The sequence below is a fragment of the Camellia sinensis genome, chromosome 11 (assembly GCF_055761805.1).
Source record: "Camellia sinensis isolate YWXY chromosome 11, ASM5576180v1, whole genome shotgun sequence".
In the NCBI taxonomy this organism is placed as follows: domain Eukaryota; kingdom Viridiplantae; phylum Streptophyta; class Magnoliopsida; order Ericales; family Theaceae; genus Camellia; species Camellia sinensis.
In genome coordinates, this window is record NC_138971.1 from 8,069,479 (window position 1) to 8,141,567 (window position 72,089).

Genomic DNA, 72,089 nt, shown 5'->3' on the forward strand with positions numbered 1-72,089 from the left:
TGGGAAGAAGTTTAATATGAGTTACTGTCTCATATAAGTTGTTTGGCCAGGTTCTGAGCCATGGTTATAAATTGAGAATTGAAAAGTGTAGGAGAGGGTTCAAGAAAGGAGTTGGAAAATTCGAAGATCTTCAAAGATCCTTGAAGAACAACTTCGAATTCTCTAGAATACGATGAGAGGCTTAGATTCTTCAATAATCTCAACTTAGGAACACAACAACAAAGGAGATGATGGAGATAAGAGATTGGGTGAAGAAGAAGGCAAAATGGCTAGAGAATAGAATAATGGCAAGGCTCTCCCATTGATCTCCCACTTTCACTTTCAAGGTTGATAATGGAGAAGGGAAATTAGTTCTTTCCCAAAAGTTAAAAATCTCCAAAATCCATCCCTTGTAAAGCTATGGGTGGGTGCTATTTATAGGCACCTCATGATGTAGGATGGAGCCCATGTGCAAGGCACATGGGGGATATTCTCTCTAACCATCTTGTCCGAGGAGGTGACCTCTCCGAGGAGGTGACTTCTCCGAGGATGAGAAAACCCCGAAGAGGAGATCAATCCCTCGGCGAACCCTTCTTCTTAGCCACACCTAACCAATGATCCCCAATCATCCCAAAGGGTCAGGGGTAGTCCCAGAGGACGTCCTGCCGCAAAATATTGCCGAGTCTCATGGACCCCCCGGGGTCGTGCCACCTCGACCCGGGTATAGGCTAGTTTAATCGAAGAGTGAATTTATCTCCACTCACCGTCCTCGGGATCGGGTCCTTTGTTCGAACTCCATTACGCCCATGGTTCTGGTGCGTAGATCTCGGAAAGCTCCGAGCCCGCAAGTGTTCTGGGACTCATTAACGGAGCGACTTCTAGATTGCGTCTGAATCCGTTCGAAGCCAAGTACTTCGGATCTCTAGATTCGTGGATCCGAATCCTTTCGAGTCCGAGTGCCTCGGATCTCTAGGCTTGCTTAATACCCTTTCGAGTCCGGGCCCGAGTAAGTCTCTAGGTTCGTGGATCCGAACCCTTTCGAGGCTTAGAGCCATTCAGCCCGTTTGACGGCGATAAATCCAAGCCCACCAATCTTGGACTTGCGATAAATTCGGGCCCACTAATCTTGGGCTATTGGGCCTAAATAATTTAGTGGGCTTAAATTAGATCCTCTTACAAAAAGAATTGGAAAATGGATTGTAACATGGACTTGTATGTCATGAAACCGTAAAGTATGATAAGGGAAAGTATCAGTGTTGGCCATCTATTAACTGCTAATCTTTTAGTCATTGTTCATATTTGGTTTAGTGTATTTCTACTGGGCTGTGGCTCACCCTATATGGGAATATCATTTTCAGGTACAGGTAGTATGCCACCTCCAAGGACATAGCTTGGGAGGCTAGAGGCGGACAGACTTTTGTTGTCTTATTTCCTTTTGATGTATTACATGTAAATCCAAGCCAAGGGCTTAATGTGTAATTGAGTTAGTACACTTTTTTTTTTTGTAACCAAGTGTTAACTTAGAAAGCTGTAAGCCCGTAGGGCATTTGCTTTTGTTGTTAACATGTAATACTTTTGTAAAGAAATACTCTGATGAATTGAAGAATGTGGATCTTATATATGTAAATACATGTTTATATTGATGGGTTTAATGTTATTATTTTGAGGGCGTTACATTATGAATGTTGGGGAATTATTTACAATGGTCCAAAAATTCTTACCAAAATCATAGATGGCCTTAAGGTACCAAAACTTGAAGATGAGTGGAATGAATCAAATACTAGAATGGCCCAAATTAATGTCAGAGCCACAAACATGTTGTATTGCACCATAGATGCCAATGAATTCAATAGAATTTCCACATGTAAAACCGCAAAAGAAATTTGGGGTAAGCTTATAGTGACTTATGAGGGAACCAAATAAGTGAAAGAATCTAGAGCCAGTTTACTAGTCCATAATTATGAACTCTTTAAAAATGAAGCTTGATGAAACTATTCCTCAAATGGTTATTCGTTTTACTGATATTATTAATGGCTTAACTTCTCCTGGAAAAATATATACTAATCCTAAAATTGTAAGAAAAGTGCTTAGGTGCCAAAAAGGTGGGAGACAAAAGTCATTGCCATTACCGAAGCCAAGGATTTATCAAAACTAAGTCTAGATAAGTTAATAGGATCTCTCTTAACTCATGAGCTCATAATTCAAGAAGGAAAAGAAGAGGAGGACAACAACAAGAAGAAAGGAATAGTCTTCAAATCCACCTCGAAACATCAAGAGGATGAGGAAGATGATTCGGATGATGATGAGGAAATGGCATTAATCACTAGGAAGTTCAAAAGGTTTGTGAAAAAAAAAACAAGGTGTGTGAAAAATTTTCAGAAAAGATTTCAACAATAGGGATTTTCAAAGGGGAGAAAATCATAAAAAATCTGAAGTTACCTGTTATGAATGCAACAAACCTAGACACTACAAATCAGAATGTCTGAAACGTAATAAACAATTCAAGAAAAACAAGAAGAAAGCTATGATTGCAGCATAGGGAGAAGATAGCGACGAAAGCGACTTAGAAACCGAAGTTTGCAAAAATGAGGTTGCTAACCTATGCTTAATGGAACTTGGAAACGAAGATGAGGTAAATGATGAATCTTTTACGTTTGATGAATTACAATATGCTTTTGATGAGTTACATGCTGAATTTATGAAACTTAGTTTGAAAAGTAACTGTCAAAAGAAAGTGATATCAAGTTTATTAAAATAAAATAAATCCTACTTTAGAAAATGAAGTCATGAAAATAAAAAAAGAAAATGAGATTTTAACTTGAAAAGAGTTTTCAATTTCTGGGAAAAAATTAGTTGTATTACAAGAAGAAAATGAGTCTTTAAAAAAGGAGTAAATTGTTTTGAAAGAAAATATTGAAGACTTGAAAAATACTCTTTCAAAATTCACTCAAGGTAGAGAAACTTTAGATAAAATTCTTAAAAATCAAAATCGTACTTTTGATAGAGTCGGAATTGGGTATAAACCTTTTTCAAAAGTAAAAACTATGAAAAATGGTTTTGTGCATGCATCTTCTAGTCACTCTCATCTCACATGTCATTTTTGTGGTACAAAATGTCATATCTCACCTTCATGTCCGGTTAAAAGAAATCATTTGCTAAAATAAAAAGATATGGGTCCCTAAAGACATTCCAAGAGTGTCAAATTCTAACTTTTATAGACCTAAGAAAATATGGGTACCAATAGAAAGATCAAATTTTTGTAAGTATGTTTCAAGACAAAATCCAATAACGATAGATGGTATCTCAACAGTGCATGTTCGAGGTACATGACTGGAAATAAAATTATGTTTGCCACACTCCAACTAAAGGATGACAGATATGTGACTTTCGGTGACAATAACAAGGGTAAAATCATTGGTGTAGGAAGTATTGGTAAAAATTCTTCTCCTATTATTGAAAACGTTTTACTTGTTGAAAGTTTAAAGCATAACTTGCTTAGCATTAGTCAATTATGTGATAAAAGGTATAGAGTTATTTTTTAGGAAACTTAATGCATTATTGAAAACACCCTAGAAAACAAAACTTTATTTGTAGGTTATAGATATGAGAATGTATATGTGTTTGATTTGCATAATTTGTCTTCTCATTTTAATATTAAATGTTTATCTGCTATAAATGATAATGGTTTGCTTTGGCATAGAAGATTAAGACATGCTCATTTTGATTTAATTTTTAAACTTTCAAAAAATAAGTTAGTCATTGGTTTACCAAAAATAGTTTGTGAAAAAGACAAACTTTGTGATGCATGTCAATTTGGAAAACAAACTAGAATTTCTTTTAAATCCAAAAATATCATTTTAACTACTAAACTGCTTCAACTCTTGCATATTGATTTATTCGGACCAGCTAGAACATTAAGTTTAGGAGAAAAATCGTATGATCTTGTTTGTGTTGATGATTATACTAGATATACATGGATATTATTTGTAGCACACAAAAAATGAAACTTTTTATAATTTCTCAAGACATTGTAAAAGAATTCAAAATGAAAAAAATCTTAATATTTATAGTATTAGAAGTGATCATGGTAGAAAATTTGAAAATGATAATTTTATTATGTTTTGTGATGAGTTTGGAATTGATCATAATTTTTCTGTCCCTAGAACTCCTTAACAAAATGGTGTAGTTGAAAGAAAAAATAGAACTCTTGAAGAAATGACTTTTACTATGCTTTGTGAAAATAATTTGCCTAAATATTTTTGGGCGGAAGCCGTTAACACTGTATGCTATGTTGTAAACCGAGCTATGATTAGACTTATTCTTAAGAAAACCCCCTATGAAAGTTGGTAAGGTAGAAAACTTAATATTAGTCACTTGCGTGCATTTGGCTGTAAATGCTTTGTATTGAATAACAATAAAGATAACTTAAGAAAATTTGATGCTAAATCGGGTGAAGTTATATTTCTTAGTTATTCAATTTCCAATAAAGCTTATAGAGTATTCAATAAAAAAACTCTACTTGTTGAAGAATCTGTGCATGTTGTTTTTGATGAATCTAACAATATTATTTCCAAGAATCTTGTAAGTAATGATATTGTAGAAAATTAACCAAGCATAGAGAGCATTTACATAAAAGAAAATGAAAAAAAATCTATTACGCGAACATGAAGAAGAAATGACAATAGAGAAACTTCAAGAAATATATGTTCTTCTAGAAAACGAGTCAAATCTACCAAAAGAATGGAAGTATGCTCATGGCCACCCCAAAGACCTCATCATAGGTGATGCGGCGGAAGGTATAAAAACTCGTTCCTCGATTAAAAATGTTTGTGGTAACTTAGCGTTTGTTTCACAAATTGAACCAAAATCGTTTTTAGAAGCTGAATATGATGAAAACTAGATTTTAGTAATGCAAGAAGAATTAAATCAATTTGAAAGGAATGAAGTTTAGTTTTTAACTCTTCGACCTAAGGATGATCCCGTTATTGGTACAAAATGGGTTTTTCGAAATAAAATGGATGAATCCGGAGTTGTTACTATAAATAAAGCTAGATTCGTAGCTCAAGGTTATAATCAAGATGAGGGCATTGCTTTTGATAAAACTTTTGCACCAGTTGCTAGACTTGAAATTATTAGAATGTTACTTGTTTTTGCATGTTTTAAAGATTTTAAATTATATCAAATGGATGTTAAAAGTGCTTTTTTAAATGGGTACATTTTAGAGGAAGTTTATGTTAAATAACCTCCCGGTTTTGAAAATCATAAATACTCGGATCATGCTTTCAAACTTTCAAAAGTCTTATACGGCTTAAAACAAGCTCCTAGAGCTTCGTATGAAAGATTGAGTAATTTTCTACTTGACAAAGGTTTTTCTAGAGGAAAAATTGATACAACATCTTTTTATAAAAATAAAAAACGAAGATATGCTAATTGTTCAATTATTGCCTGCCCCCAGTTAGGCAAGGAGTGCAAAAATTTTGTTGGTCAAACTTGTCAACCTTCTTTAGCCTAGATACTCATCTTGGCCAAAGAGTGTAAAAAATTTTATTGGTCAAACCTACCAACCTTCTTTAGCCTAGATACTCATCTCGGCTAAATAGTGCAAAAATAAACTTTGTTGTTCAAACCTACCAACCTTCTTTAGCCTAGATACTCATCTCGGCTAAAGAATGTAAAAAAATTTGTTGGTCAAACCTGCCAATCTTCTTTAGCCTAGAATACTCATCTCGGCTAAAGAGTGCAAAAATGTGTTGGTCAAACCTACCAATCTTCATTGCCTCTTAGTTAGGCAAAGATTACAAAAATTTTGTTGGTTAAATTTGCCAACTTTCTTGAGCCTAGATACTCATCTTGGCTAAAGAGTGCAAAAATTTTGTTGGTCAAACCTGCCAACCTTCTTTAGCCTAGATACTCATTTCGGCTAAAGAGTGCAAAAATGTGTTGGTCAAACCTACCAACCTTCATTGCCCCCTAGTTGGGCAAACAATGCAAAAATAAATTTTGTTGGTCAAACCTGCCAACCTTCTTTAGCCTAGATACTTATCTCAGCTACAGAATACAAAAATGTGTTGGTCACACCTGCCAACCTTCATTGCCCCCCACTTAGGCAAATAGTGCAAAAATTTGTTGGTCAAACCTACCAACCTTCTTTAGCCTAGATACTCATCTCGGCTAAAGAGTGCAAAAATGCGTTGGTCAAACCTACCAACCTTCATTGCCCCCTAGTTAGGCAAAGAGTGCAAAAATTTTGTTGGTCAAACCTACCAACATTCTTTAGCCCAGATGCTCATCTTGGCCAAAGAGTGCAAAAAAATTTGTTGGTCAAACCTGCCAACCTTCTTTAGCCTAGATACTCATCTCGGCTAAAGAGTGCAAAAATGCGTTGGTCAAACCTGCCAACCTTCATTGTCCCCTAGTTAGGTAAGGAGTGCAAAAATTTTGTTGGTCAAACATACCAACCTTCTTTAGCCCAGATACTCATCTCGACCAAAGAGTGCAAAAATTTTGTTGGTCAAACCTGCCACCTTTCTTTAGCCTAGATACTCATCTCGACTAAAGAGTGCAAAAATAAATTTTGTTGATCAAACTTGCCAACTTTCTTTAACCTAGATACTCATCTCGGCTGAAGAGTGCAAAAATGTGTTGGTCAGACCTGCCAACCTTCATTGCCCCTAGTTGGACAAATGTTTGTTTAGAAAGAGTTGGTCAAATCTGCTAACCCTCTTTGTCCCCTGTTGGGCAAAGATTTGTTAGAAAGAGTTGGTCAAATCTGCCAACCCACTTTGCCTCCAGTTGGGCAAAGATTTTTTCTCGGTCGGTCCTTCTTGTCGACAGTGTTAACTTTCGCCGAAGGCTTTTTGTCCGGCATCGCTATTATGCCGAACTCTGCCTTGGCGTGTGCTCCATCTTCCTCTACTCGGATGTGTTGGTGCATTCTCTCCATAAGGGCTTCCATAGTAAGGAGGCGGCGTCATTGTCATTGAATCTTTTAACTTATGACCCACTAGCAGGCCTTGCTTATACTATGCAATAGCTAGGTTAGTAGGACTGTCGTCTATCTGGTTGAAGGTCTCCCAATACCTCGACTGGCGTCTTGGTGTTCATCTTAAACCTGGTGATAAACGTCTCTACAAGTTGTGCCCATGAAGTGATGCTACCTTCTGGCAACTTTTCAAACCAAGTTAAGCCCAGGTCGCCCAAGCTTGACGGAAACAAGATGCACATTAGAGCTTCGTTTCGCCGATGTATGGCCATAACTTAGCGAAAGTGGCTCAAGTGCATGTTAGGGTTTGACTTCCCCTCATAGGTTATGAACTTAGGCTGGTTGAAGCCCAAAGGTAATGGCGCATTCTCTATCGTTGGAACGAACGACGAGCTTTGTAATTTTGCTAGCGCTTTGTCTGCTGGTTCGTAAGCAAGGTACGACATAGGCATTCCAACCTTAACAATTCTATGTGTCCACGAAGCCAGCCGATGTAGAGCAGAGACCTTTTGGGGGTCGCATGCCTGGGCTTCTTCTACCGACCTAGGCAACGCGGTGTGCTGAGAAATGGTTTGATGTGTATGGGAGGGTCGATAATTGCTTCCCTTCGTGTAAGACCTTTCAGTCCTCGTTCTCTCAGACTTGGAGTAACGAGTCCTGGAGGTTCTTGATTGTGTGTCGCCTATTTTGAGCCTGCTACTTTCAGATTGCGATGGTATGACTTGCCTATCGAGATCTCCTGAGTGGCGAGAACGCGTTCTGCCTTCACGGATCTCTTCACATGACACCCATTTGCCTTTCATTTGGCGCTTTATGATCTCCATGTCAGCCGCCATTCTCTTTATCAACTCGTCTTGCTCCTTCACACTATCCTTCAGAACTTGAGAATCCATCCTCTGTCTCTATCCATCTAGGCTTTGAAAGCAACAAGGACTTAAGCCCCATTTTTCTCTCACCCCTCTCCGTGGGTTCCGTCACTGGGGATCCAATTCTGCTAGGGGTTGGACAAAAGGCAAATCCTCGCGCCTTCTGTTCCCCTCTGGAGTTTGTCCATCAATAGTAGAATGAGGCAAGTCTTCATTGTGTGCCATTGAACTTAGTTGAAGTAAAACTCAATCAAAAGGTTTGCTCTGTGATACTTTCCACCGACGGCACCAATTGTACGAGCACGGAATAATTTTCTTGTATAATCCTGTTGATCAAGTTTGCACTCCTCCAAACGTCGTTGCTTTACTACCTGAAAACTCAAACGTGAGCTTGGCGGCGGGTGTGTGCCGGTAACCTCTCTAATGCCTAAGTTAGCAAAATAGACAATAGACACAAAAGCTATGTGTATTTGAGAGTAAGAATTGCAATACTTGTCCATAGGTTCTGTCATAAGCTATTATAGATTCCACGTGGCATAGTCCTAGCAGAACTCTAACTCTCATTAGCAGAGACCTCCCAAGAGTCTCATACCTAAGGATAATGCTTATCCTTAGAACACCCTCCTCACTACAAGCCAAGTGAGATGGCACAAGTCTTTGCTTGGCTTTCTGTCGTCCAACCAGACTACCTCTGTTCTGTCTGCCAACGGCTTAGTTGTGCAACGTGTAGCACCGTGAAAGCTAACATTGCATAGCTCTCCTCCTAGCTCGGCACTTCTCCTAGCTCGACTCTCCTCTTTATTTGACTACCTTGCTTGGTAGCTCGGCCATAGCATTGACCACTACTAGGAAGTAGCCAGGTCCTGTAGCTAAGTCCCGTGGCTAGGTCCCATAGCTAGGCCTCGTAGCTAGGTCTTATAGCTCGGTCCCGTAGCTGAGTCTCGTAGCTAAGTCCTGTAGCTAGGTCCCGTAACTAGGTCTCATAGCTAAATCCCATAGCTAGGTCCCATAGCTAGGCTTCGTAACTGGGCCTCGTAGCTCGGCCTTGTAGCTAGGCCAAAAAATATGGGCATTTACTAGTTCGGTCAAATATCTTTGACCGCCACTTCGACCTAGCTCGACCCAATTTGACTACACAAATTACCCTCTCAATTCTTAACTAAAGTGAGACATATAATAACTTTTATTCAAATGACTTAGTTGTTCTTACTATGGAAAGATGATACTATACATTCATGATTAATTAGGAAGTTCAATCCTAACTTAAATTTTTTAGTATTTATTAATTTTGGTTGAATTAGGGCTACTCAATTGTTGAGATTTTCTGTTCAAAAAAATTTGTTGAGATTTTTAAACAATTCAATTGAAGCATGCAAAAGTTTGATTGTTTGGATCTTGTGGGTAGGATTTTGTATTGGATGACAACATGTATAGCAGCATTGGTGCTTTCAAGGGCACCTAGTGCCCAAAGCCAAAAATGCAAGAAACTAACAAGAATTATGTTCTCTCTCTCTCTCTTGAATAAGACTTGGTAATAAATTTAGGATAAATTATATAGACCATTCTTGAGATTTAAAAAATATATAATAAATTTTATAAGTTTGACATAATTTTACTAAACTCTTTTTTAATAAGCTTAAAATGATTAGAATTAGTGCAAGCAATGTATAAAATAAAAATAAACAAGAGTTAAATATGCATTTCAGTGTAAAAGAGATAATCACATCATTTTTTCCCAATCATTCAACTAACAGATTACTTACAACAATGGGATAAATATCAGGTGAATTAAAATTTTAAGAGAGTTTAATGTAAATACGTTGAACGTGTAAGACTCAATATATATATTTTTTTCCAAACTTTAAAATCTTATTCAATTTTTTGAATGTTTCCAAATAGGAGTGACCTCAATCTCCAACCTAGAAAGGTTAACTTTCTTCTCTATCTCCCTCTATGTTATTGCTATGGTATATTATGGTGAAAAGCTAATCAGGATGTTATGGTGAAACCCTATATGAATTTGGATGTTTATGAATGCCACGGCTGCACTAGATTAACTCAATTTGAGAAATTCAATTATTTCCTCTTGTATTTATTATGCTTTGTGCTATGTAGTGAATTGAATTATATGAAATTAATATTCCTAACACTGTCGAAATTGACTTAGTGAAATCCTATTGATTGCAGTTTTCTCCAAACCTCTGGGAAAAGCATGTAAAAGGAAGGTAGAGACATTAGATCTAATCTACAAATATCATGAAACTTGCATCATACTCGACATTCAATTATTTAAGAAAACCTAACAATACATTACCACAAGCATACAAAAAGTACAAACCCAACAATCACAAAACAACAAAATACAAGTGATCATTTGTTCGTCTACATGCCATACATAACTTTTCTCACTCCAAATTTGTAATAGACAAATACAATCCACATGACACCAAAGCATACAAAAATTAAATTAATTAGAAAATGTGCGAGTACATAGTTTAAACGACAAAACTAACATGAATAAGCCTCAAAACATGTATAACAAGGATTCTCTGATTTTTGCTACAAATACTACAGCAGCTTTAGTGGGGCATTTAAGGTAGTTGGAGATTGGTTGCCAGGCTAAGCATGGGAGCTTCTCTGTTTCATACTCAAACACTTATACTGACACGGTCACATATGACTTGCGAAAGACGTGAATTTTATGAGCGTTCAGGTTTGAGACACCTCATGCTCTTGTGTAGAGAGAGAGAGAGAGAGAGAGAGAGAGAGAAGCATTTCAAGCAATAGGAATTTTGGGTTCGCCTAAATTCACAAAGGCCTGTGCGCGAGCCATGCGTCCCATTGCCGCATTCCAAGACACAAGGTGGTTCATGAAGACATTAACGTACCTACCTTTGTCGTTCTGTTTGAAAAAAGTTTAAAGATATCATATCAGAGAAGATATCATGGGAGAAGGAAAAAGTGGCGGGACGAGTAACATACCTTATAATCCAAATAATAAGCATGCTGCAAAATGGCATAAGAGGCTTCATCAGCAACATATATTTTACATAGACATCACTGAGAGAGAGAGAGAGAGATAGAGAGAGCATGAACTTACTTCCCACATATCCAAACTGATAACGGGCTGCAAAAGATTTGATAAATGCAATTGTCAAGATACACAATAGATTATTAATGCAAAATATTACAATAAATAAATAAATAAAGCAGAGCAAATCAATGTAGCTGTATTGAAAATGGCTTACAATGTCATCCCACACAAGAGGGCTGACGGCATTTGATGTTCTAACTACTTCAAGTCGTTTCTCACTTCTCTTCACTAAAAATGGAAACAATGAAATACACTTTCGTCATCAAAGGGGAAACATAGGTAATAAATTAGCCAAATTGTAATCTCACAATTGATTTTGATACCCAGAAAGATAAATTTCTCTTAGTTTTATGACATAAGCTCATTCAATAATCAAAAGCACTGCCTAATATCGAAACTACCAGGAAGAAAAGTTGCTTGAGACAGGACTTACATACAAGCCAAACCCAGCCAGAGCCAAATAATGTGAGGGCTGCTTCTATGAACTTCTCTTTGAAGTTATTAAAAGAACCAAAATCCTTTTCAATCTGCTGAAGAAGACCCATTATGGGCATGTTACCACCTCCTGGTTGCATCGATTCCCAAAAGAAGTCATGATTCCAAACCTGGAAAAGCAAGTGAATGAGTTCAATTGACTAGCATGTTGTCAATTAGGTGCAGACTATCAAGAAACCTTCCATGGATTTCTATACCCACTAAAAGAAAGAAAGCAGAATCTAATTGTTCTTATGATTTATCGAGATATAATATACTTCGAAAAAGAAGATGAAGAAACTACCTCATATTTACTTTTCTTGAAAAGACAAGCTACAAAACACCATCTCATACTCATGTTGTATCTACCATCAAGTTTGTGGCTTTGAAAGTTGAAACCACATCATATTTAATTGGACAAGACAGAAAAATCTACGAACTAGCAATGCACACTGCAACCTAAAATAAGCAATCCGATTACTAGATGCAAGATAACAAATGGGAATGATTTGTTTTTAAAATTTGATCCTAGAAGTCATTCTTCTGCAATACGCATGTAGATGCAAATCTATTTCTCTCTACAGATCAATCTCTAATTCCACTACCCTACTGCAACTTGATTAGGCATGAAGACTACCATTTACCCTAGATATTGAAATAAGCAACATTTTCATATTTTGAAGCAACAGTTAGACATGCAAGCAAGTACTGTTTCAGTTAACTCATTGATGTGCAATGAAACGCCCAAAATAGTAACAGCAAGTCAAAGCAAATGATGAGAGATAACTTGATCAAGATTTTAGATAACTGATATAGACGGACCTGGGCAGCATTATTAAATTCTGGTAATGGATTCCCATTGTTATATGTCACTTTGACAAGTTCATCCATGGTGTGGCCATACAGTATGTCATTCTTTTCAAGTTGTTTGTTCAGACCTTCCACGTAAAGACGATGATGCTCTCCCCAGTGCATCTCAAGTGTCCTTTGGCTCATATATGGTTCTAGTGCATCCTGCAAATACAAAATCAAAAACTGGTGAGCCAAACATTAAAGCAATTGTCGAATCATGGAGAAGCTCCTTTTGATTAAAACAGAAGGTAGAGTTGACGTGCTGAATTCAAAACCATATAAGAGCTACAGGAAGGTGACCAACGTGGAACTTGGCACCCCAAATGACTGGATTATTAGGTTTGTTATTAAAATTATCCCACTTACCCCTTTATCCATTCTTCAAGCCAATTTAGATTTAAAAGAGCAGCAAAAGAAGAAGGAGAAAATTGCCAACCAAAAAAAAGGAGGAGAAATGGAAGGGAAAAGATATGAATTTTATTTATCTTATTGCATCAATTATTAAAATAGCATCTCTATGAGATCAAGACAGCTTGAGTTTCATTAGAATTCATGGGCAACAGCAAGGGTCGTTGTACTTTTCAACCCTTAACAGATCTCTTTTTTGTTTTCCTGTACTATTTTTTTATTTTCTATTTTCCATCATCTAGAAATAAAGTAATGCTACAAAATATAAGGCCACAATAGGACACTAGATTCAAGATCATCTGCCTAGGCGAAATATGACAGAAGATTTCCTAGGTCAAACACTTAGTGTAGTGTCTGAACCTAGTTTCACCAAATTTACAGAAATAGTGCCTCATGAAACATGACTTATCCTGTTTTGTATATAAGGTGGATGAGCAGATTTCACAAATGGCATTGGGGAACATAAATGCAGTAGCATTCCCATTACAAATAAGCTACAAAGTAAAATTATATATATATAGAAAGGCTTGACGAAAATTTAATACTAATATTAAAGGAATTTTTAAGATAAAATATTGAGTTTTAAGATTTCTTTCGATTTTGATCAGGCCATGGCTAACAACCCTCTGCAGAAAAAAAAAAATCAGAAATAGAAAAAGTTCTTCACAAGTTCCTGTTTTGACAAAATAAATATTGATGTACTTTGTTGCAGTAGATACGAGTTTCTCTCTCTCTCTCTCTCTCTGATGTGTGTTGCAGTAAACATTAAAGTTGTGTTTGGATCAAAGATTTGAAAAGTCAAAAGTGAATGAAATACAAGCTAAATTTTGTTCCCTTTTGCCTTCTCCTCTTGTCCTTTCCATTTCCAAATGCCCCTCAAATCCTTGATCCAAACACACCCTAACGCTATGTTTGGTTCATGAATTTGGAGAGGAATTTGGAAGGAAAAGAGAAAAGATAGGTGAAATGTCAATGAAATACAGTTACCTTTCTCTTTTCTTTTCCAAATCTCTCCTCATGAACCAAACAAAACCTAAGTGTAGACACTGACGGACATGAAAATTCACTTACAAGTTTATAAGGTGGTTTTTGCAGGCCATGGTAGGCAAGAACTTTTGGTGTCTTTTGGGCCCCATGCTGCTCTCTCTTTTGCCGCTGACTCTGTAGTGAAAGATAATTGTTAGACATGGTTGGATGACAAATCCGATATCCTAACATAAAATTTATGAAGAACAGATATGTTGCACGTTGGTGACAATGACTCCTCCCAAGATTGATGGAATAAAGAGTGACCACACCATAAATTGGTGTGACTCACTTCACTGAATCTTCTCTCACTTGCAGTGTTATACACCTTCCCGCAAGAATATTGAACTATCCGTTAGTTGGTTAATAATTTGAATTCAAACCTTAACAGACACAACTCTGTGAAACATGGCAACTATTATTAGATTATACCTATTGCCAAGAGTCTCCTATTGATATATAAATAGTGACAACAGGTTGTGAATAAGATATAGAAAAGAACTACAAAGTTAATTATTTTTCTATCTTTCGGATATTCAACATTCTTGCGTGATAAACACCCTCACGGGTATTCCGATCGATTGCCATTGATAGACCATCTTTCAGTGGTATCAGAGCATAGTTATCCACTATCGCAAATGTCGAATTTTAGTCTGGAAGAAAGACAAGTTTCCGAAATCGTTTTGCCAAAAATTCAGAAATTAATTGATCAACAATCTTCGGCATTGGTGAATTCTGTTGTTTATATAATTATCACCAACGTGTCGTATTCCTAGAATACTATCCGAAGAAAATAACTGTTGGTGGCGCTGTTGTTCCGAACCTTGCCGAAAGTGAAGTCGAATTGCACCGTTGGAAGAAATTTTACAAAATATTTTTCGGTTCCAATTGGGTCTCCAAATTTGCTTCTTCTTGTTCTTCACAGAATTTTGATCACAACGGTGTAATTCGTTGTGAAAAACGGAAAAAATTTGATCCACAAAATTCAACTTACAGTGTTTGGACTCCTACCCCCACCGGAGAAGACTATCTACAGTGTCCAGAAAAAGAAGAAGAAGACTCTGTTTTGCAATTTAATAGGGTTGGGCTGAATTCAAAAATTAAAAGAAAAGGCCCAAAAATTAGGACCACAACAAGGAAATCAATTCCTTTGGGACTGAAAATTAAAAAGAATTTTGTTCAGCCCATTTACTCAGGCGCAGCCCACAGCCAAGCGGGGCCCAATCCAGAGACACAGCCAGCACAGCACACGGACCAGCCCAGTGTGCCAACCCAGCCAGCCCAGCGAGCCAACCCGCGTGCCAACCCGCGTGCCAGCCTAGGTTTGCGCCCAGATCCGCGTGTCAACCCAGCGACCAGCGCCCCGCGCCCGGACCCGCGTCTGTCTGCCTCGCCTGACCCGCTCGTTGACCAGCGGTTCACGCCGGTTCGGTCTCAGCCGGTCCAAACCAGTCCAGCACAGTACCCGGACCGGCAGCAACCTGGTCCACTTGGTTTTTGGACTCGTTCTCGCTCATTTCAAGGCCGTTTTCAGTCATTCAAAAGCCAAAATTTTCAAAATTCTTCTAAGAATTTTTCCGTGGATCGTTGTACTAAATTTTCTGAAAACAAAATTCAAGGAGGAGGCTATCTAAGGGTGTTACCAAGGAAAACATCCAAAGGAACATTGTTTAAAAGGCACCATTGTGTTCCTTGGGCTCGTAATTATTATTACAATACTTATAAGCAAAGTATTGTGTTTACTAGGCCTTTGGGTTTTCATCATTCTTCTTACCCAAGGCATCAATATCGTTCTATTCCTTCACATCATTTTCATCACAGAAGTTGATTCAACAACTACAAGGCTTTTCCTTATTGCTGTTGTTTTTTAATTTTGCTTATTTTTATTTTTAGTTTAGTATTGTATTATTCACATTTGAATTTTCATATTCACATTTGAATTTTCATAGTATCACATTTTATTTTTAATATGGCTATTAAAAATACAATGGATTCTTTGAGAATCGAGATGCTAAATGGAAATAATTTCCGAGCATGGAAACGTCACATATCTTATCTTCTTACACATGAGAAAACATTGCATACTTTATCCACTTCTAAACCAGATGATGATTCAAATTGGTTCCAAAATAAATGGATAGAAGATGATGCAATGGCAAAGGCAACTATGTTACATAATATGAAAGATAACATAATTCCGCTCTTTGAAGAACATGAAACTGCAAGACAACTAATGGAAGCACTAGAAAGTAAGTATGGAGTCCGATCAGATACTCAAATTCAATTGCTCTTGGACAAATATAATAATACTCATATGAGTGATAATGATAGTGTTGGTGATCATGTTAATCAAATGGAATTAATTGCTAAAGAATTATCCAATGCTGATCACTCCTTGTTGGACAAGATGCAAGTAACTACTAACTTAATAGTCTTCCATTATCTTGGGATCATGTTATTACATCTTTAACTCATAGCGGACGAGAGATTTCAATGGTCACATTGCCTGTACTCTTAGTTTTGGAAGAAGAACGAATGAAGTACAGGCGTAAAGAAGGATTGTCTTCTAACTTGTTGATGGCACAATCTTCACCACAACCACAGAATAATACCCACACTCCCTTCAACAAAAAAAAAAAACGACTTTTTTCAAGAAAAAATGGAAGAAAGGATTTCAGAAAGGATGGAAGAAACCACAAGAATGGCAAAAACAACAACATCACAAGCATCAAATTGGCCTATGTTACAAGTGCGGTCAAAAAGGGCATATCAAAGCCAATTGTCCTCAGAAGAATCAGCCAAAGGTGAATAACCCTGTTGCCATGACAGTTTCTGAAGCAATGGTACTTGAACCTTCATCAAATTCATGGTGTATTGATTCTGCTGCAACCAGGCATATTGTGCAAAATAAAGACATGTTCGTAGAATTTACTGAAAAGAAGGTTGGTGAACACAGAATCTACATGGGCAACAACTCTTATAGTGATGTTTTGGGTATCGGCAATTGCCAATTCTCTATTAATGGGACTTCTATTGTGCTTCATGATGTGCTTTATGTATCTAACATTCGCCGAAATTTAATTTCAGTTCCGGTGTTAACTCAAAAAGGTTTTGAGGTTACTTTTAGGTTTCACATAGTATTGATTAAGAAAGGGAGTGTATTAGTGAAAGGTGTAAGAGTGAATGACATGTACTCTCTTCCTATTGATAATAAAGTATGTATTTCTGATTATTTACATGTTTCTACTAGTAATAGTTCTTATTTATGGCATTTAAGGTTAGGTCACATTAATAAAAATAAAATGTCTCGAATGTTTAAAAGTGGCTTATTGCCTAAAGTATGTTCTGATGATTTTGATATATGTGAACCATGTATCAAGGGTAAAATGACTAGCAAGCCATTTATTAAACATTGGAAATCATCAGAATTACTTGAAATAATTCATTTAGACATTTGTGAGCCTTTAAGAACTAAAACTCATCGAGGAATGGAATACTTTATTACTTTCACTGATGATTATTCAAGATATGGACATATCTACCTTCTTAAATACAAATCAGAAGCAATTGAAAAGTTTAAGGACTATAAATTAGAGGTCAAAAAACAACTTGGTCGATCCATTAAACACTTGAATAATGATCGAGGTGGCGAATATGAAGCCATGGATTCTTTCTGCAAGGAGCATGGCATCAAACATTTGTTTACAATGCCATATACACCACAACAAAATGGGGTTGCAGAAAGACAAAATCGTACTCTCATGGAAATGACAAGGTCTATGATGGCTCATGCTGATCTTCCTATTCATTTTTGGGGGGAAGCCTTGTCCACTGCTGCGTACATCTTAAATAGAGTCGAAACAAAGGCTAAACCTCTAACTCCTTATGAATGCTGGCATGGAACTCAACCTAATGTTCACAATCTCAAAGTTTGGGGATGTAAGACACATGTCCTTATTCCCAAACCTTTAAGGGATAAATTGGGAAGCAAAACTTGGGAATGCAAGTTTATTGGTTATGTCGAAATGGGAGTGGTTATCGTTTTTATCATCCCGAACGTGGATTAATAGAAAGTAGAGATCCTATTTTTCTTGAATCCACTGCTCTTGTTACTCCTATTGAACAAATTAAATTGCTCTCTGAAGCATCTCAGGATTCTTCTCTTCCTTTTTGTCACACAGCCCACCTGTTCTTCTCGAACCATCTACTAGTGGGAGCAAACGCCACTTACATGACGTTGTTTTACCTGTTTCGAATTCTGAGATAAGTGGGAGTAAGAGAGCAAGACGTCCATCTACGGTTTTGAAAGATCATTATGTTTTTCAAGTTGAAGAACTTAATAACTTAGTAGATGATCCTACTAGTTATAATGAAGCAATGAGTAGCAGTGATGCTACACAATAGCTTGAGGCAATGAATGAAGAACTTGACTCGATCAAGAAAAATGATGTTTGGGAATTAATCGATCTTCCGAATGGAAGAAAAGCCATTGGTTGCAAATGGGTTCTTAGAAAAAAATTCAAAGTAGATGGAAGTTTGGAGAAATACAAGGCCAGGTTAGTAGCCAAGGGATTCACTCAACAACCTGGAATAGACTTCGTAGATACGTATTCTCCTGTTGCAAAATTTGCTTCTATAAGGATTCTAATGGCGGTAGTAGCCAGGATGGATTTGGAATTGCATCAATTAGATGTTAAAACTGCTTTTCTCAATGGAGAATTAAAAGAAGAAATTTATATGATGCAACCTGATGGTTTCCATAACAAAGGCAACGAGGATAAAGTCTACAAGTTGAAGAAATCTCTACATGGACTTAAACAATCTTCAAGACAATGGTACTTGAAATTCCACCAAGCCATTTTAGAAATGGGCTATGTTGTAAGTCCATTAGATCACTGTGTTTATATCTGGAAAGATGTTGTCAAGTTAGCAATATTGTCATTATACGTGGATGACATATTGTTAGCAGGAAACTGTCCAGATATAATTATAAAAACCAAAATTTTCTTAACATCTAGATTTGAAATGAAAGACATGGGTCTTGCAACCTATGTTCTAGGAATTAGAATTTCAAGAGATAGAAATTCAAAATTATTATATCTAGATCAAGAGAAATATCTAGACAAAGTGCTCAAAAGATTTAAAATGGATAACTGTAATTCTTTAAGTACGCATGTTTGCAAGGGACAAAGTCTTAGTAAAAGTATGAGTCCTCAAACTAAGTCTGACATTGAGAAAATGAGAAATGTTCCGTATGCTCAAGCAGTAGGCAGCCTAATGTATGCCATGACAAGCACTAGACCTGACATCTGTCATGCAGTCGGATTGGTAAGTCGGTTTCAATCTAATCCAGGTAAGGAACATTGGCAAGCAGTCAAAAGAATATTCAGGTATTTAAAAGGCACTAAAAACTTTAAGTTATGTTTTGGTTTGTGTGATCTAGACATAAAAGGATACACTGACGCGGATTTTGCAGGAGATGTAGATGATAGAAAATCTACTAGTGGTCATGTGTTCTTGTTTGGTGGAACAACAGTTTCTTGGTTAAGTAAGAAATAGAGTAGTGTTGCAAAATAAACTATGGAAGCTGAATACATAGCTTGCAGCACAGCCGTTAGTAATGCGGTCTAGATAAAACGATTTGTTGACAGTTTACAATTAGGTATACTTGTCAGACCGGTCAGTATATTTTGTGACAATCAGTCTGCCATCTCATTAATAAAAAGTGGAGCAAATAGCTCTAAGGGAAAACATATTGATGATAGTTACCACTATATTCAGGACATAGTGGAGAGAGGTGAAATAAAAGTCAACTATATACCCTCAGAAGAGATGGTGGCTGACCCTATGACGAAAGGGTTGTCTCTGGAAAAATTCAAAGAACATATAGCTAATATGGGATTGAAAAATACCTAGTTAGGTGGTTTAGCTACTTATATAAGAGCATAGTCGGATGACTCTGGGGACGCCTAGATAACTGGTGTTTTTGCGACTCTATCTTGCATGGAAACATGTGTTTGGTCAGGTAACAAGATAGAGGAACTGGCAAGGTACGGATATCATAAGTTAGCATGAGATGTAAAGTCCACAATATGCAACATGCTAACTAGATGATATTGTCTGCTTGATCAACAAAAAGTCATTGATAAGGTGTGTTAAGGAAAACCTTCAGGAATGGGTCTTAAAGGAAGTACTTAACAATAATTTCAGTGCAGGTCGACACATGAAAAATGTGTACGACTGAAGTCATCAATGGTGATTGCGTATGGACTATGAACTCATTACTGAAAATTGATGCCGTTCACTTGTTATATAGTGAATTGAAGTCATCTGGAATGTGTTATCAGTGGGAGAACACATTCGTACGGGTGCGGTCAGATTGGTGACAAAAACGTGCGCACGTATGGCAAAGTCACAATCAGACGTCGATCTATGAGGTAATTTCATAGATGAAAGTTGGCATGAGGCAAAATTTTGGTACCAAGGTTAAAAATGCTCAACTCAGGTTTATCGTCTTATTATGGTGTGTTCAAGTGGGAGATGATGGAATAAAGAGTGACCACACCATAAATTGGTGTGACTCACTTCACTGAATCTTCTCTCTCTTGCAGTGTTATAAACCTTCCCGCAAGAATATTGAACTATCCGTTAGTTGGTTAATAATTTGAATTCAAACCTTAACAGACACAACTCTGTGAAATATGGCAATTTTTATTAGATTATACCTATTGCCAAGAGTCTCCTATTGATATATAAATAGTGACAACAGGTTGTGAATAAGATATAGAAAAGAATTACAAAGTTAACTATTTTTCTATCTTTCGGATATTCAACATTCTTACGTGATAAACACCCTCACGGGTATTCCGATCGATTGCCATTGATAGATCATCTTTCAAAGATAACCACAAATAGTGGCAGTGGAAAACCATCATACAATATGACCAGTTACTCCAAAAGCTTAAGCTCAATGTTTCTCTCTCCATTTGCAACCCCCTCTCGCATTTGGAGAGATGAACTACCACACAAATTGAAGTAAGCAGGGTGCACAAACACACATGGAAAGAAGTGCACACTAACAAGATTAATGATGAACAAACACAACCAAACAATGAAAGTGTGACTTCCTAGAACCGAATTTTTCAAACACTCACATCAAAGAACCCATGGTACTCAAATCACCATATTTTTGAAAGCTATCACTTGATTGCATATGAAGAAAAGACGCAGACTAACAAGACCCATTAATTTTCTCAACAAGAAATTATCACAGCAGCATGGAAACATACCCGAAGAGGAAGCTTGGGGTTCTTCAACAGCTTGGACAAGTCCCTAGCCCCAAGAATATGAGAGCTTGTGGGGAAAAGATTGCAGCAACAAGAGGATGACCAACCCATTTCCGTTATAGCTCTTTCTTGCAGCTAAGGAAGTATCGCTGCATAACCAATGAGATTTAGGACCTCAATTCCTCACATCAAACTTTTTTTCTTGTGTTTGGATCTTGAATTGTTAACGAAGTATAAGTTATTAATTTTTTTTCCCCCCACTTTCTCTTCCCTTTCATTTATCTCCACAAATTCCTTGACAAATTCAAATCCAAGATCCAAACAAAGCACAAAAAGATAAATAAAAGCTCTGTTTTTTTTTTTCTTCCCTGCTGGGCATTTCAACAAACACTTGGCCTGCTTCAATGAAAAGGCGTGTAAATAAGCAGATAGATACGTGCATATCTACAAACCTGAGGCAACTACTTGATTTTCTCTTTCTTGAAGTTTTCTTGAAGTTGAGGATAGTTTGCGACTGTTCTTTTACTATTTTTTTTCAGGCCAATGTTTGGTTTTTGTTAAAATCATAATATATATATATATATATATATTTTGCTATTTAAAAAAAAAAAACGAAAGTGAAGTATCATAAATCAAATGTGATCTTGTGAAATGTTTAGTTCTCATTTATTTTTTTTATGAATCCATAAGTCAGTCAAAATTACACAAAAGAATAGTTATTTACACGTTTGGATTTAATTTTTAAGGAATAAAAATGAGTTTATCCAAATGTGAAATTATACATTTGGGCAATCCATGCTACAGAGATTTTTTTATTTTCTTTCATTTTGGAACAAATCTTACATTATGAATAAGAACGTAACCTATGAAGCACAGGTACGGGTACGAGTACTGATACTGGTACGATACGGGTACGTCGATACTGTAAAATTCAAAAAAAATAAGGTACGGGTACAGCTTGGTACGCTTGTAAAAAAATATTTATTTTTAATTTAAAGTAATGCAAAAATTAATTAAATGGTTTAATTTGTTAAGGTCCAACCCAACCTATAATTAACATTTAATGCCAAAAGGAAAAGTATAAATTAAAATTAAATATCAATATATTAAATAACTTACAAACCATAGTTTAATTTTAAAATCATGCTAAGCATAAAACAAAACGACAATGCTACGTAGCTCAAATTTTGTGGCTCAAAAGTGGCTCAAATGGCCAAAACGATGTCGTTTTGAGTACAGAACAACATAAAAATGGCCAAAACGACGTCGTTTTAGCCATTTGAGCCACTTTTGAGCCACAAAATTTGAGCTACGAGACATTTTCCAAAACAAAAACTAAAAAAGAAATCTAGTAAAATGAGTTTTATCTCTGTAGTAGAAGGAAAATATTGTTTCAATTGAGGTACGGTACGGCTTGGATATATACTAGGTACGTCTGGGTGCGTCAAAAATTAAGAAGAAAAAACTTGAGTATGTGTTTCGTGTACCCGGTACATATGCAGAAGTACCATATGAGGTACGGTACGCCGGTAAGTACCCGGTACGGGTACGGTATGTTTTTCGAAGTACCCATGTTTCATAGAACGTAACACTCTAATAACGTAACGTTCCAATGTAACACACTAAAAAATTCCTTAGTGTACTTTTTCCAAACGTAACAGCGTAACACTTCAAATTTTTCCCAAACATAAGACTCCGATGTAACACAAAAAAAATCCCTTCATGTACTTTTCTCAAACATAATACTCCAATCAATGTAATCTCAAACGTAACACTCTAATGCAACATACATAAAAACACTAAAAAATTACTTAGTGTACTGTTTCTAAACGTAACACTCACAGTTTTACTAAGGAATTTTGTACTTCTTTTAAAATGGTTTGAAGAATTCCAAATCCCTTTTTTGGGTGTGTTATATTAGAGTATTATGTTTGGAAATATACACTAATTTTTTTTATTTTATGTTTTACATTGAAGTGTTACACAGTATAATAATTTTTTTTTGAAGTGTTACGTTTGGAAAAAGTATAATAAGGAGTTTTTTTAGAGTGTTATGTTTGAATATTACATTGGAGTATTACAGATTGAAATTATACATTTGTTCAAAACTTAGTAAGGAGTTCTTGTACTTCTTTTGAAATATTTAAAAAATTCTATATCCTTTTCAAATGTTTGAAGAATCTCATATTTCAAGTCATTCTAAATAAAAAAGATTGTTATATAAAAATTTATCTAAAATTTTATTCTCATAAATTATTTATCTTTTTGTTTTTTTTTTGGTCCCATGACATAAGACCATTTTCAAGCCTAACGGTAAAGAAAGGAAATTTTACCTATAATTTAGAGTGCAGGAAAGACATTCTGGGAGAAAAAAATGTAACAAGATTCAGGAGGAAAAAATGTACCAAGATTCAGGAGGTTTTTCCCAAAATAGGCCTACCTACTTGTACGGGGGCGAAATATCCTCTACTTTCCGTACTCCTTGTGCTCCAAGCTTCTCTTGACAGCGTCTACCTAGCAACACAGAAACGGTGAGCTGCCCGGCGGTGGTATGCCGGATAGACCCTCCGACGATCAAGTCAATCCACTTCGGGAAAGAGAAGACAGAGAGAGAGTATTTTCTTTCTTTTTTGGAGGAGAAGTTGCATACCTCTAACGTTCGTCTTCCACCATATTTCTAGGCTGGCCATGCAGCCTCAAGATTGCGCGCGCAATACCTCTGCTGTCCTTCCCTGGACAGATGGCAGTGCTCGCCTCCCACCACCTTACGCGTGTAAAGGCTTAGTCCTTCCACCAGTACACACAGAACTGTCCAACGGTATTGAGGCGCGCGTGGAGCAGATGTCCTCTCCCTCGCGCCATTGGCCCAGGTGGCACACCTGACCGGAGTACCACGACCGGCCTATCTCTTGCGAAGAACTGTCACCAGAGGCACTCAACCGAGCTATGCCCCACCGGACTACCCCTTGGCAAAGGGGCAGAGAAGTGATGCTCATGGGCCGGGCTGGTATTGACCGGTTTATCGTGGCATACCGGTCGCGAGGCATGCCAGCCTCCGTCCGTTTTACCTTCATCCGAGGTTATCTGGAATTTGCCCATCTCGGCTAACCGGTCAGAGACGTGCCATCCCTCACTTGTCCATAGTTTGGCCCGAGCTACTCATAGCCCGGTCTCGCCACTTGGCTGTGTGCCCAGCCAAATGTTTGCTAGTCGCAGCTCGGCCAGGCTTAGTTCACGCCCGGTCAGCCGATCTTTTCGACTGCGCAAAACAGACCCACCGAGCGTCTCAGTAGAGGAAATAGTACGGCGCCGTGAGGTCTGTCACGACCCGCCCTATCTTAGCTCGGCCATACTAACGGCGCAAATCTCCCCTCTCAATTGCCCCTTAATCCTATCCGAGTCATCGTGATTGGGATTATCTCCGTGACCGAGCCAACGGTTAGTGAATTGCATCCTTTCCTGGCCGAGCATGATTGGGGCGATATCTGTCGCTAAGCTATATCATTTGGTCAGTCATTTCCACTGCAGTCTTGTCAAGCGTCGTACCACCATACTGACAAACACGTTCTCAGTGCCACGTGGCATCACGCCATTGGGTCGTGCAGCCAGCTGTTCCGCACGCGCAGAATTCAAACGGCGCAGCCGTTTGGGTTTTGCCCCTATTTTTATGCACAAACGAAGGGTCAATTCGACTCTTACTGTTCAACTCTCCTTTGAGCCTAAACCCTAACCACATAAACTCCATTTCCTTCACCACCGTCGCTGCTGCCTCTCATTTCACTCACCGCTTCTGTTACTCCTGAAGCTGCGTTCAAGCTCACGGGGACTGCTTCACTTCGCATCCGTTCTTGGTGAGTTTTTTTACCCCTTTACTACTTTTTCCTATAGGCTCTTCAATTTTTTGTGCTTTCGTTCTTTATTTTGTTTGCTTGGAACCTTCCAATATCTCCTTGATGGGGGGTCTAGGCACATCATAGGGAAAACTGTGACTGGATGGGAATATGGGACCATCGTGCCCCCGTTTCTCCTTGGTTCGAACAAACGAACCTTGAACTTAGGATGAACAAGATGAATATGATGAACATTGTGCACGACCGAGCTAAATGCTCATTTAGATTCGTAATTATGCCTTCAACCGATCAAAAATGGTTTGCGGCTTATTGCTGAGGTCTCAACCGAGTTAGACACTTAGTTAGATCGGTATGTAGGAACTCGCCGAGCTAAAACTTGAGATCTCCACTTCAAACATTAATCGAGCTGTAACTTCTTTGAATCTCCTTTCTGGACCTTACCCGAGCCAGAAGTGGAGAGTTAGAACCGAACTAGGAAATCGACCAAGTAGCATAGCTGAGGTAGGGGTCGAACCGGCCAAACACCAATAATCCCTTCACTGAGCCAATTCCCATAGGGGCTGCGCAATTTATGCCGTGCTAACCCTTGGAATTATTTTTTAACATGCAGAACACACTAGGACCGTCCAGGCCAGTCCAGAACCATCATTGGTGGAGCTCAAGGTCCGAGCAAATACACCATCCTTTTTGACCGAGATAGTCAATAAACCAAATAAAACCGAGATAAATGGGGAAGTACCGATTTATGGTTAGCTCGCCCGGCGCGATGGCGGAGTTTCGAAGGGAGTACAACATCCCAGATGACGTCGTCTTAGAGCTCGCCAAAAAGGGAGACACCCCTTGGGGGGATCTAGACCGGTGCCCCTTTACCGTCGTATCAATAGTAGAGGGAGGGCTCCGCTTCCCGGTTCAACCCTTGATCTGCGAATTTTTGAGGCAGACAAGGCTTTGCCCAACCCAGGTTTCGAATAACACTTACAAAATAATAAACGGGGTCGCCGAGCTGAACCGGAGGCTCGGTCTCAATTTCGGTCTGGCCAAAATTTTCCATCAGTATAGTCTTAGTAAAAATAAGAGCAGGCTTTGCTGGTACCTCAAAGTGAAGAAGGGCCGAGCAAAATTAATAGAGGGTAACCCGGACAAGGAGACCAACAACGACGACTTCTTGTGGGTGTCCGGTCGCTATGAGGACACCGAGGCACCCATACCGGGATGGTATATTAGAAAGGATTTTGGCAGTGCCGGTGAGTTGCTCGGCTGACCACGCTATTTTCTTTATGCATCAATTACTTTCCATGCCGATCTAACACTTGTCTTCTTTTTGCAGATAAGCACCTAGCAGCAGACTACTACCAGGCCAACCAAGGGGCCATCAGAGCCCTGCTGTGCCATCCTGCCGAGGAGAGGGAGGCTGCGAAATTGCTCGGCTTCGAACAGACCTACCACTACACCGTGCCGTGCAAGAGCCGGGTTACTGATTTTCTGCGTGCGCCAACCCCAGAACCGGATCCAAACCTACCACCGATCAAGCTTATTCCACTCACCGCCGAGCAAGAAATGGCGAAAATCAGGGCCATCAAGTCCATGATCACCGGGGAAGAAGACGAGTCCCAAAAACTAGAGGCAACCGGGGGGACATCCTCCACACCCGCCGTGCAGCAAGAAGGGGCAGTACTGGTGCTTGCCAGCGAGTAACCGGTTAGTCGGTCCAAGAAGCGGCCGAGGAACGAGCAAACCGGGCCGCGTCTGGCGGATGAAGACTCTACCGATCGCGTCTCTACCGAGCTCGGGGACCAGACCGAGCAACCACGGACCGGCAAATCCAAGGGCCCAGCCACCCCCCCGATCTGGGCGCCCGAGTTCAAATACCAGGGCCGAGCAGTTTCTGCTGAAGACTCTATCTACGCGGACAAGGACTACTCTCTTGGTTTCAATTTGACCAAGGGGTTAATCTTGCCCGCTGATATGAAAAAACACGACGAGCTTTCCGACCTCAAGGTCCTCCGCTCGGCGTCGAAATCCATAGTGCTGGTAGGTTCTCCATTTTTTACGTCAAACTGTTTGCTCGGTTTTTGCTCGGTTTTTCGAATACTGACGATCTCTCACTTGTTTTCAGGCCGCGCAAAAGAACTATTTGGCCCACGACCGAATGATCAAAGTGAGGCAGAGCCTGCGGGATGCCATAGCTGAGAATAAGGCACAAAAGGCCGAGATAGCGAAGCTTAAAGCTGCGCAGGAAGCGGTTGAGGCCGAGCGAGATATCCTGAGCCAAAAGGTTGACCGAGCTAACGAGGACAAACTTCGGGCAGTGAAGTCGACGAAGGCTCGGTATCTCACTGAGCTGAGGAAACTGCGTGATGCGCACAAAGCCGAGAAGGACAAGGCTGTAGATGATGCAGAAGACCGGGGATACGCGCAGGGCGAGAAGACCTACGAACGGCAGGTCCAAGCGACCAAGGACATCTTTTTCCAGTGCGGCTGGAAAGCTACCGTGGAGAAAGTTGGTCTTGGTCAGGATTCTGACATGTTCATCATTCCGCCTACTGCCTATATCCCGGCCTACATGCAGGCGTACTCCAAGGCCACCCAAAACCGGCTCATCGCGGAGGCAAGGAAAGAGGCCGAGGAAGAAGCCGTCGCCGCGAAACAAGCCGAGCAAAATCCTCCCGAAGCTTCTTCAGATGCGGAGGAAGAGGCTGATCGGGATGTTGCCGTGGTAGAAGGCACTGACGATGACGCCGAAGAAAACCTGCCCGAGCACAATGTGGAAGAGGCCGAGCAAACTGTGCAAGTCGCCGAACAAACGGTTGACGTAGAGTTGGATTGACCGTTTTTTTTTTTTTATGTAACCGGGCTATGCCCCCCCGTCTTGTACTTAAATTTCCTTTATCAATGAAGATTTCGACTTTTTGCTCACTCATCTTCTATTTCTGTTCGGTTTGCATCTGTATGGATTCCTTGATTCAATTGTTGAGAATTCACAACTGCCAGGTCGGCTGTGTCGTACAGTTTGCCGAGCTAAAATCACCTCAAACGTTTTCTAATCAGAACTAGTAGTTCGGTTCCATGAACTTTCAAATGAACTGACATTTTAACTCTTCCGAGCAAAATCTGCTCGGCCTTAATTCGTTTGTACACTTCATGCAATTTCGACGTGACCGAGCAAAATCAGCTCGCCTTTTAAGTTAGGTAAGCCGCCAACATTTCTTTTAGGCCGAGCAAATTCAGCTCGGCTTCTTATCGGTTGGACAAAACTCCAACGTTGTGGATTCTGCCGAGCAAACTCCGCTCGTTTTCCATATTGGGCGAGACACCAATATGTCCACTGGGCCGAGCAAAATAAGCTCGGCCCTTACACTGGGCAAAACACCAATGTTTCAGTTGAGTTGGTCATGACGCCAACATTTCAACCGGGCGAGCAAAACCAGCTCGGCCCTAATGCGAATGGGGCCATACGCCAATTACATCGTCGGACAATGCACCAACTATTTGTGCGGTCTGCATTCATTCCGGCGAAAGGAAATCAGTTCGGTCCCATTCAGGTCGGTCTCTTGCCCTTGGTATTCATAATTGCCTTGTGTCCTTGCGAACCCATTGTACAAAGATGTAATTCCAAACAACAAGAGGGTTATTTTTCATTACAAAAGCATTGCTATCCTTTACATTAAGTGCCAAAAGGCTAAAGGTCTAAAAAAACTAAACAACACAAGCAAATTACATCTTAAAAGTAAAAGACCTTAAGGTTGGCCGTATTCCATGGTCTGGGGACAGCCTTGCCATCTATATCTTCCAGATGGTACGCCCCTTTACCAGCAAGACCAATCACCTTTTATGGTCCTTCCCAATTTGCACCGAGCTTTCCTTCGCCAGGGACCACTGTGTTGCCAAGCACCTTTCTTAATACCCAGTCCCCAATCTTGAACATCCTGGGGTGCACAGCCTTGTTGTACTTTCTGGAGAGTTCTTGTTGATAAGCCACTATGTGGATCAATGCTCGCTCCCTCCTTTCTTCAGCAAGGTCCAACTCCAATGCCACCGCTTCATTATTCAGATTTGGCTGGAAACTTTCAGAGTGGATGGTTGGCATGCCAATTTCCAATGGGATGACGGCCTCCATGCCATAGGCCAAAGCAAATGGTGTTTCCCCGGTTGACCGCCTTGGCGTAGTGCGGTATTCCCAGAGCACATTAGGGAGTTCTTCAGCCCACTTGCCCTTAGCCTTCTTAAGCCGCTTCTTCAGCCCATCCAGGATGGTCTTGTTTGAAGCCTCTGCTTGACCATTTGACTGAGGATAGGCTAGCGTCGAATTGTAGAACTCGATCTTCAACTCTTCGCAAAATCCGCGAAAGAGTTTACCATCAAATTGAGTGCCATTATCCGAGATGAGGGCCTTGGGTATACCGAAACGGGTGATCACGTTTTGCCATACAAACTTCTTCACGTCCTTTTCCCTTATGGTCGCTAGTGGCTCGGCCTCAACCCACTTGGTGAAATAGTCGGTGGCGGCGATGAAGAACTTACGGTTGCCCGGTGCAACTGGGAGTGGCCCAACAATATCTAACCCCCAAAGCACGAACGGCCAAGGACTTGTGAGAGGGAGCAAATCTCTAGCCGGCTGGTGGATCTGGTGGGTGAACTTCTGGCACTTCTCGCACCTGCGAACATATTTTTGCGCATCTGTCTGCATGCGCGGCCACCAATAACCATGAGAAATTACTTGGTAAGCCAAGGATCTGCCCCCAATATGGCTGCCACAGATGCCCTCATGTATCTTATAGAGGAAAGCCTCCACCTTGGTGGGGTGGACACATTTCAAATACGGCCTGGTGAAAGATTTCTTGTACAAGGCCCCGGACGGGGAGAGCCAAAACCACTCTGACTTTGCCCGGATCTTGTGTGCCGCCCTCTTTTCTTCTGGTAGAATTCTATCTTTTAGGAAGGCGATGATAGGATCCATCCAAGAAGGGCCCAAGTTAGTGCAAAGTACCTCGGCTGATTCTGGTTCCTCAATGCTTGGCCAGGGTAAAAATTCTATCATCAAGGGGTTAGGAAAAGCTGTCTGAGCAAAAGCAAGCCCGGCCAATTCATCAGCCGCGCTGTTTTCCTCGCGGTCGATTTGTTCCAACCTTATTGCAGCGAACTTCTTGATCTCTGCGCGTACCAGCGCCTGATACTTGGCCATTCTTTCGTCCTTTGCCTCATACTCCCTTGAGACCTGATTGACCACCAACTTGGAATCACTAAATACCATAAGGGCTGTGGCCAAGGTTCTGAAAAGCGGTTGCGGTCGCCGTAACGGTAGCGGTTGCGGTTGCGGGGTGTAAAGGCCGCAGCGTAACGGTTGCGGTTACCGGAATTGTGAATTTTTTTATTTTTCGCACAGTTTGTAAAAAATTTACCAATACGCATATTTTTTTTTTATAATCATATTTATTGGGTTTTAAAATAAATTTTGATAAATTTTTCATAATTTTTAAGTATGATCCAATATATTTCATATTTTTAAATCACTAGAAAATGATTTTTTTTACATTTTATTTCAATAATTAATGACTTTATATGTTATAAATCCATATTACACTTGTGGAAAAAATTTCTTTTATTGGACTTAGATGTATAAAATTATTTTTAATTATTATACTTGTAGAAGCATATGTACATTTTAACTCAAATAGTTATAAAAAAGTATACATCCATAATGGAAGAACTTGACAAAGTACATAACATCATAGCATAAATCACAAATAACAGATAGTACATTTTACACAATGTTACTACTAAAATTACATAATGTCACCACCAAAATGAGTGACGTGGTGCATCTTGAGATTCAGATTGTTGAGCTAGATTGTTGCTGCTACCTTCACCCCCACCAAAATGAGTGACGTGGTGCATCTTGGGAATCAGATTGTTGAGCTTGATTGTTACTACCTTCTTTCCATCCAGTAGGAAATATATAAGTAAATGTGCTCATCATGTCACCCCTTTCTGTTTCGTGCATTGGGAGAGAAAATGGATACCTTGGCTGAAAATGATCAACATACCCTTCTTGAGTTTGTTGATAATTTGGCAAACCGTATCCTAGAGGACCATGTTGTTGAGGGGGCCAAGGATAATTTTGTTGAGGTGGGTAAGGATAGCTCTGGCTATCAGTGCTATAGGATGGATAAGGGTGATATGGATAACTATGACTACTATCAGATGAATCAAGCTGTTGTTCTCTAGTTCTTATTCTTCTTTCATCCCTACGGGTATCACTACCACGAAACCTCCTAGGTAGTTGGGGTAAAGGTGCAACAGGTTCTCCAATATCATAATGTTCCCCAACATCACATAATCCAAATCCTCCAATAAAATCTTCACTTCCTGCACCAAAACTAGTACCATCACCGCCATCACCACCATTGTCGCCGCCGCCACCACCACCACCGTCATCGTGAGAAGTGCCATCACCATCACCATCATCACCTCCTCCATCAGATGGTGTTAAACCACCACTATTATCACTTTGAGTTGGAGTAAGAGTTGAGCTTTGAGAAGTGCGTCGAGCTTGATATCTATGGGTGCCACCACCACCATTTCCATCACTGCCATCGCCATTGCTGTCGCCGCCACCACCACCATCATCTGAGACCAAATCTAGCCATTCATAATTATCCACACCATCTAGTAAAGGATTTTCCCTTTCTTCTATCCATGGACTTATTGGATCAGCTTCTTCAAATATGTAATCCAAGTTAATAGGATTAAAACTCCTATCAATCTCCTCTTCGCTGCTTCTTTTAACATGTCTCAATTTTAATCTCATGTTATAGGTGATGAAGACTAATCTTTGAATTTTCTTATATTTCAATCTATTCCTTGTCTTCGTATGGATGAGACTAAAAGTACTCCAATTACGTTCACAGTGAGATGATGTGGTGGTTTGACTTAATACTTTCACAGCTATTTTTTGAAGTTCAGGAGCACAACTGCCATGAATAATCCACCACTCAGCTGCACAAAATTACATTACACTAGACATAAGTCAAAATATGATAGAAAATTATTTAAGTATTTATATATTGTAAATTTGTAATTTTGAAAATAAAACCTGAATTTGATTGTTTCCATGCTCTTTGTGCTAAAGGAGTGCCAAAAGTTTCCTGTTTATCTCGAAACAGCAACAACTACAATTTGGACAATCATTACAAGTAACATTTGCAAAAGTAGATTATTACTATTAAAATTTAAATAATTGGTACGTACTTGATTTGTTGCTTTCATTTGAGCATCCATATCAGGCTCCAGTCCGGTAATGATTTTTTTAAGTCCATCCATCACTTCTCTTATCATTTCATTGGATGAGATAACACCATATTGGAATTGAGGATTTAAAAAATATCCTTCAAAAATAAGAAGACAATTAATAATTGTAAATAAATATACATTTTATAATTGAAATCGTAACACTTACCAGCCGCATGCAAATCTTGATGCAATTGAAAAGACCATCGAGTATCAATAATTTTCCAATAGTCGGTGTAGTAGCGACAATCTCTTTTAATTGCCAACTTTTCTCTATCTATAGCTTCATATATGAAACCCATTGTTGGCTTCTCATCCCCATCAACCAACCTCCATACTCTGACTAAGGGCTCATGAACTTTACAAAGTTCTGTTGCTTTCTGCCAAAACTCCTTTCCCAAAATAATTTTTTTCACATTGTAAGGCTGCCCAGTTTTAGCATGAGATCGATACAATGTGCTGAACAAGCTGTCCAATATAAATGTTTCCTTTTTCTCATTAACATTTTACCAACAGCTTTCAATGCAGGTTCATTATCAGTTACCACTTGAACAACGTATTGTTCTCCAATTTCATCAACAACTTTATCTAACAACCCAAAATAATATTCAGCAGTCCTACTACCAATATTAGAGGCATCAATTGATTTGTGAAATATAGTACCTCTATTGCAGTACACTAAGAAGTTGATGATGTGTTGCCAAGTTAGACTGCTCCAACCATCACACGTGATAGATACACCTCTCTCTTCCCAAATTCCCTTAAATGATCCTATCCATTCTGTCATTTCATCATACTCCATGCCCAAATATACTTCAGAAACTTCATAAGCACTAAGACCCTTTACTCCTGGCCCTACTTCAGCGGCAACATCAAGCATGGGTTGTGTATACTCTGAATCAACTACATTGAATGGAATACGATTATAGAGTATAAACTTGGACACTACCCGTCCCAATCTCTCTTTTAACTTTTGTAAATTCATTGTAGAGATTTTTCGTTGCTTTGTACTCTTGCTCTTTTGGAGTTTTACATCCATTGCTCTCAACCTTGTTTCAGGAGCATTGGGCTTAATCCAATTACGTCCACTCCCACCAGTTTTACGCACGAATTGTGATCGACGAAAAACATTAGCAATACCTGACCCTTTAGGCAATCTTTGACCACTACCCCCTGCACCAGAACTACCACCTGCATCGTATTGTGATCCATGACCTGCAACACCTCGTCTAAATTGTTACCTTTCCTCCCATTGTTGTTGTGAACGAATACTTGCTTGTCGAGCCCTAGTCATCTCTGGATCAGAGCCAGAGTCATCATCTCGAAGATCTACAAAATCTCCCCCTTCATCCTCATCATAAAGATCATCTCCTCTAATATGTGCTTCCAATTCAGCTTTTCTCTTTTGTTTGTCTGCTTTACTCATTTTCTTATTTTGTAAATGTTTCATCATTTCTTGCCTCACGTCTCTACTAACATTAGGACAAGAATGCACTTGCCCCGTTTGATGTGCTAAATGTTGTTTGAAACGTGTAATCCCACCTTTAATGTGATGTCCACAAAATTTGCAAATAATATGATGCCTAGTGCCTTCAACTTGAGTTCCAAATTTCCAACCAATATCATCACTTGGGGGTTCATCATTGGCACTCTTTTGTCGTGACATTTTTGAATTTGAATTCTGCATTACAAAAAATATAAATAAAAAAATTCAACCACTATTTATTGTCACAATACATTATAATAACAAATTTCGTCATTAAAAAAAAAATTTGTTGTCACAACACATTACAATAACAAAATAAAAAATATTTATAATTAAATGTTAAATGAAATGATTATAAAAAAAATTAACATGACTCATTGGTAATTAAGGGTGCTAATCTCGTGCATTTATTAAAAGTGTAAAATTTGTATATATATATATTAATATGACTCATTGTCAACTGTGACTTGAAAGCAACATGTGACCTTTACTTTTATTCTGCATAACTTAAATGAAATGAAAAATATTTTTGTTAAGAGTGTGTTTTTTGTTAAGAATTTTAAAATTATTCTACGCATAGATTTTTTTTAAAAAAATGTACAATTATTTGTAAAATACACAAATGAACCTTTTCCATTCTGTTAAAAATAAAAAATTTGTTTGTTCCTAAAGGAACAATTAAAATCTCATAGAGAATTTTTTTAAAAATAAAAGAATTATGAAGAAATTTATATATATATATATATATATTCTTTTGGGGAAATTACCCATAGGTCCCATGGGAAACATGTGATCTCCATTTAATCCCATAACTTTTTCACTACACCCAAAAGTCCTTTCCTCTCTCTCTCTGCTTTTTGCTTCCCTTCCTCTCTCGTTTTTTTTTCTACATTTTTCTGTCACCGTGTTTGTCATGGAAGAGGACCACCGGTGATCATATCTTTCTCCATTGATCGGGGTTCATTGATAACCACCAGCATTGAAATCAACTCCGACGACGAAGATGATATATTTTCCGACGAAGAAGATGAATGGATCTACTTAGATCTGATATAGATCTACTTAGATCTACATTAGATCTGAGTAGATCTACACAGATTTGGTTAGACATCCGTCTTTCCCCTTCGATCTCTTTTTTTTTTTTTTCTTTCTCTCTCTGATATACACTTCTGTTTTTCTGTTCTAATGGAGAAAATTTTCGAATTCTGAACAAGCAGTTTTTGAGTTTTAGTTACAGGCGGTGAAAACTGTAAAATTTTACAGTTTCAAATTTTTTTTTTGGTGCTGGAATGAATCATGGTTTAAAACTGTAAAATTTTACAGTTTTATAACATTCTTTAGAACTGTAAAATTTTACAGTTTCATAACATGTTTTTTAATTTTTTTTTTCCCGGCAATATTCTAGACATTCCGGTGAGTCTCCGGCGACCGTTAAACGGAAGTCCGACGGTAGTAAGATGTGAACAGTGTCTATAAATTAAAAAAAAAAAAGGATTTTTTGGTAACAATTAAAAATGTGTTGGACTAATTGGTGCAAGTATTTTGTTTTGGGATTAGTTGGGTTTTGAACTTGTTACATAGGACTTATCAGTAAGTTCCCCTATTCTTTTTAAGGTTTCCTTTTAATCTTAAAACTGGAGGAACTAATTGGACCATACATGTTATTAGCTTACTGTCAGGCTTGGTCCAAATTCAACACAGGACCAAACCATATAAAGGCCCAAAGCAACTAGGGCCAAACAAGCCCAAGTAAGCCTATTGGAACTTGAATTCCTTACATTTACTTTTAGCCTAACTACTGGGTGTGTTGTTTTCGCAATTTATACATTTGGAATTTACATGCTAATATAATCATATAAAAATTAAAAAATAAATTATAAATTATAAATAATTTTTTTTGAGGTATTGTTTTTTTTTCTTTTAAAAAGATATTTAAAAAAAAAATAGTGACTTTAACATTGTTGTCACAACACATTACAGTAACAAAATAAAAAATATTTATAATTAAACATTAAATGAAATGATTACAAAAAAAATGCAACCACTATTTATACATTTGGAATTTACATACTAATATAATCATATAAAAGTTAAAAAATAAATTATAAATAATTTTTTTTGAGGTATTGTTTTTTTTTTCTTTTAAAAAGATATTTAAAAAAAAAAATAGTGACTTCAACATTGTTGTCACAACACATTACAATAACAAAATAAAAAATATTTATAATTAAATATTAAATGAAATAATTATAAAAAAAATGCAACCACTATTTATACATTTGGAGTTTACATGTTAATATAATCATATAAAAATTAAAAAATAAATTATAAATTATAAATAATTTTTTTTGAGGTATTGATTTTTTTAAAAAAAGATATTTAAAAAAAAATTAGTGACTTCAACATTGTTGTCACAACACATTACAATAACAAAATAAAAAATATTTATAATTAAATATTAAATGAAATGATTATAAAAAAAAATGTAACTGCTCTTTATACATTTGGAGTTTACATGGTAATGTGATCATATAAAAATTAAAAAATAAATTATGAAGAAAAAAATTCATACATAGTTGGTTTTGGGGCTTCAATCACTTGAGTATTTGTTATCTTTTTGAATAACCTGCAAGAAAAAAAATCAATAAAAATTGACATATATAAAATGTATTCATATAATTAAATGTGTTATGATTTTTAGATATTATAAAAAAAAAAATCAATCACTAATTAATATATATAAAATACTATAAATAAGTGTATAGCTCTATATATATATTTAAATTAAAATTATTAAATATATCACATAAATTTTATAGATTTTATAAAATTTAAAATCTGAAATCATTGTTTAAAAAAAATAAAAATAAAATAAAATAAAATAATCTTGGCCAGTTGGAGACCACAAGGAAACAAATGCTTATCTGTGAAGTCAACAATTTGATAAAGAAAGGGGCAGTGCTTATCTTCCCCACGAAGCTAGAGAGAGGCTATTGAGCAAATAAAATTTGATAAAGAAAGGCAAGATCAAACTCTGGACTTACTATTGTTCAGCACAAAGGCAAGATCAAGCTAACAAAGGCAAGATCAGCACAAAGGCAACAAAGGCAAGATCAAGCTAGCAGAGAGGTTCATCTATTCCATCTCCCTCTTCCCTCTTCTCTCATCTCTTTCTCTATTTCTCACTCATCCGCATTTCAGATCTGAAAATTTGTGGAATCTCACTTCAATTGAAAATGGTTCATGGGCTGTAAAGGCAAAAGACGAAGCTAAAGGTATGTACATCTATTTCTTTTGTTTTTTCTTTTGAAAATTTGTGGATGTGTATCGGGCATCAATCTTCAGCCTTTTCAGCTTTTTCTTTTGTTTTTTTTTTAAAAGAATCAGCTAAAGATGCCCTGTAACGGGCCGTTACGGCCGTTACATCACCGTTATGACCGCTACGACGGCCGTAACGGTTGATACACCTGTGAATTTCAATCACACCGCAAAATCGGGGGTAATATGTAGTGCCTACCACCGAAACCGTTACGTAACGGCCGAAACCGTTACGTAACACCGCATTTTTAAACCTTGGCTGTGGCTTTCATTCTCAGCGCGCTTCTTAGTCCGGCAAGGAGAGCTTCATACTCAGCCTCGTTGTTGGATGCTGGGAAGCCGAGTGTAATTGCCTGCTCGATGATCAGCTCGTCCGGCGAGTTCAGCACGATGCCCAGCCCGGCCCCATGTCTGTTGGACGGCCCATCAACGAAGAACTTCCACATCTCGCCAATAAACAGCTTCCAGCAATCAGAGGGGTTCTGGGAGCTTCTCATTTCCAAGTCTCTGATCGGTTCATTCTGGTCCCTTTCCTTGTCTTGGTTGGGTTCATCATCGTCGGACTTTGTTAGTCCGGTCGTGCTCGCCCCTTTTCCTACTTGCGAACCAACATTCGTTTCTGTTGCCAGAACCACGGGTTGTGCTAAATCCGCACCAACCAAATCAACAGGGCATACTGGATGCATCCCAGGGGCAAATTCCGTCACAAAGTTGGCAAGTGCTTGAGCCTTGATTGCGGTGCGCGGTCGGAACTTGATGTCATATTGTCCTAATTCCATGGCCCATTTCAAAATTCTCCCAGTGAAGTCTGCCTTTTCAAAAAGCACTTTAAGCGGGAACTCGGTTAACACAACTATTGTATGGGCATGAAAATAGTGTGCCAGCTTTCTTGACGCCATCATTAGGGCCAGCGCCAATTTTTCCAAGGGAAGATATCTCGTTTTGGCTGGGAGAAGAGTCTTGCTTACATAGAAGATCGGTAGGTACTGGATGCCTTCAGCGCGCACCAATACCGCGCTAACTGCGTATTGAGAGATAGCCAAGTAGAGGTACAACTCTTCGCCCAGCTGAGGTGTGACCAAAATAGGGGCTGAGGAGAGATATGCTTTCAGGTCTGCTAATGCGCGGTCGCACTCGTCATCCCAGAAGAACTTGGACTTCAGAGTTTTAAAGAAGGGCTTGCAACGGATCAGAAGACCGGCTGATAAATCTGTTCAACGCGGCTGCCATCCCGGCAAGATGTTGCACATCCTTCGTGGAGTTGGGACGCTCCAGGTCTTGTATAGCCTTGATTTGTGATGGGTCGGCCTCGATTCTCCGGTTCGTAACCAAAAAACCCAAGAACTTCCCAGTGCGAACTCCGAAGGCGCATTTGGAGGCGTTCAGACAAAGCTTGTGGCGCTTTAGGATGGCAAACATTTCTGCTAGGTCGGCGAGGTGTTGGGACTTCTCCCTACTCTTCACCACCATGTCGTCGATATAGGCCTCCATTGTTCGGCCCAGAAGAGGAGCGAACATCTTCGTTACCATCCTCTGAAAAGTCGCCCCGGCGTTCTTTAGTCCAAACGGTATGACTTTGTAGCAATATAAGCCTCTGGGGGTTGTGAACGACGTGATCTCTCTATCCGATTTATACATGGCTATCTGGTGGTAGCCGCGATATGCGTCCAGGAAGCTAAACCTCTGATGGCCAGCGGTTAAGTCCACCAGCTGGTCAATTCGTGGGAGGGGAAAGCTATCCTTGGGGCAAGCTCGATTGACAGTCTTGTAGTCAACGCAGACTCGCCACTTGCCGTTCTTCTTCGGAACAACCACCGTGTTAGATATCCACCGAGGGTATTGCACCTCCTCTATGGCCCCAGCTTCCAACAAATTCTTTACTTCTTCTGCAACCGCTTCAGCATGGTGCAAGGCTGAGCGGCGTGTCCTTTGAATGACTGGTCGTGCATTGGGGAAGACATTCAACTGATGACAAATGAAGCTAGGGTCGATGTCGGGCATGTCGTAAGGCGTCCAGGCAAAGGCCTCCAAATTAGAAACCAAGAAGTTGACATAATCCATCCGCTCGGCGCTAGACAAGGATGATCCCAAGAGGAAGAATTTAGTTAGATCGTTCTCGTCAATGCGCACTTCCACCAAATTTTCGACCGATTTTTCCTCGGCCTTTCTCCCTACGTCTTCAAGGACCTCTTTACCCTCAGGCCCCTCAATCATTTGGACGAACCCTTTGGCCGCTCGGCTGCCATTTACTGCAACGAAGCATTGTTTTGCCATCACCTGGTCCCCCCAAACTTCCTCTGTTTGTCCGCTTGGTGCCGGAAAGCGCATGACTTGGTGGAAGGTCGAAGCAACTGCTTGCATGGCGTGCAGCCAACCCCTGCCTAAGATCAGGTTGTAAGTCGATGGAACTTTGAGCACCTAGAACTCTACTTGCTTTACGACCGATCCTGCTTTGACCGGCAAAATAATCTTTCCGATTGGCCATTCTGGCTGTGAGTTGAAGCCGACCAAAGGGGACGTTGCGGGGGCCAAGTCCTTATCTTCCAACTTCATTTGTTTAAACGCGTCATAATACATAATTTCTACCGAACTCCCCTGGTCGATCAAGATTCTCTTGATGTCAAAGTCTTTGACGCGAAGAGTGACTACTAAAGCATCATTGTGCGGCATCTGAACTCTTTCCAAGTCCTTGGTCGAGAATGAAAGGATGTCTCTTTCTTCGGTATTTCCCTTCTTCACAGCGGGCTGAACAGAGAGCACTTCCCTCATGTGCTCGGCCTTCTTGATCATCCCTCTCAGCTCGCAGACCCTGGCCGGTTCAATGATGCCGTAGATAACGTTGATTAGACCTTGCGGGGGCCCTTCTAGGGCAGCCAGGCCGTTTGGCTCGGCTTGGTCCGCTGGGGTGGCCTTGATGCCCCCATCTATGTATTGGTCAAGATGCCCCGCCGCCACCAACTCCTCTAAGTGTTGTTTGAGCGGCAAACAGTCCTCTGTTCGGTGCCCCCGTTCTTCATGAAAGGTGCAGCGATATTTTGAATTGAAGCCCCTCTGCGCGCTCCCCAGCTTGGCCGGCCAACGGATGAAGGGTTCACCTCGAATCTTGCTCAAAATGCGGTAGATGGGGATTTTAAATACCGTGGTGATTCCAGTCCGTGCCTTCAATTTTCTTTTGGCATCCTCCGCTGCATCACGGGGAGTGTCAGCCCGGTCGTTTCGGCGGCCCTTGTTTCTGTCATCACGGTTTGATCCGTGGCGCTGATCTTTTGGCCGGTTGTTTGGGCGGTTATCCTCCTGCCCAACCGAGTGAACTTTCCCCGCCACCCTTCTGTCCGCCGCGACCGGATTAGCCTTCTCGGTCGCAGAGGCGGCATCATCCTCCACGCGAATGTGCTCGTTGATCCGCTGCATCAATGACTCCATGGTTGTGGGTTGACGCATCGTGAGTGAATCTCGCAGCCTATGTCCGACTGGGAGACCCTGTTTGTATTGAGTGATCGCCAGATTGGTGGGGCAGTCGAGGATCTCATTGTACGTTTCCCAGTATTTTGCATTGTATGCCTTCAACGAACACCCAGACTCATTCTTAACGCCCAGGAGATGGTCGACTTCCTTCGACGTTCGTGTGTTGGTTTTGAATCTGGTAACGAAGGCTTCTGATAATTGCTGCCACCCCTCAATACTCCCCTTCAGGAGCCTTTCGAACCATTTAAAACCCAGCTCTCCCAAGCTTGCTGGGAATATGAGGCACATCAAGGCATCATTGCTCCGGTGTCCAGCCATTACTTGCCGGTAATGGCTCACATGCATGTACGGATCCGTCTTGCCGTCGTACAAAGTGAACTTTGGCTGGTGGAATCCGGCGGGGAGTGGCGTACTCTCAATCTCTGGAGACAGCAGCGTGGCTGTAAGTCGCGCCGGCTCTTTGTCCACCAGCGCAGGGGCCATCACTTTGGAGGCTGGCATCGCCACTTCCTCACTACAACGAACTGGAGCGCTTAACCTCTGCAATGTCAGCACTCTCCGAGCCTCCCGACGGCGCGCCCTCTCCTCCAATACATCCCTCAAGTCCCTGGAACGTGTGGAGAAAGAGGATCCCGACGTCAGCGTCGGGCGTGAGGGGCGGTAGGTGCTATCGCGAGAGAGGGTCCTGCCCTCTCTTTGGTCGGAATCTCCAACCCCGTAGTTCCTGGTGATGGAGAGAGAGTGAGTCCTCCCCTGGCGGCGACTGCTACTACGAGGGGACGGGGTGCGCTCACTGAGCTTGCCCTCTCCAGCAACACCCTTCCCTTTAATCTGGCTTTTCAACAGCTCCATCTCCGCCGCCATCTTGCGAATGAGGGCGTCTTGGTCCTTGAGTTTGTGCTCCAAGTGCTGCGTATGGGACTCCCCCCAGCGTCGGCGGCTCTCCGGACTCTGCGAGCGATCAGTACTACTCCCGCGTTTGTCTCGCGCATCTCGCGAAGGAGTCTCTAGGCCCGCCATGGCTGGAATATTCGGAGGACCTTCTCTCAAGCGGACGTACTCGGGTGTGACACCATCGACGACGGACAGTGGGGCTTCGCTGTTGTTGGCCATGGAAATGGTTGAAGAAGCTCTAAGAACAAGGGTTGAGTATCAAAAACTTCCCACAGACGGCGCCAATTGTACGGGGGTGAAATATCCTCTGCTTTCCGTACTCCTTGTGCTCCAAGCTTCTCTTGACGGCGTCTACCTGGCAACACAGAAACGGTGAGCTGCCCGGCGGTGGTATGCCGGATAGACCCTCCGACGATCAAGTCAGTCCACTTCGGGAAGGAGAAGACAGAGAGAGAGTATTTTCTTTCTTTTTTGGGAGAGAAGTTGCATACCTCTAACGTTCGTCTTCCACCATATTTCTAGGCTGGCCATGCAGCCTCAAGATTGCGCGCGCACTACCTCTGTTGTCCTTCCCTGGATAGGTGGCAGTGCTCGCCTCCCACCACCTTACGCGTGTAAAGGCTTAGTCCTTCCACCAGTACACGCAGAACTGTCCAACGGTATTGAGGCGCGCGTGGAGCAGATGTCCTCTCCCTCGCGCCATTGGCCTAGGTGGCACACCTGACCGGAGTACCACGACCGGCCTATTTCTTGCGAAGAACTGTCACCAGAGGCACTCAACCGAGCTATGCCCCACCGGACTGCCCCTTGGCAAAGGGGCAGAGGGGTGATGCTCATGGGCCGGGCTGGTATTGACCGGTTTATCGTGGCATACCGGTCGCGAGGCATGCTAGCCTCCGTCCGTTTTACCTTCATCCGAGGTTATCTGGAATCTGCCCATCTCGGCTAACCGGTCAGAGACGTGCCATCCCTCACTTGTCCATAGTTTAGCCCGAGCTACTCGTAGCCCAGTCTCACCACTTGGCTGTGTGCCCAGCCAAATGTTTGCTAGTCGCAGCTCGGCCAGGCTTAGTTCACGCTCGGTCAGCCGATCTTTTCGACCGAGCAAAACAGACCCACCGGGCGTCTCAGTAGAGGAAATAGCACGGCGCCGTGAGGTCTGTCACAACCCGCCCTATCTTAGCTCGACCATACTAACGGCGCAAATCTCCCCTCTCAATTGCCCCTTAATCCCATCCGAGTCATCGTGATTGGGATTATCTCCGTGACCGAGCCAACGATTAGTGAATTGCATCCTTTCCTGGCCGAGCATGATTGGGGCGATAAAATATTGAGTTTTAAGATTTCTTTCGATTTTGATCAGGCCATGGCTAATAACCCTCTGCAGTAAAAAAAAAAAATCAGAAATAGAAAAAGTTCTTCACAAGTTCCTATTTTGACAAAATAAATATTGATGTACTTTGTTGCAGTAGATACGAGTTTCTCTCTCTCTCTCTCTGATGTGTGTTGCAGTAAACATTAAAGTTGGGTTTGGATCAAAGATTTGAGAAGTCAAAAGTGAATGAAATACAAGCTAAATTTTGTTCCCTTTTGCCTTCTCCTCTTGTCCTTTCCATTTCCAAATGCCCCTCAAATCCTTGATCCAAACACACCCTAACGCTATGTTTGGTTTATGAATTTGGAGAGGAATTTGGAAAGGAAAAGAGAAAAGATAGGTGTAATGTCAATGAAATATAGTTACCTTTTCTCTTTTCTTTTCCAAATCTCTCCCCATGAACCAAACAAAACCTAAGTGTAGACACTGACGGACATGAAAATTCACTTACAAGTTTATAAGGTGGTTTTTGCAGGCCATGGTAGGCAAGAACTTTTGGTGTCTTTTGGGCCCCATGTTGCTCTCTCTTTTGCCGCTGACTCTGTAGTGAAAGATAATTGTTAGACATGGTTGGATGACAAATCCGATATCCTAACATAAAATTTATGAAGAACATATATGTTGTACGTTGGTGACAATGACTCCTCCCAAGATTGATGGAATAAAGAGTGACCACACCATAAATTGGTGTGACTCACTTCACTAAATCTTCTCTCTCTTGCAGTGTTATAAACCTTCCCGCAAGAATATTAAACTATCCGTTAGTTGGTTAATAATTTGAATTCAAACCTTAACAGACACAACTCTGTGAAACATGGCAACTATTATTAGATTATACTTATTGCCAAGAGTCTCCTATTGATATAAAAATAGTGACAACAGGTTGTGAATAAGATATAGAAAAGAACTACAAAGTTAATTATTTTTCTATCTTTCGGATATTCAACATTCTTGCGTGATAAACACCCTCACGAGTATTCCGATCGATTGCCATTGATAGACCATCTTTCAGTGGTATCAGAGCATAGTTACCCACTATCGCAGATGTCGAATTTTAGTCTGGAAGAAAGACAAGTTTCCGAAATCGTTTTGCCAAAAATTCAGAAATTAATTGATCAACAATCTTCGGCATTGGTGAATTCTGTTGTTTATATAATTATCACCAACGTGTCGTATTCCCAGAATACTATCCGAAGAAAATAACTGTTGGTGGCACTGTTGTTCCGAACCTTGCCGAAAGTGAAGTCGAATTGCACCGTTGGAAGAAATTTTACAAAATATTTTTCGGTTCCAATTGGGTCTCCAAATTTGCTTCTTCTTGTTCTTCACAGAATTTTGATCACAACGGTGTAATTCGTTGTGAAAAACGGAAAACATTTGATCCACAAAATTCAACTTACAGTGTTTGGACTCCTACCCCCACCGGAGAAGACGATCTACAGTGCCCAGAAAATGAAGAAGAAGACTCTGTTTTGCAATTTAATAGGGTTGGGTTGAATTCAAAAATTAAAAGAAAAGGCCCAAAAGTTAGGACCACAGCAAGGAAATCAATTCCTTTGGGCTTGAAAATTAAAAAGAATTTTGTTCAGCCCATTTACTCAGGCGCAGCCCACAGCCAAGCGGAGCCCAATCCAGAGACACAGCCAGCACAGCACACGAACCAGCCCAGTGTGCCAACCCAGCCAGCCCAGCTAGCCAACCCGCGTGCCAGCCTAGGTTTGCGCCCAGATCCGCGCGTCGACCCAGCGACCAGCGCCCCGCGCCCGGACCCGCGTCTGTCTGCCTCGCCTGACCCGTGCGTTGACCAGCGGTTCACGCCGGTTCGGTCTCAGCCGGTCCAAACCGGTCCAGCACAGTACCCGGACCGGCAGCAGCCTGGTCCACTTGGTTTTTGGGCTCGTTCTCGCTCATTTCAAGGCCGTTTTCAGTCATTCAAAAGCCAAAATTTTCAAAATTCTTCTAAGAATTTTTCCGTGGATCGTTGTACTAAATTTTCTAAACAAAATTCATGGAGGAGGCTATCTAAGGGTGTTACCAAGGAAAACATCCAAAGGAACATTGTTTAAAAGGCACCATTGTGTTCCTTGGGCTCGTAATTATTATTACAATACTTATAAGCAAAGTATTGTGTTTACTAGGCCTTTGGGTTTTTATCATTCTTCTTACCCAAGGCATCAGTATCGTTCTATTCCTTCATATCATTTTCATCACAAGAGCTGATTCAACAACTACAAGGCTTTTCCTTATTGCTATTGTTTTTTAATTTTGCTTATTTTTATTTTTAGTTTAGTATTGTAATATTCACATTTGAATTTTCATATTCACATTTGAATTTTCATAGTATCACATTTTATTTTTAATATGGCTATTAAAAATACAATGGATTCTTCGAGAATCGAGATGCTAAATGGAAATAATTTCCGAGCATGGAAACGTCACATATCTTATCTTCTTACACATGAGAAAACATTGCATACTTTATCCACTTCTAAACCAGATGATGATTCAAATTGGTTCCAAAATAAATGGATAGAAGATGATGCAATGGCAAAGGCAACTATGTTACATAATATGAAAAATAACATAATTCCGCTCTTTGAAGAACATAAAACTGCAAGACAACTAATGGAAGCACTAGAAAGTAAGTATGGAGTCCGATCAGATACTCAAATTCAATTGCTCTTGGACAAATATAATAATACTCATATGAGTGATAATGATAGTGTTGGTGATCATGTCAATCAAATGGAATTAATTGCTAAAGAATTATCCAATGCTGATCATTCCTTGTCGGACAAGATGCAAGTAACTACTATACTTAATAGTCTTCCATTATCTTGGGATCATGTTATCACATCTTTAACTCATAGCGGACGAGAGATTTCAATGGTCACATTGCCTGTACTCTTAGTTTTGGAAGAAGAAAGAATGAAGTACAGGCGTAAAGAAGGATTGTCTTCTAACTTGTTGATGGCACAATCTTCACCACAACCACAGAATAATACCCACACTCCATTCAACAACAACAACAACAACAACAAAAAAAAAAAAAAAAAAAAAACGACTTTTTTCAAGAAAAAATGGAAGAAGGGATTTCAGAAAGGATGGAAGAAACCACAAGAATGGCAAAAACAACAACATCACAAGCATCAAATTGGCCCATGTTACAAGTGCGGTCAAAAAGGGCATATCAAAGCCAATTGTCCTCAGAAGAATCAGCCAAAGGTGAATAACCCTGTTGCCATGACAGTTTCTGAAGCAATGGTACTTGAACCTTCATCAAATTCATGGTGTATTGATTCTGCTGCAACCAGGCATATTGTGCAAAATAAAGACATGTTCGTAGAATTTACTGAAAAGAAGGTTGGTGAACACAGAATCTACATGGGCAACAACTCTTATAGTGATGTTTTGGGTATCGGCAATTGCCAATTCTCTATTAATGGGACTTCTATTGTGCTTCATGATGTGCTTTATGTATCTAACATTCGCCGAAATTTAATTTCAGTTCCGGTGTTAACTCAAAAAGGTTTTGAGGTTACTTTTAGGTTTCACATAGTATTGATTAAGAAAGGGAGTGTATTAGTGAAAGGTGTAAGAGTGAATGACATGTACTCTCTTCCTATTGATAATAAAGTATGCATTTCTGATTATTTACATGTTCCTACTAGTAATAATTCTTATTTATGGCATTTAAGGTTAGGTCACATTAATAAAAATAAATTGTCTCGAATGTTTAAAAGTGGCTTATTGCCTAAAGTATGTTCTGATGATTTTGATATATGTGAACCATGTATCAAGGGTAAAATGACTAGCAAGCCATTTATTAAACATTGGAAATCATCAAAATTACTTGAAATAATTCATTCAGACATTTGTGGGCCTTTAAGAATTAAAACTCATCGAGGAATTGAATACTTTATTACTTTCACTGATGATTATTCAAGATATGGACATATCTACCTTCTTAAATACAAATCAGAAGCAATTGAAAAGTTTAAGGACTATAAATTAGAGGTCAAAAAACAACTTGGTCGATCCATTAAACACTTGAATAATGATCGAGGTGGCGAATATGAAGCCATGGATTCTTTCTGCAAGGAGCATGGCATCAAACATTTGTTTACAATGCCATATACACCACAACAAAATGGGGTTACAGAAAGACAAAATCGTACTCTCATGGAAATGACAAGGTCTATGATGGCTCATGCTGATCTTCGTATTCATTTTTGGGGAGAAGCCTTGTCCACCGCTACGTACATCTTAAATAGAGTCGAAACAAAGGCCAAACCTCTAACTCCTTATGAATGCTGGCATGGAACTCAACCTAATGTTCACAATCTCAAAGTTTGGGGATGTAAGGCACATGTCCTTATTCCCAAACCTTTAAGGGATAAATTGGGAAGCAAAACTTGGGAATGCAAGTTTATTGGTTATGTCGAAAATGGGAGTGGTTATCGTTTCTATCATCCCAAACGTGGATTAATAGAAAGTAGAGATCCTATTTTTCTTGAATCCACTACTCTTGTTACTCCTATTGAACAAATTAAATTGCTCTCTGAAGCATCTCAGGATTCTTCTCTTCCTTTTTTGTCACACAGCCCACCTATTCTTCTCGAACCATCTACTAGTGGGAGCAAACGCCACTTACATGACGTTGTTTTACCTGTTTCGAATTCTGAGATAAGTGGGAGTAAGAGAGCAAGACGTCCATCTACGGTTTTGAAAGATCATTATGTTTTTCAAGTTGAAGAACTTAATAACTTAGTAGATGATCTTACTAGTTATAATGAAGCAATGAGTAGCAGTGATGCTACACAATGGCTTGAGGCAATGAATGAAGAACTTGACTTGATCAAGAAAAATGATGTTTGGGAATTAATCGATCTTCCGAATGGAAAAAAAGCCATTGGTTGCAAATGGGTTCTTAGAAAAAAATTCAAAGTAGATGGAAGTTTGGAGAAATACAAGGCCAGGTTAGTAGCCAAGGGATTCACTCAACAACCTGGAATAGACTTCGTAGATACGTATTCTCTTGTTGCAAAATTTGCCTCTATAAGGATTCTAATGGCGGTAGTAGCCATGATGGATTTGGAATTGCATCAATTAGATGTTAAAACTGCTTTTCTCAATGGAGAATTAAAAGAAGAAATTTATATTATGCAACCTGATGGTTTCCATAACCAAGGTAACGAGGCTAAAGTCTACAAGTTGAAGAAATCTCTACATGGACTTAAACAATCTTCAAGACAATGGTACTTGAAATTCCACCAAGCCATTTTAGAAATGGGCTACGTTGTAAGTCCATTAGATCACTGTGTTTATATCTGGAAAAATGTTGTCAAGTTAGCAATATTGTCTTTATACGTGGATGACATATTGTTAGCAGGAAACTGTCCAGATATAATTATAAAAACCAAAATTTTCTTAACATCTAGATTTGAAATGAAAGACATGGGTCTTGCAACCTATGTTCTAGGAATTAGAATTTCAAGAGATAGAAATTCAAAATTATTATATCTAGATCAAGAGAAATATCTAGACAAAGTGCTCAAAAGATTTAATATGGATAACTGTAATTCTTTAAGTACGCATGTTTGCAAGGGACAAAGTCTTAGTAAAAGTATGAGTCCTCAAACTAAGTCTGACATTGAGAAAATGAGAAATGTTCCGTATGCTCATGCAGTAGGCAGCCTAATGTATGCCATGACAAGCACTAGACCTGACATCTATCATGCAGTCGGATTGGTAAGTCGGTTTCAATCTAATCCAAGTAAGGAACATTGGCAAGCAGTCAAAAGAATATTCAGGTATTTAAAAGGCACTAAAAACTTTAAGTTATGTTTTGGTTTGTGTGATCTAGACATAAAAGGATACACTGACGCGGATTTTGCAGGAGATGTAGATGATAGAAAATCTACTAGTGGTCATGTGTTCTTGTTTGGTGGAACAGCAGTTTCTTGGTTAAGTAAGAAATAGAGTAGTGTTGCAAAATAAACTATGGAAGCTGAATACATAGCTTGCAGCACAGTCGTTAGTAATGCGGTCTAGATAAAACGATTTGTTGACAGTTTACAATTAGGTATACTTGCCAGACCGGTCAGTATGTTTTGTGACAATCAGTCTGCCATCTCATTAATAAAAAGTGGAGCAAATAGCTCTAAGGGAAAACATATTGATGTTAGTTACCACTATATTCAGGACATAGTGGAGAGAGGTGAAATAAAAGTCAACTATATACCCTCAGAAGAGATGGTGGCTGACCCTATAACCAAAGGGTTGTCTCTGGAAAAATTCAGAGAACATATAGCTAATATGGGATTGAAAAATACCTAGTTAGGTGGTTTAGCTACTTATATAAGAGCATAGTCGGATGACTCTGGGGACGCCTAGAGAACCGATATTTTTGCGACTCTATCTTGCATGGAAACATGTGTTTGGTCAGGTAACAAAATAGAGGAACTGGCAAGGTACGGATATCATAAGTTAGCATGAAATGTAAAGTCCATAATATGCAACGTGCTAACTAGATGATATTGTCTGCTTGATCAACAAAAAGTCATTGATAAGGTGTGTTAAGGAAAACCTTCAGGAATGGGTTAAAGGAAGTACTTACCAATAATTTCAGTGCAGGTCGACACATGAAAAATGTGTACGGCTGAAGTCATCAATGGTGATTGCGTATGGACTATGAACTCATTACGGAAAATTGATGCCGTTCACTTGTTATATAGTGAATTGAAGTCATCTGGAATGTGTTATCAGTGGGAGAACACATTCGTACTGGTGCGGTCAGATTGGTGACAAAAACGTGCGCACGTATGGCCAAGTCACAATCAGACGTCGATCTATGAGGTAATTTCATAGATGAAAGTTGGCATGAGGCAAAATTTTGGTACCAAGGTTAAAAATGCTCAACTCAGGTTTATCGTCTTATTATGGTGTGTTCAAGTGGGAGATGATGGAATAAAGAGTGACCACACCATAAATTGGTGTGACTCACTTCACTGAATCTTTTCTCTCTTGCAGTGTTATAAACCTTCCCGCAAGAATATTGAACTATCCGTTAGTTGGTTAATAATTTGAATTCAAACCTTAACAGACACAACTCTGTGAAACATGGCAACTGTTATTAGATTATACCTATTGCCAAGAGTCTCTTATTGATATATAAATAGTGACAACAGGTTGTAAATAAGATATAGAAAAGAACTACAAAGTTAACTATTTTTCTATCTTTCGGATATTTAGCATTCTTACGTGATAAACACCCTCACGGGTATTTCGATCGATTGTCATTGATAGATCATCTTTCAAAGATAACCACAAATAGTGGCAGTGGAAAACCATCATACAATATGACCAGTTACTCCAAAAGCTTAAGCTCAATGTTTCTCTCTCCATTTGCAACCCCCTCTCGCATTTGGAGAGATGAACTACCACACAAATTGAAGTAAACCGGGTGCACAAACACACATGGAAAGAAGTGCACACTAACAAGATTAATGATGAACAAACACAACCAAACAATGAAAGTGTGACTTCCTAGAACCGAATTTTTCAAACACTCACATCAAAGAACCCATGGTACTCAAATCACCATATTTTTGAAAGCTATCACTTGATTGCATATGAAGAAAAGACGCAGACTAACAAGACCCATTAATTTTCTCAACAAGAAATTATCACAGCAGCATGGAAACATACCCGAAGAGGAAGCTTGGGGTTCTTCAACAGCTTGGACAAGTCCTTAGCCCCAAGAATATGTGAGCTTGTGGGGAAAAGATTGCAGCAACAAGAGGATGACCAACCCATTTCCGTTATAGCTCTTTCTTGCAGCTAAGGAAGTATCACTGCATAACCAATGAGATTTAGGACCTCAATTCCTCACATCAAACTTTTTTTCTTGTGTTTGGATCTTGAATTGTTAACGAAGTATAAGTTATTAATTTTTTTTTCCCCCACTTTCTCTTCCCTTTCATTTATCTCCATAAATTCCTTGACAAATTCAAATCCAAGATCCAAACAAAGCACAAAAAGATAAATAAAAGCCCTTTTTTTTTTTCTTCCCTGCTGGGCATTTCAACAAACTCTTGGCCTGCTTCAATGAAAAGGCGTGTAAATAAGCAGATAGATACGTGCATATCTACAAACCTGAGGCAACTACTTGATTTTCTCTTTCTTGAAGTTTTCTTGAAGTTGAGGATAGTTTGCGACTGTTCTTTTACTATTTTTTTTCAGGCCAATGTTTGGTTTTTGTTAAAATCATAATATATATATATATATATATATTTTGCTATTTAAAAAAAAAAAAAAACGAAAGTGAAGTATCATAAATCTCAAAATGTGATCTTGTGAAATGTTTAGTTCTCATTTATTTTTTTTATGAATCCAAAAGTCAGTGAAAATTACACAAAAGAATAGTTATTTACACGTTTGGATTTAATTTTTGAGGAATAAAAATGAGTTTATCCAAATGTGAAATTACACATTTGGGCAATCCACGCTACAGAGATTTTTTTATTTTCTCTCATTTTGGAACAAATCTTACATTATGAATAAGAACGTAACCTATGAAGCACAGGTACGGGTACGAGTACTGGTACTGGTACGATACGGGTACGTCAATACTGTAAAATTCAAAAAAAATAAGGTACGGGTACGGCTTGGTACGCTTGTAAGAAAATATTTATTTTTAATTTAAAGTAATACAAAAATTAATTAAATGGTTTAATTTGTTAAGGTCCAATCCAACCTATAATTAACATTTAATGCCAAAAGGAAAAGTATAAATTAAAATTAAATATCAATATATTAAATAACTTACAAACTATAGTTTAATTTTAAAATCATGCTAAGCATAAAACAAAACCTAAAAAAGAAATCTAGTAAAATGAGTTTTATCTCTGTAGTAGAAGGAAAATATTGTTTCAATTGAGGTACGGTACGGCTTGGATATATACTAGGTACGTCTGGGTGCGTCAAAAATTAAGAAGAAAAAACTTGAGTATGTGTTTCGTGTACCCGGTACGTATGCAGAAGTGCCATACGAGGTACGGTACGCCGGTAAGTACTTGGTACGGGTACGGCATGTTTTTCGAAGTACCCATGCTTCATAGAACGTAACACTCTAATAACGTAACGTTCCAATGTAACACACTAAAAAATTCCTTAGTGTACTTTTTCCAAACGTAACAACGTAACACTTCAAATTTTTCCCAAGCATAAGACTCCAATGTAACACAAAAAAAATCCCTTCATGTACTTTTCTCAAACATAATACTCCAATCAATGTAATCTCAAATGTAACACTCTAATGCAACATACATAAAAACACTAAAAGATTACTTAGTGTACTGTTTCTAAACGTAACACTCACAGTTTTACTAAGGAATTTTGTACTTCTTTTAGAATGGTTTGAAGAATTCCAAATCCCTTTTTTGGGTGTGTTATATTAGAGTATTATGTTTGGAAATATACACTAATTTTTTTTATTTTATGTTTTACGTTGAAGTGTTACACAGTATAATAATTTTTTTTTAAAGTGTTACGTTTGAAAAAAGTATAATAAGGAGTTTTTTTAGAGTGTTATGTTTGAATATTACATTGGAGTATTACAGATTGAAATTATACATTTGTTCAAAACTTAGTAAGGAGTTCTTGTACTTCTTTTGAAATATTTAAAAAATTCCATATCCTTTTGAAATGTTTGAAGAATCTCATATTTCAAGTTATTCTAAATAAAAAAAATTGTTATATAAAAATTTATCTAAAATTTAATTCTCATAAATTATTTATCTTTTTGTCTTTTTTTTGGTCCCATGACATAAGACCATTTTCAAGCCTAACGGTAAAGAAAGGAAATTTTACCTATAATTTGGAGTGCAGGAAAGACATTCTGGGAGAAAAAAATGTAACAAGATTCAGGAGGAAAAAATGTACCAAGATTCAGGAGGTTTTTCCCAAAATAGGCCTACCTACTAAGTTATTTTCCAAACAGCCTAGTTTGGCCGAAATTTCCAGAATAAGCTGAAGCGTGTTTACAAAACACGCTTTCAGCATGTTTCTGGCCAGGCGCACAAAATGAATAAAATCATAAAAGCGTGGTTACAAAACACGTTTTTAATTAAGAAAACACTGTTCCTATTAGTATTTTCATCTTTAAGTGAAAGTGCGATTCAAAAACACGCTTTTAAGAAAAAACGTGATTTGTAACCACGCTTTTAAAGAAAATTTACTTTTAAAAGAAAGTGTGGTTCGTAACCACGCTTTTAAAAGCCATATAAAATGGCCCATCCCCCCCCTAATTTGCAACCACGCTTTTTAAACACTTCGTTTTTGCCCCCCAAAGCCCGAACTAGTTCTCCATCTGCTCTCTCTCTTTCTCTCTTCGTGGGTTCTCTGTTCTCTCTTTCTTTCTATGGGTCGCTGTCTGCTCTCTCTCTCGCTAGTATGTGAACTGTCTCTCTCTCTCTCTCTCTCTCAGTTTGAATTTTATTTGTGTTGATTTTGTTTGTGAAAATGTGAATGTGGGTACATAACAATATGGGGCTTTGTGAATTCAAATTGAGGAAGTTTGGAAGATAGAATAGTTTGAATATAGTTTAGAAGATAGAATAGTTTTGTGTATTCAAATTGTTTTGTGAATTCAAATTGATACCAATGTAGGTAGAATAGGGTTTGTGAATTAAAATTGTGGTTTTGAATTCACAGATTGAACCCTAGCCTTAGCCCTAACCCAATTCTAGGGTTTCAAATTAAACCCTAGCCCTAACCCAAAGTTTGTAATGCAAATTGAACCCTAACCCTAACCTAATTCTAGGATTTTCATTTGAATTCACAAATTAGGGCTAGGGTTTTTTTATTTTTTATTTTTTTTCTTTTTTATGATTGTCAGACAAATGTTCACAAAAATAATAAAAAATAAAAAATTTAGTCCTCGATCTGTATTGAAGAGTATTGTTCGAAGACATAGAGTGCATTACGAGTTTTATTATAATAATCTAAACCATTTGTTTTTATTTTAAATTTTCCATTATTTAATGTTTTTAGAGTACTAGTCTACATTATTCATGTTAGAATACTTGTCCAATTATCTCTTACAAAAGAGAGAAATTTTTTTTAATTAAATTGTAAATTAAATCATTGGTCTCTGTAATTTAAGTGAAGTGTCATTTCAGTTATCGTAATTTTAATTTAAACATTTTGTGATTTTTAGCCCAACTCAAAAACCAAACGACCCTGCATAATCTAATTCATAAATTGTTTTTACTTTTATGATATTATAATTATTTTATGCTGATACTATTTCTTTGCAATTCTCCATATTTTTATAGGTACCATTGTCACTGTTAATTACCCTATATATATATATATATATATTTGAAAAACACAAAAATTAAAAAAATAATAAATAAAATTGTTTACTGTTTCCTTCTCTTTGTTGGTTGGTATATTAATTGTTTGATTGCTAAATTAAAATTTCTCTCAGAACAACCAAATTAGATTATGTCTTCATTTTTTATTGTCTTCCTATTTTAAATGGAAAAATTACTCATAAATCCTATATTAAGAAATGTTACTCTATCTAGTCTTGAGTGTTTTTTCTTAAACCATTTAGTCATTTTCAACATTACCATTATGAGAGGATAATTTTTGGTGAAAATTGGGCCGAGCTATGAGATGGACTTTATGGCCCAAAGTACGAAGGACTGGGTAAAAAGGGCCGAGAAGTTACTCCGGCCAAGAGAGATAAAGTTACTCCGGCCAAGAGAGATAAAGTTACTTCGGCTCAAGAATTATAAAGCTACTTCGGTCCGAAAGTAACTTGGAGTTATGCCGGTCTTGGGGTTATACCGGTCGCAAATCATTGGCTCAGTCTAAACCGTACCATGAGTTCTACATGAAAAGCCGAGATAGGAAAGAGTAAACGGAAGAACCGAACTAAGGATAGTTCGGCCTACTCTGTGGCTCAGCATAGCCAGGTTTATCTCAGTCGTATGGTAGTTCGACCATGGTGAAAACCATCCCACTTGGTTTAAGCAGTGGGGGGGGTGTAAAAGGATAAGCATTATCCTATAGGAGTATGAATCCTAGGAGGACTCTGCATGGAGAAATAAGAGTCCTACTAGGATTGTGCCACTCGAAACCTATAAAAGCTCACAAACATCACCTTGGAGGAGGTAACACAACACACAATTTTGCTTTCTGAATACATTGAGCTTTGTCTATTTGTCAAGTTTGCTGACTTAGGCATCGGAGAGGTTTCCGGCGCACACCCACTGGCTAGCTCACGTTTGTGTTTTCAGGTGACAAAGCAACGTCGTACGGAGGAGCGCGGACTTAGTCAACAGGATTATACGAGGAGAATTATTTCTTTCCCGTACAATTGGCGCCGTCTGTGGGAATAACAGATAGAACAAAACCTCTTGATTAAAGCTTCTCCCCTTTACATTCAATGGCACACATTGAAGAATTGTCGCAGTCCGCCGTCGACGGACTAACTCCAGATAGGGGCGCAAGGCGTGAAGGATTGCCTTCTGTCCCTCCCATGGCGGACTTGGAGCCCCAACGACATAACTCCAGAAGGGATTCTAGGGGAAGGCGAAATAACAGCCCCCATCGCTCTCGTTCACAAAGTCCTGACAGGCAAAGACGGAGGATTGACCCTCAAGCACTGGAAGACCGCGTGAAAGAGCAAGATGAATTGATAAGAAAGATGGCGGCGGACATGGAGGCCTTGAAACGCCAGATGAAGAAAAAAGAAGTGGCGACAGGAGAGGGGCGCAAAAATAAGACGCCCCCTCGCCACTCAGAAAATCGTAGTAGGAATACTACACCCTTACAAGGAGAGAGTAGAAGCCTCAGGACAAGCGATACTCAATCATGGTCTTCCAGAACTCGTCACTCCAGGTCTGAGAGGACGAAGTCTGAAAGATCATACACTGAAGGAAGCACATACTAGCCCTCTCATTCGCATCAAACTAGATCTAGACAGACGGAATTACCCAGATCATCCGACTTACGAACCGTTCTCGAAGAGAAAGCACGATGCAAGGAGGATACCAGGGCACGGGATCCGCACAGAGTTTCTGCCTTACAGCGGTTGGCTCCTCGGACGCATGGAAGCGTCGAGGTTGGAATGCCAATACCGCGCCCAGCCTACGAACCAACGGACAAAGCATTGGCAAGACTACAGACTTCGCCGTTTGTTCCAGCGATCAAAAACGCGCCCCTACCATCAGGCTTCCTTTAGCCGAAATTCACTACATATGAAGGGAAGACGGACCCGTACTCACACTTGAGCCACTTTCGCCAAGTCATGGCCGTTTACAGGCGAAACGAGGCCTTAATGTGCATACTCTTCCCATCAAGTCTTGGCGACCTAGGCTTGACTTGGTTCAAGAAACTTCCAGAAGGCAGCATAGCCTCTTGGGCACAGTTGGCAGAAGCCTTCGTGACAAGGTTCCGCACAAACACTAAAACCCCGGTGGAGATCGACCAGCTACTCTCCATCGACATGGGCGATAAAGAGACCCTAAGATCCTACAACAGTCGTTACTGGGAGACATTCAATCAGATTGGGGACTGCCCCACCAATCTCGCCATTGCACAGTATAAAAGAGGCCTTCCAGTTGGGAACAGACTGAGGGACTCGATCACCATGAAGCCACCCCTCACTATGGAAGCCCTGATGGAAAGAGTGCATCAGCACATCAGGGTAGAAGAGGATGGCGCACATGCCAAAGCAAAATCTAGTGCGACCGCAGTACCAGAAAAGAAGACCTCAGCGAAGGTCAACACAGTAGATCGTCAGAACAGAAACGGGCGTGGCAGACGAGAAAACGGAGAAGACCCGAATAAAAGATGGATGAGAATCCGCACTGCCATAACCACATTGTTCAATAAACCAATATATCGGATTTTGAGCGAAATAAGAGATGAGCCTTTCGTCAAGTGGCCAGCCAAGCTAGGAGAAGCCCAGAAGGACTATGACGAAAGATCACGGTGCACCTTCCACAAAGAAAAGGGACACCGCACGGAGAATTGCACACCATTAAGACAACACTTGGAGGAGTTGGTGGCGGCAGGTCACTTGGACAAATACATTGAAGGAGGAACGCAACCAGCCCCCCAGGACCATAATAACCACCCTAACGGAATGCCAATTGATGCCCCGCCACAAGGCATTATCAATGTGATACATGGAGTTTTTGAACCCGAGCGTGTATGCGAGCTCAGGGGATCAATCAAAAAGGCTGAGCACTTTAGAGAGGTGTTAAGTGCCCAACCTGCCACCAAGAAGGGGAAGACAGAGGCAACACACATCATGTCTTTTTCAGACAAAGACTTAGAACGGATATATTGCCCTCACAATGATGCCCTGGTCGTCACTCTCCGAGTCAAGGATTTTGATGTCAAGCGGATTCTGATTGACCAGGGTAGTTCATGTGAGATCATGTACTATGACACATTCAAACAATTAAAGCTGCAAGACAAAGACTTGGCGCCTGCTGTATCACCCTTAATTGGATTCAACTCTATGCCAGAATGGCCCGTCGGCAAAATAATTCTTCCAGTTAGGGCAGGAAGCGTGACGAAACAAGTGGAGTTCTGGGTATTGAAGGTCCCCTCCACTTACAACATCATCGTGGGCAGAACATGGCTGCGTGCCATGCGATCGGTGGCATCATCCTACCACCAGGTAATGCGGTTCCCCAACGACACCGGTATAATTGAAGAAGTCTATGGAGATCAGATCATGTCAAAATAATGTTTCGCCACGGTAAATGGCAGTCGCGCTGCCAAAGGATACGTTCATTCGGTGGAAGAACCTGAAAGCAATGAACTATTCGCGGACGTCAGCAAAGCGGCGGATCAGAAAGCAGTGGAGGACTTGGTAGAGGTAAAAATTGATGAAAAGAACCCGGATAAGTTCTTTCTGCTCGGTTCGTCGTTGTCCAGCACTGAGAGATTAGAGGTCTTGGAGTTCTTGACCTCTAACATCGAAGTGTTCGCCTGGACGCCCTACGACATGCCAGGCATTGATCCAAACTTCATCTGTCACCAGCTCAATGTCCACCCATCCGCCAGACCAGTCATTCAGCGCACACGCAGATCGGCACTCCACCACGCTGAAATAGTGGCGGAAGAAGTAGGCAACCTACTGGAGGCAGGAGCAATTAGAGAAGTGCACTACCCAAGATGGATCTCCAACACAGTCATAGTGCCAAAGAAAAATGGCAAATGGCGAGTCTGCGTCGACTACAAAACGGTCAACAAGGCGTGCCCAAAAGACAGCTTTCCTCTACCACGGATAGATCAACTAGTGGACCTCACGGCGGGGCACAACCGACTTAGCTTTCTGGATGCATACAGAGGCTATCACCAAATCGCCATGCATGAACCAGACCAAGAGGTCACATCTTTTACAACTCCAAGAGGACTATACTGTTACAAGGTCATGCCCTTTGGCCTGAAGAACGCAGGGGCAACATTCTAACGAATGGTCACCAAGATGTTTGAACCATTGTTAGGCAGAACAATGGAGGCTTACATCGACGACATGGTGGTCAAAAGCAAAGATGAGAATAACCATCTCAAGGATCTAGGTGAGATATTTGAAATCCTAAAGAAGCACAAGTTACGCCTCAACGCATCCAAGTGCGCATTCGGTGTAGGATCTGGCAAATTTTTGGGCTTCCTGGTAACCAACCGAGGAATAGAAGCAGACCCCTCCCAGATCAAAGCAATCCAAGATTTGGAGAGACCCAACTCTGTAAAAGAAGTGCAGCATCTCACCGGCATGGTGTTGCACTCAACCGATTTATCAGCCTGTCGTCAGACAGACTACAACCATTTTTTCGTGCCTTAAAAGCCAAGTTCGAGTGGGATGAAGAATGTGACCAAGCTCTGGAAAGCTTGAAGGAATATATGTCTTCCCCACCACTGCTTGTCACCCCAGTACCTGGTGAAGAACTCTTCTTATACCTGGCAGTCTCTCAGTACGAAGTTAGCGCAGTGTTGGTTCGTGCAGAAGGAATCCAACACTTGCCCATCTATTATGTCAGCAAGACATTGCTGGGAGCCGAAACAAGGTATTTGCCACTAGAAAAACTGGCATTAGCATTGATGATGGCCTCCAGGAAATTAGCACACTACTTTCACGCCCACACCATAATCGTCCTCACAGCTTTCCCACTAAAAGCTTTGTTTGAGAGGGCGAACTTTTCTGGGCGAATTTTGAAGTGGGCAGTAGAGTTGGGACAATTCGACATCAAGTTCCAACCCAGGACCGCAATAAAAGCCCAATCTTTGGCAGACTTCGTCGCAGAGTTTACTCCTGGAAGTTATCATATCTGCCCAGTCGACCTAACTGACACCACCGAACTAGGGATGGAAGTTGATGCTGGAATAGCGCAACCCCTAGTAGAAGGAACTCAGTCAAACACCAAGGCAGACCAAACTAAGGACAACGAGGAAGAAACAAACCAAGGCTCACCAACAGTACAATCAGATGGCGAGGGGCAGACAGCAAGCATGGACCTTGAAGAAAACACCATTCTTGACCCCACGACATCATCTGACCCCTCCACTTGCTGGAAGTTGTTCGTTGGTGAGATGTGAAAGCTCTTTGTGGACGGAGCATCCAACCGGCATGGTGCAGGACTCGGCATAGTCCTCATCTCACCAGACGGCCTGGTTATAGAGCAAGCAATCAACCTTGGCTTCCCAGCATCAAACAACGAAGCGGAGTATAAAGCGCTTCTCGCAGGACTCAAATCAGCATACTACATGCAGGCCACCGAATTAATGGTCTACAGCGACTCACAGCTGGTAGTAAACCAAATTTCTGGCGACTATGAAGCAAAGGATGATAGGATGGCCAAGTACCAAGAGTTGGTCAGAACAGAGATCAAGAAATTTGAAGTAGTAAGGATAGAACAAATCGGCAGGGAGGAAAACAGCAGAGCTAACGAACTAGCAGGCTTCGCCTTAATGGCAGACTCCTCCATACCTCATCCACTACTAATCGACTACCTACCTAGACCAAGCATAGAAGACCCCGAAGCAAAAGAGGTATGTTGCACAGAACTAGGCCCCTCTTAGATGGATCCCATCATCCTGTTCTTAAAAAACAACATCCTACCAGAAGAGAAAAAAGAAGCCAACAGAATAAGAACGAAATCACAGCGATTTTGGCTCTCTCCATCCTTAGCATTATACAAGAAGTCATTCTCAGGACCCTACCTAAAGTGCGTACATCCCAGCAAAGTAGAAGCTTTCTTGTACGAGATACACGAAGGGATGTGCGGAAGCCATCAAGGCGGAAGATCGCTAGCTTACAGGGCCATTTCACAAGGGTACTGGTGGCCATACATGCAGGCAGACTCAGAGAAATATGTAAAGAAGTGTGAGAAATGCCAAAAATTCGCACACCAAATTCATCAACCAGCAAGAGAACTCCTACCATTGACCAGCCCATGGCCTTTCGCAATGTGGGGCTTGGACATAGTAGGACCGCTTCCAACAGCATCCGGCAACAGGAAGTTCTTTATCGCAACAACAGACTACTTCACAAAGTGGGTGAAAGCAGAAGCATTGGCATCAATCAAAGAAAAAGATATGAAGAAGTTCGTTTGGCAGAATATCATCACTCGGTTTGGCATACCAAAAGCCCTAATCTCAGACAATGGCACTCAATTCGACGGCAAAATCTTCAAAAGCTTTTGTGAAGAGTACAAGATAGAGTTCTACAATTCTACACCGGCATATCCTCAAGAAAATGGCCAAGCAGAAGCATCAAATAAAGTCGTCTTGGATGGACTTAAGAAACGATTAGAGAAGGCAAAAGGCAAGTAGGCGGACGAACTTCCTCATGTTTTATGGGCTTACCGCACCACACCTCGACGATCAACAGGAGAGACACCATTCTCCTTAGCCTATGGAATGGAAGCAGTAATCCCACTGGAAGTTGGCCTCCCCACAATTCGAAGCGAAAATTTTGATCCAGACTTAAATGAAGAAGCCATAACATTGGAACTCGACCTTGCGGAAAAAAGAAGAGAAAGAGCACTGGTTCACATTGCTTCATACCAACAAGAATTAATTAGAAAATACAACAAAAAGGTGCATCCAAGACAATTCAAGATCGGCGATTGGGTACTGCGCAAAGTAATGGGAAACACATTGGTACCAGGAGATGGCAAGTTAGGGCCAAACTGGGAAGGTCCTTACAAAGTGGTCGGTTTAGCAGGCAAAGGGGCATACCACCTAGAAGACAAGGATGGCAAAGTAATCCCTAGGCCATGGAACACGGCCAATCTCAAGTTGTTTTATTTTTAGCTTTTTCTTTTTCAAACATATGTAATTTTCTCTTTCCTCAATAAGACAATCAATTCTTTTTAGCATGTGTTGTTCTCTGTAAAAGTTAGCTTTAGTAAAGTTAGGAATATTGCAAACCTTTTATTCTAGGTTAGCGGGAAAAAATTAACTTAGAGGTTGGCTGGAATAAACCAACTCCTATACTCTTCAGCCGAAGTAAGGGTATGGCCGAAGAATGGTTGGCTGGAATAAACCAACACCCTTCCTAAGCCCAGGATAAGGATTCAGGCTGCAGGACGTTTGGTCGGAATAACCAAACATTGTTCTAAGTTAGCTGGAAAAAACTAACTTAGAGGTTGGCTGGAATAAACCAACACCCTTCCTAAGCCCAGGATAAGGATCCAGGCTGCAGGACGTTTGGTCGGAATAACCAAATATTATTCTAAGTTAGCTGGAAAAAACTAACTTAGAGGTTGGCTGGAATAAACCAACTCCTGAAACTCTTCAGCCAAAGTATGGGTATGGCTAAAGAGTGGTTGGCTGGATTAAACCAACTCTTTGTACTATTTAGACCAAAGTATGGGTATCACTGAAGAGTGGTTGGCTGGAATAAACCAACTCCTGAAACTCTTCAGCCGAAGTATGGGTATGGCTAAAGAGTGGTTGGCTGGATTAAACCAACTCTTTGTACTCTTCAGACTAAAGTATGGGTATGACTGAAGAGTGGTTGGCTAGATTAAACCAACTCTTTGTACTCTTCAGCCGAAGTATGGGAATAGCTGAAAAGTGGTTGGTTGGATTAAACCAACTCTTTGAACTCTTCAGCCGAAGTATGGGTATGGCTGAAAAGTGGTTAGCTGGATTAAAACCAACTCTGAGTACTCCTCAGCCGAAGTAATTATGTCGACTAAGGAGTGGTTGGCTGGTAAGCATAAGTTAGTTCGAAAAAGCAAAAACCGAGATAAACGTTGGACATAAAAAGATCAACTGCAAGCATACAAATCAAAACCGGAATAAGAGTTCAAGTAAAATTTTCATTCATTAAAAAGCAATTACAGAGGGGGCATAGCTCGGTTACAAAGACAAAAGGTAACAAAAAAAGGGAAACAGTACAAAATCAGGAGAAAAGTTCTTCAATTTCGGCATCAAATGCAGAATCAGCATCAACATGAAGACCGGTTTCAGGCGGGAGCTCGTTATCAAGGGTGGTTTCGGTCGGAACCACAGTTTCACCTGGTTGTTCAATAGTTAGGTCTTCCACCATGGGTTCCGGCCGAACTGTCTGATCCACATCAACAACCGGAGTACCCTCGGAAGCAGAGTCTTCATCAGAGTCTGAGCCTTCAAGAAACTGCTGTTGCATGGCATTAGCGTACTCCACAAGGGAGTTCGGTATGAAGTAGGCTGGAGGGTTGAAAACCTCGGTCTGTGGATCATGACCGAGCTTCTCAACGGATGCCCTCCAGCCGAACTTAAAGAACAGTTCCTTGGCGGCTTCACACTGCTTGACATATACATCCTCTGCCTTCTTGAAGCCTTTCTTTTCGGCTCCTTTTGCGCTCTCTTTCAGCTGGTTTATCTCGGCATCTTTTCTCTTTTCAAGCTTCACCAGCTCGCGCAGGTACTTGTCCTTTAGAGCAATGGCAGCCTTCTGCTTTTCTACATCGGCCGAACTAACCAGTCCGGTCAGTCTGCCGATCTCAGCTTGTAGCTCGACCATTGGCTTTCTGGCCTCCTCTAGCTCGGTCGCTTTTGCTTCAGCTTCTGCCGCGGCTTGCCTTGTTATTTTCCTAAGCTCTACCACCTTCCTATAGGTGACGTTGTTTTTTTGAATGGCCTGACAAAGCAAAAGATTTCCCTTTAGCCGAAGTAAAAATTGAAAAAAGAAAGTAGACAGAGACGGCCGAAGTTACTTACCAGAATCATGGATTTTGTTGAGGACCGGATGGCCTTCAGTTCGGTGTTTAACTGTTTTTGATGGTGCTCCATGTCTTTGGGGAGGCACACACTCTTGGCCAGGTTGAAGGCCAACTGGTGGTCTTTCTCAGCAACAACCGAGTCTGAGTCCTGAATGTCTCGGTCGTTGAAAGTAAGTTTTGGTAGCCAGCTACTGGTAGTTCGGTCAGAAGGCTCCGGTTGGGGGCTCGGTGGCAAGCTCCGTGGAAGAGCAGGTTTTTCTTCATAAACCAAACTTCGTTCGGTTTCGGCAGTCCGGGCGCGCTTGGTTCAGCGGGAAGAGGACGGCTGTTGGGAAGGGAGGGCCACAACAGCAGGCTGCGATTGGCTTGGTGGCGTTGCTTTGGGCCTGGTTGTCTCGGTTAATAGCGCCCTGACTCTGTTCTTTTTTGCCATCTCCTCTTCAGCTGTTAGTGGGATCAGTCTAATCTCAAGTAAGGATGGGTCCGGTTCTAGGGCCTCTTCAAGAAGAAAGTCAGTTACTCTGGCTTACCGGTGACCACTATATCGGTAGGTCGGCTCGAATTTCAGCAATTTGGCCCAACTACGTTCAGGATATCGTAGTGCGGCTGGCAAAGTTGCAAGGTTTGGATAGTTGTATAAGGAATGAAGGTGGGCAGAATCTGCGAAAGAAGAACTGTTAGTTCGGTTGATAGACTAACAAACCGAAATAAAAAAATGCAAGGAAGAAGACCGAAGTTAAATTACCGGGCTCTCCTTTTTTCCAATTTATAGGTTGGCCAGGAATTTGGGCTTGAAAATCCTCAAAGTTCCCAGAGACCCAGAAAAAATCGTCGTCGTTTAAGTCTTTGTCCGGTGTATATTTAATTATTTTCTCTCGGCGACGGCGTATCCTAAGATAATAGACCTACCCATCTTCTTTTGAGCCAATGGAATATTGATGGAAGATTTCGGCCAGGCCAAGGTTTAGTCCGGCTTGACAGTTCAGTTCGGCTATTCCCATAATGATGCGGTATGAATTAGTGGACAGTTGGGTAGGGCATAATCTAGTCTGCCTAAGAAATTCACAGATCAATGGTTGGACTGGAAACCGTAGTCTGGTTTCTATAATGGATAAAAGGGTAAAGGGGACAAAGCCTTCGTTATCCCAGGGAATGACATCTTTTTCGGCTAAAGACAGGTGGACATCATCAGGTATGTTATAGTCCTTCCTGAATTCGGCTAAGCCGCCTGGAGTGTCTACAAGATACCTATACTTCCCCATTTAAGGTATAAATTATGAATAAGTTATGTCGGTGTAATAGTTGTGCTCAGTAGCTCGATTGAGCGCACGGAGTGCCTGGGCAACCTAAGTCTGCAAAGTAGAAAACAAAGGGGTTAAGCACAGATCATTGGACCGTGCTACAAATTAAAAGCAAGGTAAAAGAGCCCTACTTTGGCTTTGTGGACAGGTTCTATCTCGGTCCAGCAAAATACTAGGTAGCTCGGTTTGAACAGGGTTTTTATTAGCCAAGACCTTGGTGAGCATCGCGGCATACTGGCTTTGGTAACAATTTTGTTAAACTGGTTCATCGTCTAGGGGCAGCTTTCTGAGTTCGGTCTAAGAAACTAAGAAAGCTGGTTTAGCCCCAAAGGCCTACATCGGTTGACCCTTGAGTTTTTACTTCGGTTAAGCCTCTCAGGGCAGCTTTCTGAGTTTGGTTCAGAAACTAGGAAAGTTGGTCTAGCCCCAAAGGTTTAGCTCAGTTGAAGACCGAGGTTCCTAGTTTAATGAGTTCAAACTTTGTACAATGAAGCTTATCTCGGCCAGAGTGATTCAGGAGTTGGTAACCTAATGAAACTGTTGTTTTTTCTACAAGTTCTAGTTCGGTTATTTGCTAAAGTGATCTACCTATATAGGACAAACAGTATCCTAGTTCGGTTGCTACATGACTTTGGATCTAAGATTAGTTTTCTACAGAATATTTCATAAACACGAGTTCTGCTAATGTTTTTCCATAAAAGTACAGAAGCGAAGTAGAAATGGAAGAAAATGTTTTGCAAAAAATACAGTAAACAAAATGCATAGAACAAATACGAAAGCAAAAATAAGGAAGGAAAATAGATTTGCTTACCAGATTGAAGAAAAGGGGACTGGAGATGGAAACAGTAGCAGCAAATGAAGAACACAAGCTCAGGATTGGAAAAGCAGAGGCACGAAGAGAGAAGAGGGTGAAAAGTGTGGGTGAATGATTCAAGGATGGAGGGGTTGTTTTGTGAAAAGGGAGAGAGAAAAAGCGGGAAACTGTTCAAAATTTTCGTAGTACGAGGACGGCGTGACAGCTGCCCACAGCCTATCAGAGCCTGCCACGTGTCATTGGAAAGTGAAGCGTTACAGTCACAGTGATTGAAGAGACGTTTTGACCGAACAATCGGAACCTGGAGTAAATTAAGCTCGGCTGGAGAGGTTAATGGGTTTTTTAGCCCGGCTGGAAAGGCTTAAAAACGTTAGCTCGGCTGGTCACCAGGTAATCCCAATCATGCCGTGCAGATGGAATTAAGGGGCAATTGAGAGGGTAATTTTTGGTGAAAATTAGGCCGAGCTATGAGATGGACTTTATGGCCCAAAGTACGAAGGACTGGGTAAAAAGGGCCGAGAAGTTACTCCGGCCAAGAGAGATAAAGTTACTCCGGCCAAGAGAGATAAAGTTACTCTGGCCAAAAGAAATGAAGTTACTTCGGCTCAAGAATTATAAAGCTACTTTGGTCAGAAAGTAACTTGGAGTTACGCCAGTCTTGGGGTTATACCGGTCGCAAATCATTGGCTCGGTCTAAACCGTACCATGAGTTCTACATGAAAAGCCGAGATAGGAAAGAGTAAACGGAAGAACCGAACAAAGGATAGTTCGGCCTACTCTGTGGCTCAGCATAGCCAAGTTTATCTCGGTCGTATGGTAGTTCGGCCATGGTGAAAACCATCCCACTTGGTTTAAGCAGTGGGGGGGTGTAAAAGGATAAGCATTATCCTATAGGAGTATGAATCCTAGGAGGACTCTGCATGGAGAAATAAGAGTCCTACTAGGATTGTGCCACTCGAAACCTATAAAAGCTCACAAACATCACCTTGGAGGAGGTAACACAACACACAATTTTGCTTTCTGAATACATTGAGCTTTGTTTATTTGTCAAGTTTGCTGACTTAGGCATCGGAGAGGTTTCCGGCACACACCCACCGGCTAGCTCACGTTTGTGTTTTCAGGTGACAAAGCAACGTCGTACGGAGGAGCGCGGACTTAGTCAACAAGATTATACGAGGAGAATTATTTCTTTCCCGTACACATTACCAAACACATATCATCAACATCGTGAACATCATCAACACCAACTACATCATCAACTAAATCATCAAACATCAGACCTCCCTATAATATCTTTCTTTCTACCAGAAACTTGAAAAACAGATCTAGGGTTTCAAATCTCATCACAAACAAGAGAAATTTTCATCACAAACAAGAGAAATGGCGTTGGAATGGGTAGTTCTTGGGTACGCCGCCGGAGCAGAGGCCATCATGGTCCTCCTCCGCACCTTCCCTGGCGTCGATCGTCTACGGAAGGGTCTAATCGCCGTAACATGCAACCTTCTCAAAGATCATCGCGATCCGATCTCCAAACCCTAAAGCAACTGTGATTCGATCTCGAACGCGCCACCGTCGACTCCCTCACGTCCCGCTGCGACCTCCTTCAAAGCTACTACAAAGTCCTCTGTGTCGTCGAGTCCCGGTTCCCGATCTCCGGCGACAAGGACCACATCAACGCCGTGACTTTCACTTGGCACATGATGTTCAATGTTGGTGATGTTGATGATGTATGATCAATGTTGGAGGCTCTCAGTTGATGTCAGTGTGGAGGCTCTCAGTTGATGTCAGTGTGGAGGCTCTCAGTTGATGTCGGTGATGTTCAATATTACGGAATAATGAGCATATCGAATTCGAATCGATCGTTCCGATTAGAGATCGACGGTGACTGTCTTCTTCTCGAAGACGGCTAGCATGATGTTTGTGGCCGAAGATGATGATGGCGGAGCCATGAATGATGTTGGAGAATAATGTTTGATGAATGATGTTTGATGAATAATGTTGAAGATATAGTTGATGTTGGTGATGTTTGTTGGTGATGTTTGATGTTTGATGACGTTGCTAATGTTTGATGATGTTTGCTGATGTAGTTGATGTTTCCTGATGTTGGAGAATAATATTTGATGAATGATGTTTGATGAATAATGTTGAAGATGTAGTTGATGTTGGTGATGTTGGTGATGTTTGATATTCACAATGTTGGATGAATAATGTTGAAGATGTAGTTGACGTTGTTGATGTTTGATGTTTGATGACTTTGCTGTTGTTTGATGATGTTGATGATGAAAGGAAATCATAAAAAGGCCTATAGTAAGCTTTTTGAATTTTTTTTTTTTAAATAAATGGGTATATACGTTATTAACATTCAAATAGGACTTATTAGTCTATAAAATAAAAGGCAGGACCAAATGGTTTAACAAATTAAGATTTGGGATTTATTGGTGTTTTGCCTAATTTAAAATAATGTCTTTATAATTAATTTAACTTCTCCTACCTGAATCAACACTTAGGCTAAATACATTCAGAAAATTGATTTATTTATCAAAACTGTAAAGAAATTTGAAATAATGTACTATAAAATCAAAATTAAGATATTAAGATTCCAAAAAATATTACGATTGCTAGACATAACCCCTCGCCACTTTTGAAAAAATTAAAATTTTATGTTGATTAGACTTGAATATTAAAGTCCAAATTGAAAAGAAAAAAAAAAACTAATAGATAAGAGGGGAGGGAGAGGGGGAGTGTTATAATTTTAAGTTCAATGGGAAAAAGTGATATAAAGTGTAATTTGCCTAAAGATCACTGTGTTACAAAGGTAGGAAGCAAACTTCTTAAAAATTGGCTTACAAAATTTGTAATGATAAGTTATTTTAGACACTATGACAAAAAATATTTTACTTAGTTTTAATTTAACCAAATAATAAAAAATATGTAATTATTTAAAAAATATATTTTATGTCAAAACAAACCAATATTCTTTATGTGTTGCAAGCTTTTTTCTTAAAAAGCTAAAAAATCCAAAACATAATAATTATTTTAACTCATATTTTAATTAAAAAATCAATAATGATTGTTGGATTACAATTAATGATTACTTAAATAAAGTTCTTGACTTACAAGTAATTGTAATTGACTGAGTTAAAATCCATATAATTCTTTTAGAAGTGAAATCCAATATAAGTATATTGTTGATATTTTAATATTTTTTGTTTCATTAAAACAAATATATGGAGAGTGTTCTAATTATCTTCTATAAGGGAGAAACATAATTCGGGATCCCGATGAAGGTGTGTCATATGATGCTGAGCCAAAAGGGATATATGGGGTGCAACTTGGCACCATGCTTATCAATTTGGAGGAGATGTTCATGTCCAAGGTGGCAAGTTACGGCGAAAGTGTCCGATTGAACTTCAAATGTAGATATCCTTATCACCGGTGGCAAGCAATCAGCAAATACAAGATATTACCGATCAATGACGACAAGACGTTGAATACCGTATTAAGTATTGGTGCAAGTTTCCAACCACCAAATTGTTTGGAAGTGTACATTAATAAAGAGGTTATACACAATGTCCCGAATATGACACAAATGGATTCTCGTCTCTTCACTACATTGCTTACACGGGGGATTGACACGACAGCGTTTCGGTCTCCTATGTATGCATCAGATCAACGTTATTCAGTGGGCTACACACAACAGACATTTGAGGGCCATGATGTGGAATCAAGTTCACGTGGTGGATATGATTATGAATTTCACAATAACACAGAAGATATGCCCACCTACAGCCATCATACCACTCCAGCTGAAGTTGCTGGGAGTATGGCGGAAATGGTGAACTATGTACAGTTTGCTAACAATGACATGTATGGTCTTGATGTCGCCCTAGACGATAATGAAAATGAAATGTGTGATGAAGAAAATTTATTGGCCGGATCAAATGATGATGATGAAGAAGATAATGCCGACGGCCCCGTTGACCCTGAAAATGTCCCCATCCCACTTAGACCTGAAATCCATTTCTATGAGAACATTTACATGGGTGGTGATTTTGACATGAGTAGCCATGATGTCGTTCCCCGTAACCGGATCTGGAACGCTGAAAATGCAGAGTTAGACAAATGGATGGTTTTCGTTGATAAGAAGCAACTTGTACATGCTGTGAAATTGTACCACGCAATAAATAATCGAGAGTATAAGGTCGTAACCTCCAAGCGAGACCTTTGGGTGTCTGCTTACAAGCACGATTGCAGGTTGTGGTTGAGTGCATCTCTTAATAAGAAACATGGTCTTTTTGAAATAAAGCAGTACAGGGGTCCTCACTATTGTTTATACCCACGAATGAATAGGGACCACACTAATATTGACTCCAGTTACATTGCTTCTCATCTTTTGAGACAAGTTGCGGTGAGTATAAAAAATAAATTTATATATATATATATATATGTTTGTTTATAGTGTTCACACCCAAATAATCCAACTCATATTTGATTGTCGTATGCAGAATGAACCTCATATACCAATTAAGAATGTCATCGAAGATACCAAAAAGACCATGAACTACAGTATATCATACAAGAAGGCGTGGCATGCAAGGTCAAAGTCAATTAGAATGGTATTCAGGGATTGAAATGAATCATATAGGCAGTTGCCTAAATTCATGCATGCATTACAGACATCTAATCCTGGCACCATCGTTCAATGGAGGCATAGATATACCAGAGGTGCAACCATTATGCCCGTCTTCCACTTTGTTTTCTGGTCTTTCAAACCCGTCATCGATGGATTCAGATATTGTAGGCCTGTTATAACCATAGATGGTACATTCTTATACGGAAAATACACTAGTTTGTGGCTTGTAGCAACGATCGTCACTGCCAATGGCAAAGTATTACCGTTTGCATTCGTTGTTGTCGACACAGAGAGTTTGGAGTCTTGGTCGTTCTTCATTTCAAATATCAAGGAACATATTGTCATGGACCGACAGAGGGTGACTTTGATATCTAATCGAGCTGAGAGTATTTTAGTTGCTGTGAGGCGACATTGACTGAATCCCTCGCTCCAATTTGTTGGATATCATCAGCACTGCCTTCGACATGTTTGTAGTAACTTTAACACAAAGTTTAAAAATAAGGAGCTGAAACAACTTCTATGGAAAGTAGGGAGTGCTCATCAACGATGAAAGTGTAATGCTTACTTAGAACAGATACAGGCCATTAACCAATATGCCATCGATTGGGTCCACAAGATAAATCCTGTGGAATGGTCCCTTGCGTATGACGGTGGATATCGATGGGAGGTATTGACCAGCAATGACGCAGAGTCCTTCAACAGTGTCTTGAAAGGTGCAAGGAACCTATCTATCTCAGCTATGGTTGAGTTTACATTTTGACGGCTTGTAAAATATTTTGACGAGATGGGAGCCCAAGCAAAAATAGATGCACGAAATGAGTTCCAATACCCTAGAGAGGTGCAAAAAACTATCGAGGAGCGCATCACAAAGGGAAATACTTTCCAGTTGATATCGTACGACAGGTTAGTTTGTAATATAAACTAAATTGTGCTTATTATGTTATGAAGTTAATTACACTTAAAAACATGAACTTGATTAGTTTCTATCAATAATGTCTGATAGGCCCCGCCGCGTATTTGAGGTGCAAACATCTTTTTTTCATGGACGATGTCGCAATACACAGATTGTGCGCATGAATCAACCCACGTGTAGTTGTGGCAAATACGAGATATGACACTATCCAGGTTCCCATATGCTCGATGTTATGTCTGAATGCGGTGACGATCCATTCGAGTACGTTGATCCAGTATATAGGCTTCCTGTATACATGAGGGTTTGGGAAACTAAATTCAATCCAATACCGCATCAAGATTATTGGGATGATCCGCAATGGACCTTAATGCCTAATGTACTTCGTCTGCGAGAAGTAAAACGGGGTTGTAAATCTATGTCCTGTATTCTGAATGAGATGGATATATCAGATAAGCGTTTGACCGCTCATTGCAGTGAGTGCCAGCAGACAGGTCATGACAGGCGGGCATGTCCAATGCGACTTGGTCGATGAAGACTATGAAATGCTTACATGAGTTTCGTGAATTGTGAAATTGTAAAATAGTTGCACTTTTTAATTGTCAGATTGTAATTGGACAACCCATGTGAATTTTTAGCTTGTAATGAAAATAACCCCATGTTAAACTATTAATTAATTATATTTACTAATGTTTTAGAGGTTAGACCAATTGAACATTTTGCAAACCCTAAAGTTATTTTCTTAATTTGAATTCTAAATAGATCATTTTTAATTTTTAATTTTTTATATATTTTAATTGTTTTATATTAAAAAAAATTACAACTAATATACTAAGCAAATAAATTAAACTAAATATGCATGCAAAAAAATTTAACTGTAGCACATAGGCCTAAGTTTTTTATTGTGTACTTGATTGAAAATGTGTATTAAAAAATTCTATACTTAATCAAATAGTTCTTCTACCATTTAAAAATTTAATATTTATGAATAAATTTAATATTTTCAAATGCTCCAAGCATTTTCACATTTACAATTTATGAATAAATTTATGTAATTTAAAAATTTTATACTTTATTGAAACTTTTAGTATTACAAAATCAATAATTAAGTTTTGTCAAATATGCCATAAATGTAATTATCAACCTATTTTTTAAACAAAATTTTCTCATTCAATTTTTTGGCAAATATTTATGTAGGAAAACTATCCACGTGTTACTGCACTATGTTCATGGTCATTATTAAGCTTATGTAACAAAGGCCCTAAAATTATTTTGAAAAAGATTTCTATATTAGTTATAGCATAGATAACGGTAGATTTTGTTGAATTGTTTATCATATTTAATGACACATAATTTTAAATATTAAAATAGAAATATATATATATTTTTAAAAATCATAAATTATGAAATAATTAGAGTTTTTTTTATGATTATAATTAGATTTTAGTGAATTTTCCATATTAGTGGCACACAAATTTGTAATTTTAAAATAACTAAGCACATTTTTCTTTTAGAAGTCGTCATGTATGGAATAATTAGAGT

The 72,089-nt window shown here is 39.8% G+C and overlaps 3 protein-coding genes and 2 long non-coding RNA genes across 7 annotated transcripts; all 5 read right to left on the bottom strand.

The window, feature by feature from the left end:
• Positions 1-10,157: 10,157 nt before the first annotated feature.
• On the bottom strand, positions 10,158-21,544 carry LOC145801834 (superoxide dismutase [Fe] 3, chloroplastic-like). Of its 3 annotated transcripts, XM_082893527.1 has the most exons (9): positions 21,420-21,544; positions 20,971-21,116; positions 13,727-13,816; positions 12,218-12,409; positions 11,355-11,526; positions 11,076-11,149; positions 10,928-10,954; positions 10,810-10,833; positions 10,158-10,729 (listed from the first exon to the last, which is right to left on the bottom strand). In XM_082893527.1, the coding sequence occupies exons 2-9, from the start codon at positions 21,076-21,078 to the stop codon at positions 10,604-10,606; spliced, it is 813 nt and encodes a 270-aa protein (XP_082749653.1). In that variant the 5' UTR covers positions 21,079-21,116; positions 21,420-21,544; the 3' UTR covers positions 10,158-10,603. The 3 variants fall into 3 exon arrangements, with proteins under 3 accessions (XP_082749653.1, XP_082749655.1, XP_082749654.1); XM_082893529.1 differs by lacking the exon at positions 13,727-13,816; XM_082893528.1 differs by lacking the exon at positions 21,420-21,544 and having other exon boundaries at positions 20,971-21,219.
• A 7,103-nt stretch (positions 21,545-28,647) lies between these two features.
• LOC145803310 (uncharacterized) lies at positions 28,648-30,069 on the bottom strand. The gene is made up of 2 exons (XM_082896587.1): positions 29,248-30,069; positions 28,648-29,052 (listed from the first exon to the last, which is right to left on the bottom strand). Exons 1-2 carry the CDS (start codon positions 30,067-30,069, stop codon positions 28,648-28,650), a joined length of 1,227 nt encoding a protein of 408 aa, XP_082752713.1.
• Positions 30,070-33,363: 3,294 nt separating this feature from the next.
• LOC145803059 (uncharacterized) lies at positions 33,364-36,225 on the bottom strand. The gene is made up of 2 exons (XR_014345162.1): positions 36,164-36,225; positions 33,364-33,786 (listed from the first exon to the last, which is right to left on the bottom strand). It is a non-coding gene; the product is annotated as an uncharacterized LOC145803059 (long non-coding RNA).
• Positions 36,226-39,327: 3,102 nt separating this feature from the next.
• LOC145803311 (uncharacterized) lies at positions 39,328-40,332 on the bottom strand. Its single transcript, XM_082896588.1, has one exon. The coding sequence runs from the start codon at positions 40,330-40,332 to the stop codon at positions 39,328-39,330; it is 1,005 nt and encodes a 334-aa protein (XP_082752714.1).
• Positions 40,333-43,044: 2,712 nt separating this feature from the next.
• Positions 43,045-50,951, bottom strand: LOC145801835 (uncharacterized). Its single transcript, XR_014343484.1, has 3 exons — positions 50,801-50,951; positions 50,354-50,499; positions 43,045-43,184 (listed from the first exon to the last, which is right to left on the bottom strand). It is a non-coding gene; the product is annotated as an uncharacterized LOC145801835 (long non-coding RNA).
• Between the last annotated feature and the right edge of the window lie 21,138 nt (positions 50,952-72,089).

Coding starts and splice junctions, on each gene's coding strand:
- LOC145801834 (XM_082893527.1), bottom strand. CDS start 21,078: ATGGGTTGGTCATCCTCTTGTTGCTGCAATCTTTTCCCCACAAGCTCT. Junction 12,410..13,726: donor AAAAACCACCTTATAAACTT/GTAAGTGAATTT, acceptor TTGTATTTGCAG/GATGCACTAGAACCATATAT. Junction 11,527..12,217: donor AATTTAATAATGCTGCCCAG/GTCCGTCTATAT, acceptor TTGCTTTTCCAG/GTTTGGAATCATGACTTCTT.
- LOC145803311 (XM_082896588.1), bottom strand. CDS start 40,332: ATGGAGTCATTGATGCAGCGGATCAACGAGCACATTCGCGTGGAGGAT.
- LOC145803310 (XM_082896587.1), bottom strand. CDS start 30,069: ATGGTATTTAGTGATTCCAAGTTGGTGGTCAATCAGGTCTCAAGGGAG. Junction 29,053..29,247: donor AAAAGGACGTGAAGAAGTTT/GTATGGCAAAAC, acceptor GATGGGCTGAAG/AAGCGGCTTAAGAAGGCTAA.